Source organism: Athene cunicularia (genome assembly GCF_003259725.1).
Source record: "Athene cunicularia isolate RWA chromosome 9 unlocalized genomic scaffold, athCun1 chr9_part1, whole genome shotgun sequence".
NCBI classification, from domain to species: domain Eukaryota; kingdom Metazoa; phylum Chordata; class Aves; order Strigiformes; family Strigidae; genus Athene; species Athene cunicularia.
This window is the reverse complement of record NW_020799110.1, coordinates 13,319,987-13,381,754: the sequence shown is the minus strand read 5'-3', so window position 1 is coordinate 13,381,754 and position 61,768 is coordinate 13,319,987. Positions and strand designations below refer to the sequence as shown.

Here is a 61,768-nt window from a genome sequence, read left to right as displayed (position 1 = left end):
GGGGGGGGGGGGGGGAAGGGAATCAGACTGGAAGAAGCTACCTGGGTTACCAAGTCCTGCCTGCTCCACTCAAGACAGCAGCCCAGCAGATGTTTAACCCAGGGCACCTGCAGAGCACCTACTGCAGCCCAGGCCACTTCCCTCCTCCTGCGGGGAGCTGCGGTTTGCCATAGAGCAGTTCTCTCAGGCAGCTGCACACCAGAAACATTCATCTACTCGCAAGACCTCACCTTGTCCCCACTCGACAAGGACACTCAACTCTTACATACCCAGTCCCAGTACACCTAGAGCAAGTCAACTTTCCCCACCACTTATGTTTGTTTGCTTTGAGCAAAGATCTGCATGGCCTGAAGAATAAATTCACACACAGATTTGAGGGTGAAGGCCAGCAGAGGAACAGCATAACTTCCAGGCTCAGGACAGCAGCACTGGAGGCTGTGGGATGTCTCAGATGCTTTAAGGCACAGGTAGATTTAGGCTGGGATTTATTTTCTGAACACATCACTGCATGAAAACAGGGAGGCACATAGGCATCGAGCCCTCTCTTGTGGCTCCCATTTCCCATGGCATCCAGCAAGTCCCTGAGCTCAGCATGGCCGGCTCCTCTCTGGCCTCAGGGTAGAAATCTCCAATATTTACATCTTGCTGCTGCACCTCATAAACACAGCTTCCCTCTCCTCCCTCATTCTCTTAATTATTTCAATACTTCTTGGGCCCTGGCTATGTACTTGGAGACCTGCCTGTCAGCATGAATGAAGAACAGAACACCCAGAGCTTTCGAGCACAGTCTGCCACTGGCAATGAGAAGCCAGCTTGGTAGGTGTTAACCCCATTGCTCCCTGGACTGCCTGCTGCAACGGCTCACCCCCAGCGGGCTGGGAAGCGACCATCCACACAACCCCATGGCTGAAAGCCCTGGTCTGCAAACAGCATCTTAGGAGACTCCTAGACCCTTGAGCCAGACACAGCCAAAGCTACATGGCTTCACTAGCCCTTCTCAACTCTCAAAGGATGACTAGGGAGTATTTGTGGGCAGACAGCCAGGAAGATTTCAGTGCATTTCTTTGACTTTTGCCAAGCTAGTTTGTTTTATACAGAGCCAGAGAGAAGGGGTAGAACAAAAAAAAAACACCCAGGGAAGACTTCTTTAGACAGTATAATTGATGTAGGCTGTATATTAGGGGAGCTTTCCAGGACAACATACTGGTAAACCTTATGCTCCTGCAAAACAGCCCTAGAAATAAATTTGGCTAGCTCCAAACGTAGAGTAAGACAGCCTACCTGACCTCAGGGTGAGTCTTTCAGCCAAAAAGGGATAAGGAATGTGCTTCCACCCTCACCTCCTGAAGACCTAATAAAACAGGCTGAAGCAAGTGAGCCTACAGGTGATATCTGCGCTGTGTCCTCAGTCAAGGATTGAGTGTGCAGCAGACCAAAGTTCCTCCCACCTCCACTTGAGGCTTGAATAAGGGGGAATACCAGCACAGCATCTGTGAGGGCTTCTGCCATGCTGCGTGGCACTCCTGGTGCCATGAGATGTTTAAGGACATTCTAGGGTGATCAGCAAGGAGTTGTATCTGAATCCTGCCCTACATTCCTAGGACACAGTACTGGCTGCTAGGATGCTCCCATATTCATTATGTTCTGGTGAGAAATATGGCCAAGGAGTAACAACATGCCTTTGCAAAATGAGATATGAAGTGACTGTCAGTAGGCAGGAGTCTGGGTGGAGAAGTGATGGGATTTTGCTGATGACAATAGGGTCTTCTGCCCTTGTCCCCAGGGCTGGATGAGAGAACACAGATGACTGAGCGAACTCTAGTCTCAGAGCCCTGGAACTCCCCAAAGTCCCCTTCAAACAGCTCCTAAAATTGCAGCTGAACACCAGGACTGGGGGGAGGAAGCACATCAGTGAAACATCTAAGGCTGTATTCAGGGAGCTTTCTTGGGGGCTTCATAGAGCCTGGTGGGTGAAAGATACCCATGCTGGTGTCCCCAGTGTCCTCACACACTGGCTGTGTTGGGTGTTGTGTGGTACCAGTGTTGCAGTGCCACCAGGCAGCCCAGCATCCCACCAGCTGCCAGCCTCTGCTAACCCTCCCTCTGCTGACACTCAGCCAGCCTGTGTCAGTCCCCAACAGAAAGGGACTGAAAACCCACCTGATAGCCTGTGCTCTGAGCCACCACGGCAGTCATCACCCACTCCATTTTCCACCAGCCTTCCGACAGAGATGAAGGGTTATCAGTGACGGGGTCACTGCCAGGTACGGATAGGCTTCCATGGCTGCCAGCAGCTTGGACAGAGATATCTGTCCCAGTAGTCAGTGGCTGCAGTCTACATGTTCCCTGCAGGGTGAGCCCTATGACCGGCACCCAAAATCCTGAACCAAAGACCATCGTGTACCTATTTACCCCCAGAAGACAGTAGGAACCACCAGCTCTAACCCCCACAAGAGGGGACAGTCTATTTAAACAGGCTCTGGGCTGCTGAGATCCACCTTGAAAGCCCAGATGCAAAGCAACACACCCCTGTAAGGATTAGGTTAGTTATAAACGCCAAATTATCACAGCCCTGTCGCTGAAGACTGCTTGCACTTAAATCCCATTTCCATAGCTGCTACCTGGCCGCTGCAGAGAAAGGCAGATTACTGCAGTCCTCTTGGGGAGAGATCCTGTCTGCTGCCCCAGGCGCAGCTCCCTAAAGGTTAGGAGATGCCTCTGCAATTTGTCTGGATACTGTTCTGTAGCAGTGCCAAGAAAGATGAAAGCCCTTGGGTGGCAGGGGCAGAGAAAGTAGAAGGCTCTATAGCTAGATGCACGGATGCATGGGGAGCAAACCAGCACAGGACAGCTTAGCTTCCAGAAGCCTTTGCCACTGGGCTGCATTACCCACCCAAAGGGGACAGTGACCTGCTTGCACGATGTTTCTGTGAGCCCGTCAGCCACACTGCTAACTCACAGGGCTATCTGGGCAGCGTTCCCTGAGAAAAACCTCACATGACTCTGAGCAGCCGCTGCCAGCATGCCTGGTGTGCTGTTCCGAAGAGAAGCACCTCTCCTTTCAGGAAAATAATCTTCATTTGTACATTAGCAGGGTCCATTGGTAAGGAATTCTTGATGATTTATTCAGCAGTGCCTTTCTCCTTGGAAGGACATAAGCCATTCCCTTAGGAGACCTACACACACAAAAAAGAAATCACATTAACACTAACATGTTCTTTGATGATTAGAGAATTTCTCTGGCAACACTCCATCAGTGCAGGCTGGCAAAATATATTGCCATAGTTGAAGATAGACTTTTCCCCCTTTTGTATTACAAAGTAATCCAGCCAAAGGGCTCCAATTGGATTCTTTTGCATCTGGTGCCATGGTATCAATTAAAACTCTCTCCTTTGAGGTGATGGAAGGAGCACGTTTTCAGGAATTTTCCCATACTAACAACTGAGTGCTCATGTGGCTTCATTTAACACAAAGCAAGAACTGGATCTCCCATCTATTGCTCAGTAGCTTATACAACATTTAGCTGAGTGTTTTGTCTTAATGATGGTCACCATTAATAAAACAGTTTGTAGATTAGGAATTTATCCCAACTTTTATGCTTAATAGGCAGCTCTTGCTAACTTCCTCTACGGTACTTTCTGTCCTAAAGTCTTAAAGATCTTTTCCTTTCTATCCAGATCTCAGTGCCAGGGCATAACCTACCATAGACAACTGCCTCAGTTCCTACTTCGGGAATAATGAACAAATGGCAAGGCACCAGCTGGTTCAGCTACTGCAAGAAATCACAACTACCAGACTTTCTGAGAGAGACCACAACTATTAGAGCAGCTGTTGCATCAAACATCAGTCAAATTTCTTTATTCCTCAGTAGATAAGTGCGGTCAAGACCTCTAGGATTTGCTGGAAGTATTGATTGAGTCTGCAAGTACCAGCACCCACTTGGGGAAGCCAACCTGGCCATACTTGTCTGTGTGACTAAGTCTCATCAAACACTTCCCTGGGAAAAGATAAGCAGTTTTAGGTTTTGATTACTTGCCAAGACCTGTTCCATATTCCCAGTCTGGCTCCTGAGAAAATTCAAGCAGATTCTAGTGTCAAAGATAACTCTTGAAGCAATCACTGGTGAAAAGACAAAGCCTTGACATCTCCCCAGAAGTTGGACTTGAAGTCTAACACAGGGTCCTGAAGAAACACGAAGCATAAACTATTTCTGTTAAAAGTACAGAATTAAAGTTGTATTAATAGAAGTCATTTGGCCATCTGAGCAGTCTCCTAGCAATTGCATAAATTACTGACTGAACAAGGAGTTTCAACCAGAACATCATTTCATGGCCAGACCCTGACTGATTTCCAGGCAAGCAATAACAAGCACTCTGGAGGGAACTGCTCTATCCTCAGATGAACAAAATTAATAAGTCACAGAAAGCTGTTTAATAAACAAATTCTCCCTTTTTCTCTTGTGAAATGTACAGGAACAGAGTATATGAACACAAAAGCCTTTGCTATTTCTGTGTATTTCCCAGACCATTTCCTCATCAAGCCCTTGCCCCTCGCTTTTAAGCCACAAGCTCTCTTCTGAGACCCAAGCTGCTTTGATCTGCAGCGCAGACCCCAAGGCACTGCTGCCATTTCCTGAGGGGGCTTGTTGTCACCTCTGTAAATCCATACACTCCCCTCAAAGGCAGTTAGTTTTTCCACTAGTCTCTGCCTCCAGAGGCAGAGTGGCAGAGTTTTGGTTCAAATCTGTTATTCCCCTCTAAGACTCAGCCATTTGTAGCTCCTAAATTGCAGCTTAGCAGATAGATTGAGACGTTTCAAGTTTTATCTTCCCACACAAGTTAACAGCAAATTGTAGCGTGAGCCTTGTGTGCAATTTTGCTGAAATGCCCTGAGGCTGGGAAGCTGCTCAGGGAAGCTGTTTTGCTGGAGATGCACACTTCCCCAGTCACCGTCTTCCAACACAAAGCTCTCCTCCCTCTGAAGTGGCTCTGGGAAAGGTGATGGATACACTGCAGGCAGAAGCTTTATATAAAAGGTCCAAACTGAAAACCCATACAGTGAGCTAAAACTGCTTGTTTGAGACAAACCATAGCTTAACTTTTCATTGAGTTGGAAAAAAAAAAAAAAAAAGTGGTTCAACTTATTTTAAATGTACCTGATTTATATATGGCTCTGTACGTTCCTAGGGAAAAGCAACAGTCCTGCTGAATCACCATAAGAAAAAGCCTGTATCTAGGCAGATCTGGGTTTGCAGAAGCAAGATTTCAAATTATTTAGAAGATCTGGAAAGAAAAACTAACGGTGCACATGCACAGCATTTAGCACAGGAGAGCTGGATCCTCCAGCTACTATCACAGTCACGTTTAGCACCACCAGCAGCCATGACTATGGGAACCTTCTTTTCCTGAGGCATTTCCATGCACAACTGTGGCTGTAATCACATCCAGTTCATCTATGCTGTGCCCAAAGCAATCTCAGCCCCAACCATCTTCCACTACCCAAGGCACAGAAATATCGCAGACTGGCTCCTGCAAAAACTAATCTAGATTTTCATCACACATAAACAAAAATACTTGTGGCGGATGCTATCTTTAGGACTCTGGTGGTGTCACACTGGAAGGAGGAGCATCTCTGTCCCATCTGAATGCTCAGTCTCTGTCTGGGTGTTACAGGGTGATCATCCTCAGAGGACAGACAGCCTGGCACATCTGCAAGGCCATGGCAATACCCCAGATCTCCTTATGAGCCCCTTCCCCACAAAGCTGGGTTTTGTGGGATTTGGCAGCACGTGGAAGTTCCGCTGTGCAAGACCCCACCGGGCAACGGTGAGGATTTTGGTCTGATATTTCCTAAGCTTCATTTTCCCTGCATGGAGACACAGCAACAGTCTGGCATCTTGGCCCCTTTCTGGCATTGAATTTTGCCTAGTGGGGCAGCAGGCAAGGCTGCGGACTGGCCAGGACCCCTCATCTCAGATTTCTATGGCATGATTCACACCTGCCTCACTGATAGGTGCAGAACCTCGCAGCTCTCTTTAGAAGCTGGTTACTCAAATGTTCCTGGCCTTCCAATCCGTTTGAAAATAGGAAGCTCATTAAAAGAAACGAGCAGAGAAGGGGAACTGCTGTATCAAGCCTCGTCTGTGAGGAGCAAGCCTAGCGCCCAAGCCCAGCTCCCTCCCGACCTCTATTCACCCACCGCTCTCCACAACCCGCAGAGACATCCAGTGGCCAAGTCCTCTAATCGCACGTGTGCTGCGGGTCTTGCCGAGGAAGGCTGAACGGACAGCGGGGCCTCGCAGTTTCAGCAAAGTTCGGCCATTCACAGCCCAGCAAGAAGTTGTCTCTCCGTGTATTTACTGACTTCTATTTAATTTCATTCTTCCTTTCCCCCCTTTCATTATTAGCCTATCCAAAAAAAAAACCAAAAAACAAAACAAACAAACAAACAAAAAAAAACAAAAAAAACAAACAACCCCCCCCCCCCCAAAAAAAAGGAAAGAAACTAGATGATCGCTGAAGACGGAATGGTTTGTACGTACGCCGCTCTCTGATACTGCCCTGCAGAGGAGTGTGTGACAAAGCCCTCAGCACCACAGTCTGCTAGAGACCTGGGCACTGGGGCCTGTGTTCAGGCAAGAAACACCTCAGAGTAAATAAACAGGTTGTGCAACTTTTATTTCGTTGATTTTGCCCTTTCTCTCTTTCTGCCTGTATAAAGTAAATCATCATTACTTTTTCCCTGAACTCCTGCTATAAGGTTATCAATCAGCAACACAAGCGGAATGGAAGGGAGCCTGGAAAAGCTGAAAATCATTTGCTATTGTCAGTACCACGGGGAGAAGTCTTTCTTTCAGAGTGCTGAAAAAACGTTTCAAAGCTAATCCAAGCCCAAACCTCCTACCAGCTGCTCCTTCCCACACCTTTCCCTCTGATAATGAGGGTCTGTGGCTGGGGAGCTCAGCAGCAAGTCCAGGACCCCAGAGATGCTGGTAGGTACCATCCCCAGCTGATAATGCCTTATGGAAATCAACCTACTGACTCTTGCATTAAATAAGTTGATTCAGAGGGGGTTCTCTCGCCCCAGGAGCTAAGAAGGTGAGGAACGATGAGACAAGTGTTGTGTGCAGGTGTAAGAGGTGAAGGACAACAACAACTTTGCGAGCCAGGCTTACAGGTTTCCTGCAATTCAACTGTCAAACCCTGCCGCAGGGAGCAGTCCCAACCCTCACTGGTTCCAAGGAGACCTCTGCTTTCCCACTTCCAAGCCCTTCCCATCACCGTCTGCACAAGAGCTGAGAGAACACCCAGAGGTCAACAGGTAGGTATGAAGACAAGACCCCATGCCTCCAGGTCTGCAGTTCTCCAGGTATCATCTTCATTAGACACACCATCAGGCCTTCCTGCCTGAAGTAACTAACTCCCCAAGTTTTCCATTTCATAGAAGAAACAAGAAGGAAGAATCTTGGTACAGAGACAATGGATACCGCAATGGAGAGGCCAGGCTGAAGGCATAAAGAAATCTTTCACCAGTCACAAAGTAGATGACAGGCTGGGCACGGTAGACACCAAACACATGTACTATAAATTTGCCACTACGAATGTGTGATGGGATACAGACAGGGATGGTTACAGAAAGCCTTAATTAAACCTGCCAAGAGACCAATGTTAAGGTCCAGGCACCGACTTGAACCAGCAGCCCTTGCACTCCTGAACCAGTGAATCATGACAGATTTCCTCCTGACACGCAGATTCTCCTCTTCTTGCAGCATCCCACTGCTGCCTGTGGAGGTTCAATACCCCACTCAAATTCAGTGTGCTTCACACAGCACATTGGGAGATCAGCTGCCTGGCTGCTGGGGAGAATCAATTACAGTTTTCCTCCTGAGCAGCAGGACATGCTAAGTCCATTTTCCTTCAGCAACTACCAATGTGGATTCTCTAGTGGCTAATTAGCTGAGCACCCACTGCAATACCCAGCATGCCTCTGTCTAATTTCATTAAAATTCACCTGTATGTTCAAAGATTAGAGAAGGTCTGTCAGAATTTCATCTCAAACTAAGGAAGCCAGGCAAGGAAAAAGGTATATCCCAAAAGAATTTCTACCCAGAAGAGTTTCCCCAGCTCAAACCAATACCTCCTCAGTAGCTAGACAATAACTATGTGTTAGAGGGAGCAAAGCGTGTGTTCCTACACTTCAAAGTCCTCTCTGGGAAGAGCTGGGCTTCCCAGGGCTCTGGGCAATGGTCGTCCATACACATTTGAAAATAACATCAAGATAAACTCTTCCAGCTAGCTTTGTCTTTCTGATGCAGGTTTAAAAGGTGAGCAGACTATATGGAACCGCTGCAGCTAGAGCCCCACAAGGAAATTCCACTTTTTAAATCCAAAGTTTGTTTGCTGTTATCCTCAGCCCCACACAGGAACCAGGAGTGCACTGAGGACAGACATCACCCATGGTTGTTCCCCTTCTGACAGCAGCACCTCTCTGAAACTGCAACTCCTCGTATCAGCTTTGAGTCAGGACAAAAATGCATATAGCTGCTCTAGCTCTGTGAATATCAGAGACAGCTCTATTAAACCCAAAGGACGATTGTCCTCTCTGTATTTCAGATTGGTCTAAAACTGTGCTACAGGGGACAATTAATCTTGAAAATCAATTTTTTGTCAGGAGGCTAAATTTCAATTGTCTCAGGAATGGTGGTGCTGGGCTGATAATTACTGTCTGATGAGGCAACCTCTGAATTCACTGCCCAAGAGAACACTTTTTATTAATAACTTTTGTCACAAACCCCAGGTCCTTTTTTGACTTTGAAAAAACATGTTGCCTTATTTACTGTATTAAAATCCTCAAGCTGTCAGGAGTCAGACAATTTGCTTTGTTTTTTCATTGCATTTCAAGACAGGGAGTAGATACTCCCTTTTCCCCAGGAAAACAAAGCAAAACTCCAAGTTTGTACTAGAAGAAACACAATAAAAATGCTAATTTGCCTCCATTTGCATTTGTGTCCTTTTCCCTTATGCCCTGATCCACAATAATCCTGGCTCCCCTATGTCTCTCTCTATTTTCCACATAGTTGCTTGTTGTCTGGCTGTTGCCATTTGGCTCCCAGGCTTGCTGCTTGCCATCACCCAGAGGGACACAGTACCCAGAAGAGCCTTGGAAGCCACAGAAATACCGACTCCATCCACATACTCAAGGTGAGGCTTGTGCACAGGACTGTGCACCCTGCAAGTGCCAAGCTTGGCTCCCTGCAGTTAGAATATTTCAGGATTTAATCTAATGACAGTCTCAAATGCCTAAATCACTGCAGAAGCAGGACGGATCCAGGACTCTCCTCTTTCTGAGGGACACCTCAAGCTCCCCTTGCACTGTTCACTTGTCCCCGGGAGCTCAGTTCATCACAAAGCAGGAGAGCTCAAGTGCCAGAGACTAGAGAGCATGGTTTCATAAGACTAAACTTGTGTAGCCAGCACACTCTCCTGGCACAGTGGAGACATGGCTTTGTATCTCAGTGAACACATGGAATAAACCCCAGGTTTTCAACTTGCTAACCCCCTATATTTTACCTGCAGAAAACTGATATCCTAGCGCAGTGGATGCTGCCTGGAGGAGATCTAACTCTTCATGAAAGCAGATGTCAGCCAGAGCCAGGCACACCCTCCCACGTATTGCATTTCCTGGTGAATAGACCAAATTGTGTCAAGATACTGATCTTCCAAAAATCGTACTTCCAAAATACCATATTTCCCCAGGAGAGGTCTGGTGCTGGCAAGGTGGTTTGTATTCCTTGCTGGGCACCAGGCACCTCCCATGCAGAGCTCAAGTCCTTTGCTGGTACCTCAGCCCTACCAACACCACACTGGGAGTTTGCATTGAACTGGGAGATGGACCCAGCTCTCCTGACTCCCAGTCTTGCATTTTCTGCCACAACCGTCCCTCACAGTGGAGGAATCCCCAGTGTTTCAGGAAATCAGCCTCTGCAAGAGCTACTTTTTACTAGCAAAGGGATTCTACTGAATTGAATTGCCTTTAAGTCCCTGAATGCTCTTTATTTTCCAGCTCACCCAGCTAAAGCTCATTTGATTTTAAAGATAATCCAGTAAGTATCAATTAATAAAATCAACTTTGCAAGGATTGAATTTCCCTAGTGCATGAGACAGCGAGCTTAAGGGAGAGGCCAAAAGGGAAACACAGCTGACATTTCTGTTATAAAAAGGCATTTCTGTTTAATCCTGGACATTTCCCTTTATACAAATGAAGGTTAAAAGAACTCTTGCTCTGCAGAAAGCCAGGCCAATACGGTATGGAGTTGACTAGATCCCTCCCGGGCTTTGAAACAGGTACTGCCCAGGTCTTGGAAAACAAGCTTTGGCCAGGCTGGTCCTGCAGGCCACGAGAAGCAGGAATGCTGCTGTGTCACAAGCAACACAGAAGTGCCACGTCCCGGTTCACTATTCCAGGCTCTGCTGTGCCCGTATTCACTCTGAGCCCTGTCCAGCCTACACAGACCGGAGTTTCTCCATCATGGAAGCGCATCATGATTTTCCTGGGGAATGAAACAAATGGAAGAAAGACTCCAGAAGAGAAAGGAATATCCACCACATGCTTGGAAGTGAGGACAGCAGTGTCTAAAAGTCCTATTGCAGTGTTCCTTTGTAAACTGTGGTGTATTAGTATTTACATTAGCTGGTCACAGCTGGGAGGAATTCTCTGTTACCGAAGAGCAAATTAAGCTTGCAAAAAGCCCTGAAAACTAAAATGTTTCTTAAAATCTGTCTGCTGTCTAAATATTCTGTTGAGTAGTTAGCACCAAATTAGTTCTTTCAGTCTTATTCACAGAACCATTCTCTTACCACAGGCCAGTATGCTTGTGAGACAGTTTACATGTACACGGCTAAAGGCAAAACAAATCACAGGGACCCTCCTGAACTGCAGGTGTATTTTCTGAACGGGTTTCCTTCTTAGCACTGAAATGGGAGTGATCCATTTAGTGACCTCAATTACATTCTCAAGCACAAAACATGCTTGGACACCTCAATTCATATATCATGAAAACACCACATATGTCAAGGGAAAAAAAAAAAAAAAAAAAAAAAAAAAAAAAAAAAAAAAAAAAGGAGTGATAATCTTTGTTACAAGGAAATGCCATTAGCCAACAGGCTGGGATTTCTGTCAGGCACAGTTCAGCCCATGAAAAATTAAAGGCAACATAGACCTCTAATGCATCATGTATCAGGAGAGCCATTAAGTAATCAGTCAGCATGAAGCTTTATAGGGCATTTTGGGCAGAACTCAATCTCCATTCATTTTAGATCATTTCCTTAATGAAGTAATGCACTGGACATAAATATTTCAATGCAACTCTCTAATGCCCTTTAAGTAACAAGCAGCCTTCAGTAACACAGAAACCAATTAAGCTGTAAATACCACAAAAAAGGAAGAAGGACCAGATACAAGCATAGTGATGTGCTTAAGTCCATGGGATTCAGACAGATACAGCTGTGCTTCTAAAGCCATTAAAAAAAAAAAAAAAAAAAAAAAAAAAAAAAAAAAAAAAAAGAAGATACAGGAACAGTAGAAAAAGCTGGTATGAGTAAGATGCTATTCCTATAGCTAGACTGCCTTTTCATTACATGTGCATCTCAAGCAATTTGGGGAAATCTAATTCAGGTTTGTCCAGCACCAACATAGTGGGATGTGGTTAACTCCTAAAATGGAAGTTTCCGATATTCTACACAACGTCAATGCTTTTTCTGCCTTCGTGCATAGCAAAAAGCGGAATGATTTAGCAGGAGGAAGGTTTCCTTAAGTGCTTTTTCTGCTCTTTCACAGCACTATGTGGTAGTTTTGCTATAGAACATCTCTCTTCCACAGGTTCTGGTGGCTCAATATGGGGTTTAAATAGTTACTGGCAGTTTACAGCAGCAGCTTGGTGCCGGGGCCGGGCAGTGCCCTGTACCAGCCCGTACCACATCCAGACCTTCCAGCGCTGCAGAAGCCACCCACACCAGTCCCCTCCGGACGGGAGGCTGCAAGGCCCAGTTTTCAGACAGGTTGCGTGACACACGGGTATCCAATAGAGCTTCCTAAAAGTGACAGCACTGTTAGGAAGCTCTACTGGAAGAGTGGTCTACTGGAAAAAGTCACTGCAAGCTTCTTAAAGGCAAAGCAGCAGCCACAGGTTTCACCGAGATTGCGTTCCCACCACAGTTAGAAGAGATTCTCCAAAACACAGCAGTGAAAATCATTTACTCCCTTTGAACCACAGGCTGAAGTACTTCACACCAATAGCTAAAACAAACATGGGGAGGATGATCTAGGGAATTAATTTTAGCACGTAAGAGTCAACGTTTAATCCTCTAAGGAGAAAAAAAGTAAACCAAAATACAACGAAAGCAAAGTTTAAACCCATCTGAAAGATGGGAAAAGCATCTTTCCAAGTGCGAAGGGCCTGTTCCCAGGAGAGCAAGCTGGGAAAAGCTGTCTTTTAAAGGAAGGACCCACTTGCTTCAGGGCATTAAAAGCTTATAAGAGAATGTGGTGAAAAGTCTGGGTCCTGGCTGGAGCTGTGGGGGAGTGGTTGGTTATGGTTTTTTTTTGTCAAGAGGTAGAACTCCCTGCTCTTTGGGGAGATTGGACTTTATTTAACGCTTTAAAACTTGTCTGAATTTTTTTTTTTTTTCAATGTCCTCATAGCTGACGTGATGTATTGGTAGTGAACAGCCTTCATGTGGCTGCTAACCAACGTTTGAGGTGATGGCAGTGAGCAGCACTAGTCACTCTTCACCACCCAGTGAGCTTGCCCTGGGGCTGAGGTAAAAGTCCAGGGAAAGATACTGACCCTGATCTTATCTGGCTTACACTGTGTACTGGCAAAGAGGTTAAATTAATATTATATCTACTATTTCAATTCTGCTATTTTTGAGTGTTTGACTTTGCCATATAACTGATATTATTTTGGCACACAACATCTATAACGAAATTAATACAAGATGTGCAATACTGACAAAAAGAAAATTGCCCAAATATTACCCTGCAAGTGATCAATAGTTTAGGTGCTAATGGTTATTACCAGCCATGCTGCCAAATTATATTAAAAAAAAAATAGGTGCCTTCAACGACTTCTGGTTAGCCTAGAGGAGGAATCATCTCTTCTATCAGTTCACAGCTGCAGCGTGCTGAAAGAGCGAGGCAAACTCTTAAACTGAGATCTGTCTGTAACCCCAATGATACAGCTATACTGTGAATAGCTGAGTCCATCTAGTTGTGTAAAGTGATGGTCAATCCATCAGGTGTTTCGACTTCTGGAGGGCCTTAAATGGCTTCATCCAATATAGGGGACTTGCACTTTTTCACCCTGAGGGTTTTGTAGGACTGAAGCACCATTTGTCTGGGATTTGATTCATCCACTGGCACACTCACGGGTAGGATCATAGACTGCATTTGCCTCTGGATGCTCTAGCCTGAGCAGTCCATGCAGGAGGCAAATCTGCGAGAGAGGGGCTACAGCTTCACTGCTGTCTATTATGGGGTGCCAGCACCCCAAAACCCAGCTCCCTTGGTGCAGATACACGTGTCTGTCTTGAGATACAGCTGCAGCTTTGCCACTGAGCAGCTGTACAGTCTTTTTCTTTTTTGTGGTCTGGCCACTAGAGAGAGCTATGGTATAAAACGTGCTACTCTCCAGAGTCCTGGGCCCAGGATACACCACTTACATCTATTACTGGGGCCAAAAAATTCACTTAAAAGGAAAATAAGGCATTTTTCCACCTTCATTGTTGTGTTTAGGTTTTTTTTCCAAGATGATTAAAATTTATCTTTATTAATCCACGCTTATGTTTAAATCTTTGTTTTTCATTTGCTCTTCATTTCTCAAGGGACAGCTGGGTTGGAAGGAGAAGGGGTAAGCAAACTGAAAAGTATTTCTCCCATCCCTTGCCAAGAATATTTGGGGGAAAAAGATTTCTCACCAGAAGGGACTGGTGAGAATACCACAGCTGGCACCAAAACTGAGTTAAGCTCACTCATGTAAGAAATGTGAAGAAGATAATATACCCAGTAAGCACTGGGTAGAGGTATCAAAGCACTTCTATGGGAGCTGGGGGCCTTTTTTCATAGGGCAGACATATCCACGTTAGCTGTGATGAAGTTTCACCTGAATGAAAAGCAGTTTAGTGTGACACAATATTTGAACATGTTTGCCTTGCTGACAGGCTGGGTTGCATTTTTCCAGCCCTGAGCCATGTTCACACAGCTGAGCTGCTTTGAGGACAAGTTCAAAATCTGCACAGAGCAATGCTTTGAGCACATTCAGGTCACAAGCTGAGCACTGCTAACTTCAGTCTTTGTGCTATGTGGTACCCAGATAATAAGATTTAAGGAATAAGCCCCCTCTGATGCTCCCCATCCTGCCTGGGTTTGTACTGCTGTCGAGGTTTGGACTTGGCCAAAGCCAGTAGATCTGTCTTCAAAATATCCCAGTAAACAACTAAAATAGGTGATTATTTGTATCTAAATTATTTGTTGTTTTATTTTTGCAAGAATTTCCTCTGATTTTTACATTTAGAAGCTCATTTTAAGTATTTTCTGTTCAAGATTCAGGTAGGTTGAACTGGGTCACAGGGTGCCCAGATGGTGAAATCTTCCCTCTGGGGGAAGATTTTCTCTCATTCTCTCCCAGGGAATACATGCTCTATTTGCACACCTACAATTCAGCAAAGTGGAATAATGTTTAAAGCAAACAAAAATTTTTCAGACAAGCAGAAAGCGACTGGTCCTGGAGTCCTGTCAAGCAGCACATACTGATTTCAAGCAGATGTCTTCCTAAAACCAGCTACCAGTATGTCCCACAGAGAAGCAAAGCCATCCCTTCTTGACCTACCTGCTTCTGACGGGAGCCGTTGCTGTCAGCCAGGACCCACGAGGGCACTGGCCTCTTCCCAGCTAAAAGTGCAGGAGACCAGGAGCAGTGGGACTTGGAGGGATCATCAGCTTTGGTAAGCTGTTTCTGCATCCTTAGAGAGGAGGCAAGCTGGCATTAACTTGCACCTTTGCACAGCTGAATTAACTGCTGGCATCAGGGAGCTGGCTTAGGCTCCCAGAGGAGCAAGCACCAGGGGGACCTGGTCTTCTTTTGTTACTACTGGAACATTACAGTTCTCCCCAGCAAACAGAGACCTGCCCATCCCAGCTGCCTGTGCTGCTCTTGATCACTTTTATCCCATGGGGATGTCAACAGGACACAGCTGCTGTCAGGTCTGCACTCATGGCCATACTTGGAGCAGCTCTGGGTCCTCTGCCTCAGGTGCTGCAACAATGCATCCTCTTCTCCTGCGGGATACTCTGCAATGCCTTTCTCAGGGTCCCTGTGGCAACAGGGCTACTCCTGTCTGTGCACAGGACTTGCTTCCTGCTTTTCCAATAGGATGAGCTGGCTGGGTTTGCTAGCAGACTAGAAAGTTCACTGACAAACCCTTGCTCTTGATGCCTCCCTTTGACTTTGGAGAGGAGACTGCAAGCAACCTCTTCTTCCAGACCTGCCTGCACACTTTGCGGTAGGGATGCGTGGACGTGCACCCTCAAGCTGGCCTTCAGAGGTTCATCAGTTGTAATTAACAAGTAAATAAAAATACACAAGTGAAGTGCTGAGGTGGGGTCTGTGTCCCCCTTGACAGGCTGAGCACAGCTTCTTGGGACAGTGTGCAGTGTGGCAGCTGGTAGCCAGTGGTGGGAATAAACCTTGTGTAGCCGGACATCTCATCCTCTCCCCAAACACCACCTTCCCCTCCAACTGTTGCATCAGTAACTGTTAAAACTACAAATCAGCCTTTTCCCAGCCTCACTGGGACAAAGTTCACACTCCCCAAGTACCCTCTGGTGACATGCACATGCATGGCCATGTCATCATCCTCCAGACACTGCCTGTACCTGGGGAGGATGAAGCAGGGAGGAAGGCAGCAGTGTGGAGCACACTGGATAAATGCCTGTCCCAGCTCCATGCTCAGCCCAGAAGAGGGGTTGCTGATGTGCTTCTGCACTGCTCATCCGAGCATAAACCCTATTAGAGAGACAAGTGTGTGTTCCTCTAGCTCATAAATAGACGTTGAATATGTCAACCGTGTTAATAAAAATTATACAGCAACCAAATCTCAAATATCCAGGAAGAAAATTGTCCTGTGATGTGGCATTATGCTGCTTATACATAAATAGAAATCACGTGGTGGTCTGGGAGCCCCAGCACCAGCTAGGGGCTAGTTACGTCTGTGTTTGAAGCCTGGCCTCAAGGCCATGACATGAGGCCCCGAGGTGGAGTTAGGATGTCCGTCTGGGTGCAAAGGGCAGGAGAGGGCAGCTACTACTAAGGCAAAAGCAGTGCCAGGGGAAACAAGACTTTGTGAAAATGGAGGTGTCAGTTCTCAGGGCTAGTGCTCACCATCAACAACATGAAACAGGAGCACGTTTTGGCACAGCCACTTGGGTGCTTGTCTCAGGCTCTCTGGGGTCAGAGAAACACAAACATTCAACAAATACCCAGCTGTCAGACTGATCTGAGGTTCATTTACTAAATCTCTGTTTTGCCATTAACTGTTCCAGGAATTCTGGCCAGGGTGAAGCAGGATAAAACTGATGGACTCAGGGTGGTGGTCAAGGATCAGTCTCTGAAAGAACAAATCACGGTGATCAAGACATGTACCTCTGACCTGAGATAACCGATTGGTGCCAGGAGCTGTCACTTGTTTCCTAGCAGGATGGTGCAAAGAACTGAGATGCAGGGGCTGATTTTGCTGGGTACTGAGATTGAGGAGTAGTTTCAGGCGTGAAGCAGTGTTTCACATGGCAGAGGGGATGTTCTCTATCCTTCAGGCATGCTGTAACCCACCAGGTCTCTGGGAAACAAATTAGGAATGGTACATACCTACCACATGTACTCCTCCGAGTCATTTGTATCTCAGATATCCTGGCTTCTTTAGGCTTCGGGCTGCTCTTCAGCCACGGTTTGCCCCAGGAACAAGTGGAGCATCAGTCCCAGGTAAGAGAATCACCCACCAGCATCTGCTCCCAATGCAAGTGTGAGCTGGCACACAACAGCTGTTTAGCCCTGGCTGACCATCTGGACATGAAAAGCCATTTACCTGGTGTGTGAGCACCCCCGGCCCTGCAGCTCCTTCTCCAGGAAGCCTGTAGGCAGGGCTTGGCCCTCCCAAGCCATGACCAGCCCATGTTTAAGCCTTTGTGGACCCGGGTGGAAGGTGAGCATCTGGACATGTGCACAGGTGGGAGATGGCAGCTGCCACCTGCAGCTCCTACCTTACAGTAGGGGATGGAGCAGCCAAGGGGCAGTTAGGCTGCTGGACACCCAGTGATGGTGACTCTATGCGGTCTCTGCTGGCTTACCTTCTCTCACAGGTGAGATACCTGGGGAACTTCGATCCATCAGCAATGGCACAATGGATTGCCACCCCCATCCACACAGTGTGAGAGCTGCATGTGACTTGGAAACCCAGAGATCAGCAATTCCTCTAATAACAGCAAAAAAAGAAGAAAAAAAAAAGGTCCCTAAGGGCTCTTCAGTGTTCCTTTTGTGGTTCCAACATACAGATCTCTGTGTGCACATCCCTGTAGCAGGTGAAAGATGCTACTCTGGGCTCCAGCTGGCCCCCCTCCCACCACAGCCGAGTGCTTCAACAAGTGCCAAGGCTGGCATGAAAGAAGCCTTTCAATGAAAACAGACCAACCCAGTCACTTCAGACAAAAGACTGCAGTAAGTTGTATGTTGGCAGAGCTCTTGGCACTTCCTAGTGCCCTGTTTTCACAACCAGCCTCTTCCACTGCTAGCCCTATCCTAGTATTTTTAATTTTTTATGTTTTGCTGGTCCCTATCTCAACTCATTGCTAATAACCAAGGGACTCTGAGATGGAGTTGGTAGGAGGTGAAGACAATGTAAAGGCATTTGAAAGCACTGAAGTAGTGCTGTGACACAGCCCCTAATCAAGCCCAAAATTGAACTTGGTCGGCATCAGAACACTCACTCCTGCACAGACCTAAGCCCCTGGGGAAGAAAAGCCCCTGACCCATGGAGGGAGAGCCTGGTGCACCCTGCAGTGGGGTGTGAAGGGGCTCTCTGCTCCCCTGTGCAATGGTTATACTTGGCAAGCAGAGGGAAACAAGTAAAGATTTAAGAAAGGTTTACAGTTTGGACTCAAGATCCAGTTTCTATTTAGTAACCTCCCCTTTATTTTAGCATATTCAGTCACACACTGAATTCGTGACATGGAAATGGCTTCATGTCTGCTCGTGTTTGAGCTGCATCCTCAGCTGATGCCTCTGAAGACATCAGTCAGCCACAGGGCACTTGCCACATTTCCATCTTGCCTTCCATCCCACCGCTGCAGGTGTGAGTTGCTCTTGGGAAGGTTCAAGCAGGCTTTCTGCAAACTCAAAAGCTACATTAACAAAAAAGAAAAAAGTATTCTACCCTTGCAAACAATTACACTGCTTTATTTTTCAGTATCACAGTCTCAGGAAATGAAACAGTCCAGATCCTTTCCAAGATAGTACACAGCTTTTTTTTTTCCATCTCTCTGGCCACAAAATAATCAAATTAAATATAAATTTGTTGTTTTGCTACATCTATTACATTGGAAGAACATAATTACTGGTAGAAGCAGCTGAGCTCCAGGAGCCAAGGGTGGAACGAAGCGTTGTTTTCTCCTGCTCTTGTGTAACCCACTTCAGTGTTTCCAGAAAAGCACACGGAGGGACAGAAGGATGTGGTGGATAACAAAATACAGCGGTTTATTGAACAAAATGGGGCAAGGCAATGTTCCCTTTACATTCAATGAAAATTCTGGAGTATGAAGCAAAACATGCTATACACACACATGGACATGATACTTTGGTTAAATGTCATTCAGAAGTTCTATGCCAAACCTTGTAAAAATCAGAGAGTCAACAGTCAAAAATAAGAAAAAAAATAGGCTTGCATAGACAGATTATTGTCAGTGCGCAATTTATATTTCAGAATTAGCTGTTGCAATGCAGGGTACACATGCAGCTCTGAGGAATTTAAGCCTTCTGACTAATCCATCTCATCGCATGGCTAATATTTAGATTCAACAGGCTGAAAAAGTTTACCCTGAAGAGCTAGATGAGACAACTGCAGTTTTTTTCTCCGAGGCAATTAACTATATTGCAGTGCACAGATGCAGATGGAGACACACTGTGGAGTCTACTTTGAGTGAACACTGATACAGTGGAACTTGTTTATCGTGAAGTAGAAAGTACTCATTTGTGTGTGCCACCGTCCTCTGTGGGACTCTCCTGGAAGAGCCCAAACTGCAGAGCTAAACCTTGCCCTGTGCTACTCAGGGGGAGGAGGTGGCTGATGATATTTCCAGCACAGAAGCTGAGGGCAGTGCAGCTTCCCAACACAAAACCTGTCCTGCAGCCTGTCCTGAGCATAGCAGTCCAAGCAGCACTTGTGTGCAGCATAGCTGGAACCTCCACAGCAGTGCTACGCAGCCAGAAACATGCTATGGCACATGTTTACAGAGTACAGTCAACTGGGATTTCTGTAGGCTTACACCTGCCTTCTGCAACGAAACAAAACCCAAAGAAAGACAAGCTGCCTGTGGTATACTTCACGCGAGGGACACCATTGTGCCTCAGAGCACTATATCCCACACCCACCTCCCAAACCAACTGCAAAACTAAGCACTGAGCATCTTGAGAGAATGGAGCAAAACCAACTGCCCGTTGGCTGGGGACGGATACAGGACAGAGTAAACCTCAAAGTCACCCCCAGATGGGAATTCCTGCTCCAGCCCCCACCCTGGCATCAGGGCCAGAAGCAGGACAGCAAAGAGCTCAGTCACCCATCAGTCCATGCTACGAGCTGTGCTTCATTTCATATTGCATCTAACATAGCTTTGCAGTGCCAGGGCTGCCGTGAGAAACAGCAAGAGCAATCTGCTCAGGGTGACAGACACCCAGGAGATCATTCTGTGTAAGCAGCCATGAGTTTCATGGACTGGCTGTGCTAGATTACAAGAGTGTAAACTAAGTAGGGGAATCCTCACACTGTCTCCAAGTGCTCCCCTTTATATATAAATTAGCAATCCACAGTTAGTTTGCATACAGGTTAATATGAATTAAAATAAAAACCTTAATAATAAAAATATATATAATATACACATTGATCAATAGCAATAAACTGAATGAACACAATAGAATGTAACAGTGGCTGTAATTTGGCACAAAATAAAAACGTACAAAGGTCTAGCACTGTAAAAATAAAAATCCTTTTTTTCCCCCCCAAGTAAGAGAATGTTATCAATCCTGATTCCAATTCTGACAGGTGAGAATGCAGAGATATAAAAATACTGTACATACAAGATCCCTTTTACAGAGTGAAGCAGACTGCAGCATTTGTAACTTCTGTGCTTCCTCCCCAAGAGGAGAAATTCAATGATGAGACTTCATCTATCCCCTAACAACTGGTATTTCCCTCCCCACTAATTTCAAAACCATGAAGTTCTTTAAAAAAAGGCGAGATTAACCTGTCAGATCTATCCATGTGATAACTGCTTCTCACTGCAGGAAGCTGTACAGTCCACATTAAGACACTGTTTCATCGCAAGGTGACTCAGATCAGCCTGCTGAAGACATCGAGTATCCCTGCATGTAAGGCACAATCACTCCGGTTCACCCGACCTCTCTTTTGCAGACCATTGTGCTTCGGACGGAGGCGAGGAGGTGGCGAGAGCTCTTGCTGGTGAGATGTGCCTACTATGAAGATAAGGAAGTGCCAGGATTTTATGGTGAAGAATTGTCCACACGGTGCCTGTTGCCTTTAATGCACAGAGTCAGAAAGGGATCCAAGACCTGAATGACCTGGTCAGGGGTCCCAGCAAGGGCTCCAACATGCTATTAAATCCAGAACAAACCCACACGCAAAGCTACTAAAACTTGGCAAGAAAAGACAAGGAAAAAACAGTTACTTAAATGTTTTTCTGTCACAGAAAGGAAATATTGCTGATTGTTTCTTTCAAAAAGATCAATTTCATTGTGCCTCTTCCCAGGGACACACGTGCAATGTGCTGATTTTGCATCTCACCTACACAAGCTGCATCTTCTTGACTCTCAACAGAACTGCAGCTGCTGAGCCCCAAGAGGAGTTGGCTCCTTGTTCAACCATGGCATTAACTTACTGACTTCAATGGGGCCATGGAACCTCCTTCTGGTGGTTACTAAACATGCGAGCCCTGACGCAACTTTTGTCTCAGAAGTCTCTGACCTACATGAGGCCCACAAGATGTATTAGATGAACAATTGCTCTGTTTATACCCCATTTAGTACATGCTTTCCTCAGCTACCATTCCTAGCATTTCCTTCTCTCTCAATAGGTGTCAGCCCCTTCTAACACAACGAACGTTAGGGCCACCCTTTTCACAAGGGCTATGGAAAAATAAAACAGGAGAAACACAAGTGACAGCAAATGAACAGAGGTAGGGAGTGAGAAAAAAAAAAAGGTAAGGACTAAGAGAGCCCATAAAGCATTCAGTACTCCCTGAAGGTATCCAAGGAAGCAGCAGGTGCTCCTGGGATCCCTCCCTTGGGCTCTCATCTCTTGCCATGGCTGGAGATGCTGGCTGACCTGAGGAGGCCGTTGTGGAGATCCTGCAGCTCCACAGAGCAGGCACTGAGGTGTTCTTTAGACTTTACCCAGCTTCCAAATAAAACCAACTGGAGTTTTCTCTTGTATTATTTCCACACACTCCCACTGAAGTCAAGAACTTGGATACTCCCAAGCATCCCTCCTGAATTAATAGCTTTTCCAAATGTCACTGGGCTCAGGACCTTCATGACTTTTCTATTAGGGTAAGACAGAAGTTACATCAGCCAACTGCACTGCAAGAAAGCCTGTCACAGCCAGCTACAGAGGCCCTGGGAAGGCTGAATTCCTAGTTAGTGATTTCCCCTTGCCCTTTGCAGAGGGTCACCGTTTTTATCCCCTGCACAGCAAGTACAAAGCAAAACCACTTTCTGATTTGGCATGACTTTTCCCCATCCAGTTTTTCGCAAGGGCACCTGATGATACAACCAGCAGGGCCTGAACTGGGGTGTCTGCAGAAAGTATTAGTTCATAAAACCCCTCCAGGCATTCATGTCACAACAATAAATATTCTGATGGCAAGGGAGGGGAAAAACCCACAGAAAAAAAAAATGGCATTTTCAGCAGCAGAAATTTTGACTGTTACATGAAATATAAAAATAAATTTTTAAAAAATAAAGTCTTTGCAGATGAGGTTGCCACATTGGCCCAAGTTATCAAATAAAAAAGAAAGAAAATAGGGTCTATGTTGTTCCTTTTCCAGATCCTTTAAAACAACATTAACTCTTCTGAATGGACAGAGATGGAACGAGAAGAGGGAACAAGGCAAGGACAGTAAAATCTAGCTGCTGGCTGGGATATTTCCTGAGAAGCAGCAGCAAGCAAGACCTTGCAAGTCACTCAAGGGTTCATGCAGGTGAGCAAGCTCACAGTCTGGAAGCAACGGTACACAGCTAGCAGGATGCTACAAAGTCCTATGTTACAAGATTTTTGGCTAGGGTATGCCTGGAGCAGAGGCAGAGCAGAGGTCTATCAGGGGTTATCTGGTTCTTCACAGATCGTGAATTGCTGCCAACAGGCCAGTGGGGGTAGGAGATGGAACTTTCTTGAGTTGTTGGTCAAGGCAAGGCATGGGCTTGTGCTATGGTATTAAATATGCCCTTGAAACTTCATGAAAAAGGAGTTGCCTTATCTTCCTAGTGATTTGCCTCGGCAACTGTCCTGACCAAGGACAACATCCAAGGTTAAAGCCTCACAGCTGTCTTGGCACTTGAACTGTGCATTAGTGAAAGAGCAGAGAGCCATGATCTCTTCCAATTTCTTATCGGTGCTCCACACCAGCATGTGCTCTCCACAAAGCTCTACGGAGCTGTCAAGGCTCCTTTCCGAGGCAGACTGGTAGCAAGGGCAAGCACAGTCACAGCTCTGCCTCCCCTCCTCAGCAAAGCCAGCAGCAGAATTGCAGCTGCCAGCGGGAGACAGTGTGGTGGGACAGACTCCACTGGGCATAAGGGGCTGCAGGGGCAAAGCGGCCAGGCTTGCTGCCATGAACTGGACTGGCAAATGAATAACTAGCTACGTTGTACTGGCTGAACAGACTCCAAGTCAGATGCTCAGCTTTGTAGTTTAAAAACACACCTCAAAAAAAAATTAAAAAAGGCAAAAGAATTTAAACGACAGGAGGCCAAGGGAAAAGGCTACTTGTTTGTGCAAGAGAAGAATGATTTTCATAGAGTGGAGGGAAAATAAGCCATTGAAAGGAAAAATAAAAATTAAAAAAAAAAACAAAACCAAAAACAACTGCATGGACAAATCTATATAGACAACTTAAACCTGCAGATCCTGGAGAGGAACAAGTTTTATCCTAACTGGAGTCTGCCTGGGCTGCTGGACGGAGCAGTGTAGAGGGGAAGCAGTCTGCACAGACATTGTGTGGACTGTTTGGCACTCTGTTTCTAGTCCAAAGTTGCCTGTAACTGTACGTTTTGGATTTGATGGTCAATGCCCATAAGGCCCTCCTTCAGACCCATGTCTCCAAGACACATGCAGGTTCAGACACAAGATACTGTACTGAAGTGCATCAGCAACTGAGCTAAGAGTTACAGTATTTACTACTTGGCTTCAGTGAAATTCCTTGGCTTCTACCACACTGAAGCTCAAAGCAGGTGACCACAGAGCTCCCTTCAGGCATTTAAATCTGTTTGTATGATTCTTCCCAATCCACAACTCACAGCTTCATCAACTCCCTGGCACATCTTAAAAGTCATGCACACAAGGTCTAGTTTCCGTTGAAATTGTCTTTCCTTTTAACTGTTCTATTCTATACCCTGGAGCTAAATGCCTGGTTACACACTCTACCCAGATTGCTGGAAACCCTAAAAAGAAATACAGCAGTTAAGAAATTCTGTTCTACAGACAATTTCTTCCTCACCAGGGCAAGGTTCTGGCTTTTGCTGGTGTACTTTACGAAGATGCTCTCTCCCTTCCTGCAAGCTGTCTGTCAGGTTGGCTCAGCTGTCTTACCCAGCACAGGAAGAAACATGTTTCCTCTTATAACTCTCTTTGCTAAGTCATCATAATATGGAAAAGACTTGTATTTTGTCATTGCCTTAACCCAATTCATTTCTTGGATTTTCCTCCTTGTTGTACATGCATCTCTATTTGTCCTACTTGTCACAGCTCCAGTCAAAGCTTAAAAATAAAAATAAAAGGAAAGCCTCAAAAGAATGTAAGAGAAAGCTGTTAAGTCAGCTAGTTGATTCACACAGCTCAGTGGCAGCTAGATTATACTGAACTGCTTAAGTGATCACATATGAGAAAGAAATTAAAACGAAAAATGCTCCTTATTAATAAGATGACACTTAAAAAGAAGAGATCCTGGGAGTGGAGGGTGGATACCCCATTGGGTAAGGAATTGAGAAAGTTGCCTGGCAATTCCAGTAATGTTTGCTACAGAAGAGTCAGTACCAAAGCAAAGGCTAGCACAGTTTAGTGCTTCCGACGGGAACCTGGAAAGCCAAACAGAAAGAAAAAAAGAATCTGTAAGGATAGATCCTGGTGAATAGTTTAATACCTGTAGTCATCTTTTACTTGTCCTGCCCTCTTGACTGTCTGTGTGACTTCCACAGTAGCAGTAAAGTAAAATGCCCAAATGGGAACCATACGTTACATTACTCAAGCAAAAGGAAGGATAGGTCTACTGGACAGACAGCTGTTCGCATTTCTTCTAGGCTGTGAACAGCACTGCATCCGCATTGTACAGTCTCACTAAAGAAAACAGAACTAACACTGGCCTTACAGACTACAGAAGTGCCATCAACTTCCCAGCTTGTTTGATGAAGACAGAATGCAAGTTTCCCAAACTTCTAGGTTTTGGGAAGTAAACTGTCAACATTTAAGTCACAATCAGTGGAGCTGGAAGAAATCGAAGTGATTGAGTTGAAATCTGGCTTCCCCTTTCCTCCCCTAGAAATTCTACAGATAACTCAGACAACTGGCATTTAGATTTAAAAAATGGTGGGGGGGTGCAGGAGCTGGCAGGACACAACCCTAACCACACTGCTCTTGTGCCAAGTCATTTCAGGAAACAAGCCAACAAAGCGGTGCTGAGATGCTACTGGAATAAAACAAGCCTGTTCTCAGGACAAGCTTCTGTCTGACCATCCCATCCGCCCACCAGACAGGTGATAGATACTGTGAGGATTTGTCTTGTATTGGATTGTTTGATACTAGTGAGTCACCTAAAATCCATCATGCCATTGTCTTCATGTTATTTCTCCTTCATTTGCTGCCTTGATTTACAGTCATTCATCATTAAGAGATCACAGAGGACATGCAGAGAACAGTTTGACAAACTCAAGGCAAACCAATTCAGCTTTTTAGTCTCTCAACCTGCAACAAGCTCAGCAAGTTCAACTTGCACACTGACTAGCATCAACTGCCTGCTGGGCAATAATATCCATTCCTCCTCTCTATTAGCCTCTCGTTTGAACATCCTGTCCTGGAGGCTGCTTATTTGAGGAAAACAGCCCATAATAACCCAAGTCCTGGGGCAACCACAGGCTTGATCCTACCTTTAGGAGAGTGCTCAGGTTTGGGGATCTGGCGCAAGGGGCTGGGCTGGCTTGTGTAATACCGAGCATCATCGAGGAGAGGCTGCGACCTGCCAAGCACAGTGAAAAAGAAGCGTTGGGGGAAAAAAACCCAAAGGCATAACAAAAAACCCAAGGCATGAAAGCATAGCAAAAGCACCTTCTCAGCTGCCTGGTCTGTCCCTGTCAGTTTGATGCAAACTGCGTCTGGCCCAGACTTCCCACCTGTAGACCAGCTCCTCTAAGCACAGCCTGTTACTGTTTCTGCCATGAGAAACACACAGTATTTACCACTTCTCACGGACCACTTTCATTTAAATAATGTTTTCAACTTGTCATAATGGAAATTATTTGTTTGCTGACATTTGATGCAAACCTCACTCAAAAGAACAACATTTTTCAAGTGTTTAATGCTTGCCCAGTTTTAACCCCCAAGTATTTTAATAAGAACAGCACACCCCATTTGTTGTTTCTTTTGCAAATTCAACAAGAATTTCTAGGCTCATATCTCGACTGGTAACCAAAGCCACTGGGGTCACTTCTAGGGTTCAGTCCCTTCTGAAGAGCATAAGGCCAGGATACCACGTGATTCAGAAGCAGCACTGGGCTACAGTATGTTGCTGTCAGCTCTGGGATGAGGTACCCCAAAGCACAATGTACTTGCTTGCAGGAGGGTGTCCACAGGCAGCAGCAGGAGCAGCGCACAGGGCTGAACTGGGAACAAGGACCCCAGGGAGCAGCTGTGCAAATGCATCGTGATTACTCCTTCCTGCCCAGAGATGACATTTGGTTTCACATCCCCAAAAGCTCTTTAAACCTCTCAATGTTTCTCTGCCATTTAACAAATGTCACTGCACAAGCTCATCAATCTCCGTCAGCACCAGGCAGGAAGACAGATATGGACAAATGTCAGGAGCACAGCGTGTGACGCATGTCACCGAACACCTCACGAGCTCTGTGCCCTCCATTCCTTTTCAGTGCTAAAACTTCCGCTCTCCACCAAGCCCCTTGTAGGTGGGTCAGGCTGGTTGCCCCACAACTCTTCCCTAGGACTCAGCTTCTGAGCAACTTCCCAGCTGTATTTCCCATTTTTGACCAGCCAGTTCAAGCTCACCTTGAAGACCTGTCACCTTTGTGTCGCTGAGTTTCAGGCCCTTCTTTTGACCTTGAGCGTGTGGACTCGCTTGCATCATGCTGATGGGAAAAAGAGAAAGCAGTTCATCTGTGTGCCTTGAAAGACACCAGGCAGTGCACTGAGGAAGACACAGCTCCATGCAGTCCTTTCATGCTCAGTTTATACACACAACTAGCCACAGTCAGATATGTGCAAACAACCGGATCTGGACTACTTTACAGTAAACAAAACTCAAGCCTTGCTGAGCCAAACTCAATTCTGTTCTAAATATGAGACAATGCTGGGGCGCCCGTCCCAAATCTGGGGTCAAACACAGTCAGTATGTAGTGACTGTGCACACAGATGGGCTGAGCACAAGGGACCAGCTGCATGCAGCTGTGCTCCTGCACTCAAACACAGTAAGGAGGCTGAAAACATCAGAGCTACCTCCAACTGGCTCAAGATTAACATGACAGCCCCTTTAGCACCTTACCAATGCAGACCATGAAATCTGTTTCCTATCACTTTCTAAACTGGCTAGCCAAGCATCTGTAGTAGTACTCATACAAAACCCTAGGTTTGATACACTCATCTCTCTAATGAAAGCATTATTATGAATCAGAGTGACAGTTGGATCAGCTGCATTGTACTTATATCTGCAGTGCATAAACAGAACCAACTACTGCTTTTATTGCTACAGTCAGGATTTCAGCAGAGGGAAGGTTCTGCACCAGGAGGACTGACAGTGCTTGAGGGATGCCACCAGATGCTGTGACATCCAGTACCAACCTCTAACCCCAGCACCCAAGGTTTACCTTGCTCTGGCTGGAACCAAAGAGCATCTAACCAAGAAAGTGGCTCCAAAAGGCTTAGGAAGCAGCTGAATAACAGGCAGCAAGACCCTTTGGATGCAAGGGTCTGCATCATTCCCTTTGCTCTCACCACACACCCTCACTTCCCTCTGGAAATGGGAATAACATTTTAGCACTTCATTTGTGGTGCCTCATGAAGCTTGACATACCTTCCAGTCTTGATCGTGCCTTCTCTTTTCAAAGGAAGACTTTTCTCTCTCCTTCCCTTTCTTTAAAGCCTTTTTCTCCTCAGCCATCAAGAGTCGGGCAATTTCCTAGAAGGAAAGAAGAGAAAGTGCGTCAGACGGTTTTACTGCTACCACGGGTTTGAGTTATTTAAACCCTTTTCTATGGACAGCTGCTGAATGGGAAGGGTGCAAAGGATCTCACCCATCTGGGATCAGAAATCAAGTGGCAGAGAAGAATTAAGACTGACTACATGCAGCATGCCCAGTGGATACCTTATTTGCCAGAACTGAGTTTGCAGAGCCTTTCTGCCCTTTATCCCCTTGCCTTCAGCGAGGTGTGTGGGTGTGTGTGTGTTCATCTCAGCATCTCTGATGGTCTCCCTTGGAGCTCAGTGACAAGAGATGCTTTTACACAACCATAAACTTCCTTCCTCTGCCATGGTTGCAACAGGCAGTGGCTCAGCCAGCTTGAGTATATATACATCAAAAACAGTTAGGAGCAAACCCCACTGGAGCCCTGAGCTTCCCCTAGAAGGGCAAACAACTAGAGGGGCAGAGAGGACAAGTGGGGTTTAGCAGTTTCCACAAGTCAAGGAAAACCACAAACATTTGACTTCTTGCTCACCTCATCTTGGGCTACTTGAGCAGCCTTCTGATCAGCCTCATTAGCCTGAAGGAAGGAAAAAAAAAAAAAGAAAAGAAAAAATAAGAGACAAAAAAGTAACATCTCTGAATTACTCATACCCATCAACATACTGGGTGGGGCAGGTAGGTGCCCATACAAATACATTACCATCCTCTCCAGGTATACTTAGCTCAATATTTACCCCACAACTCAACACCAAACTCATTTCAGCTTTTCAGTTGAGCTCTGCCCTCATCTATCTGCCAGGCCACACCACAATGCACTGCCCACCCTGATGACCTCTCTCCAAGATGGGCACCGGCCTGTCTCATTTCTGGGCTGTCCACATTGACTACAGGCCATCTTTACTTGCCTAGAAATGTTCAGTTAATACCACTTTGCTTCCGTCATTTTGTTTTGGGGTGTTTATTTCAGAAAACAGGGCTCTATTGGCTGGATGCTACCTGTCACTCCACATGTGTGTGTATGGGAAACAAAGGTAATTACCAGAATGCAGTAGCAAGACCTTAGGTCTTAAAAGACACTATTGTATATAAAAGGTTTACAAATTAAATTTGTCATCACTGGCTACCTTAATTCCTTGCAGTTGACTAATGCATCTTCTCCACTTAATGCATCTTCTCCACTTACCAGGAGCTCTTCCTCCTGCAACTTCCGAGCAATCTCTGCATCAGACAACTCCTGTTCCCTTCGGGGTGCTTCATACATGGCTTGCTTTGACCCCCTCAACTTAATGCCTACAGAATCGTGAGAGAAAGCAATCAACTCAAACATTTTCCAAATGCTTTAGTAAGCAACCATCTCCTCAGCTGTTGTCAAAAGCCCCACTCGGGGAACCAGAGACTACGACAGCGTACCTGCCAGACAGCTGGTTTAAGAGTACCTTTAGTTGAGGTGCAGCATGCACTTTAGGGAGGTTTCTCTATGCATATAGAAATATCTGGTATGCCATGCCTCACATGACAAATACAACTATATGGCAGAAGAGGCCATGTGCCTTGAAGCAGTCTGCTGACACAGAGATGCTACCAAAAGAATCGTAGTATTTCACAGTCCGCACTGATAGATACACTGGCAAGACTGTGCAGCAGTGAGCAGCCCAACCTCTGTCACGAGCACAGCAGAGTCTAAACACACCGCTAGAGAAGCACAGGCTGCAAAAGTTGCTTGGAACAGGCTCACGTGAGATTTCAGACAATTTTTTCCTTGGGCTGACCCATGAATTTTACAATTCACAGTGAGAAAACAACCAAGTAAACATATTTGAAGTTCATACAAGGTTCAGTTCTTGCTTTGAGTACAAAGTTTTATTTGTTTAAAGTTAAATCATCTCCAAGTGATTTAAAATGTTGCATTAAAAGTCTGTCTCTCCACAGTCTATTTGCACCAGGCCATCAAAGGAGTCTCACTGCATCCCTGTTGTAAAATTCATGACCGCACTCACGTACAATGAATGCCTTCTCCTCCATCTGCAGTCTGAACTGTATTGTTCAGACATCATAGACATCTCAGTGAGCTTTCTGCTTTATGTCCGAAGTATACTCCAGATGTATACTCTTCCACCTCAAACACAGAAAGTTTCACTCAAACTTCCATTACTCCAGCTACACCATTTACACATTTATTATAAATACCTGTTACATCTTACTACGCCACCTATCAGTTTCCTTCCCAAATCGTAAGACCAAGGGAAAAACATGAAGTAACCAAGTGACCTCGACAAACTTTCTGTGCATCTACCAGTAAACTGCTCAAGCATCCCAAAGACTTCCAACTGCAGAGGGCCAGAGACCTCATGCATCAACCTGGAGTAAAATCATAGAACAGGAAACCACCTCTTCTACAGGTATGAAAGGAGGTGCGTGGGGTTTTGTGTTTTGTTTGAGTCAACTGATCAATAATATGAAGCAATTAACACCCCTCTTACAAACTATCTTATCATAAGAAGACTTCAGCTCTGGCATGTTATGGTTAAGCTTATGACCTGGCCTTTCCCAGCACACTTTGATCAATCCAAGCTGTGAAGATTGGGAATCTCTGGCCAGCACAGAAACTGGCAAAAAGCACCAGCTTGGTCAGAGTTAAATTATTCAGAGTCCTTCCAAGGTCAAAGTAAACACAGTTTTACCATGTTGGAATGAACAACAGTGTGGCTGACAGGCTCCTGTATAGCATTACCTCTATGGAGAACAGAAGTACATTTCCAGGAATTGTTTGCTGGCCAGCTCAAGGCTGAGCTTTCTTCACACGCTGACTGGTGCCAGGCTTCATTTGCTCAGAAGACAACAATGAACGTTACTTCCACATCACTTCTACCCACACTCAGGGGAGCACGAAGCCCACAGGAAGAGGATGTGAGCGTCTGGCTATTTTGACTCAATGCGATGGGATACTGAGTCACTCAGACCCACACTGTATTGGGGCAAATCATGACTTACTGATTATAAAGACCTGATTAACACTTTCCACTGCCCCAAAGAAAACTTTCGCATGATGAAGATAAAGAATAACTCCCCCAGCATCTCCAGAGATAGGCACGTATTACGATTCCCATCTTATCCACGGAAGACCAGTTAGGTGGCTTAAAGCACAAGTTACCTCACAGTGTGACAGACACATCCAAGTCTCTAAACTCCTACTAAGAGACAGGTCACACCCAGCCCCAGGGTGGTTTTAAAAGCAGAGAGATGGATCTGGATCTTTAAGGCCCACCAGTCTCCAAGTATTGCTGAACAACAATAACTACATAGGTACACATTTCCCTGAAAAATCCACTTGTACAGAATTTGACAAGAACCTCATCTTACAAACAGAGCCCAGCGGGCCATCCAGTGCACTACTGACTTTGCACTAAGTGAACTGATCACACAGATGGCGGGGTTTTCAATAAGTGGATGGGAATTAGTGCTTAAGCAAACTGTCCTCACTTACAGCCTCGCATCCCAAATCAACAAAATACAAGTGTAATCATAACATTTGGGGTTTTGTTAAGCTTTTTTTCCTCCTATGTAAGGAGACCACAGCACAAATTATATCATGAAAGCAAAAGATGGTTGTTGGTTGTTTTTTAGTGTTTTTTTTTTCTTAAATGCAGAATAACAAGGGCACTATTTCCAACAAGACCTTCTTATCCACCCTCGCTGATGCCATGGAACAGGTCAGTAAATAAACAGAGCAAGAACATTAATGGGTAAGAAAAATCTCACCAAATAAGGGTGAAACCTGGCCAGGTTTCACCATGTACACATTGCAGGTGGATATCGGGACAAGCATCTTCAAAAGAAACAGCACAGATTTCAGATACCAGGATGGGGCATGCAAAGGTCCATCCCCACACATACATAAACCTTCCCCATCACTTGGTTACCTGAGTCTCGCTGGCAGTCTCCAACCTTCCCCTGGGACACAGCTTGTGGGGAGGGGGAACGTCTCCTGTGTCCTGCCCTTTTGCAGTCTCTCTCCTCACCCCTCCTATGATCACCTCTAGATTCAGCATCATGGAGCTTCTCGTCATGCCTCCCCCTGTGTGACGAGCGGCCCTGATGACGAGACTTGTGCTTTTCAGGGCGCGCCAGCTGGCTGCTGCCCTGATGCCACATCTCCTGCTCAGCCTCCAGTTCCATCTCAAGAAGGCGAAGGTGCTTTTCTCTGTCTTGCCTTGTTGGCTTTCTGTTGTGCCGTGTCTGGTCTGCAAGTCTCTGCTTTGACTCCAGGTCAAGACTGAGAGGTCTCCAAGCCTTCTCCCTGCCAGCTGCTCTCCTCTCCCACAGCTCCCAGCTATTGCTGTGGTTATAGGCGCCATGCTCAGCCTCTCTGTCCAGGTCAAGGCTGGGATGTCTCTTGGACCTTCCCTGGCTGGCTGATTTCCACTCCTGCTGATGGCCACTGCCAGCCTCACTCAATTGAGACATCTGATGATCCTCTGAGGCAGAATGTCTGTGTTCAGAGGCACCGTTGGACAAAGGCAAGGGCGTTTCTCGGTGCTCTCTCTGCCGGTGTGTGTGCCTGTCACGACTGCGTGCCCTGCAAGGCTCAGAAACCTGCTCTCTGGGGACACCCCAGGGATGCTCTGAGCAATGGGGGGACAAACAACGAGCGGGTTAGTGGTGCAAGGGTTAATGGTGGTTCAGCGAGGCCAGACTCACAGCACACATATAAGGGAGCTTGACGCAAGGAGAAGCTGGAAATGTAGGCAAAGCACGACAGGATCAGAAAGAAGAATAATGGGGATACAATGCTTGCAGGATTAAATGGGACAGTGTGAAATGGCAGCCTGGCTAGCAGCAGGGCAGCACAGGAGACAATGGAGTTGGAGCAGAAAGCACAGCTCCAGCCTGAAAGTGTGTCCAAGCACATCCTAAGAGAAGGACAAGCCAATATAAAGATGAAGGACTTTTAATGATGCCATCAGGGCTGAAAAAATGCCAGCAGAGCAGCTCACCTCCTGGTGATGCATCACTGCTGAAGGATACTGAAACCACTAGCGAAAGTCTTGGAAAAGAAGGCACAAGATGAAGGTAATGCTGGGAGACAACATCGAGGGAGTTTTGGGCCAGAAGGGCACAAGCAGAGGGTCAGATTGGATCCTGGTTTATGATCACTGGTGCCTCTGTCCTGGCTTCAGACACAAGGCTTTTTATCAGCAAAAACAGCCTCACCTAACAGGGGGAAGACTCACATAAAGCAGAAGAGAGAGACAAGTGTGATGTGATTTAAAAAAAAAAAAAAAAAGCAAGAACAAGATGATGGATAGCTGCAGCATCCAAATATCTTCCACTGCAGACTGTCAGATATCTCTTGCAGACCCAGGAGTTTCAGGGCCCACACTCAGTCACTGCCTAAATAAAAGTTTAGCTCTAACTGCAGGGAGGCCTATGGAAATTTAAGGGCAGGATAAGACTTCACAAAACTCAGGCTCCTAACCTCAGCAATGTAGCTGGAAAAGTCACATATTCGGCAGTGTGGTGGGGTTCTTTCCTCCATGCTTTCCAGAAATTCTTTGCTTTCAGTTTCAGTACGGATATTTTCTTTGCTTTTAGTTTCAGTAATAAACCTGACACAGCTATGAGGATGCAGCCTGCCTGTATACAATCTGCTGATTGATTTATTTTCCAATGAATCTATTTGCTAAGAAAATTGCACTGAGCAAACTATTATCTCTCTACAGCAGCTTTTCAGAATAGAGGCATATTTCTGAAGAAAAAAACTGCCTTGAAGCAGAGGCTGATTCAAAACAGAACTACAGAAAAAAAATACAAAACCAAAAACCAGCAGCATAAGACTTTCCTTCCTCACTGCTGAGAGGTTTTTTTAATAGTATCTAAAAATATTTCAAATAGATTTCACTGCACATGAACTGCACTCTGTTTTAATAAATAGCTCTGTCTTCCTTACAATCATCTAGATTTCAGGGGGAAAAAAAGAAAAAACTAAAAAACAAAACCACACACCAACAGTCAATGTTCCCTTCAAGTCATTCTATTCAGAAAAAACTTTCTCAGGGCCAGTAAAAATACAGCCTACACAAAATTCACCCTGAAAACAAATCTGTGTGACTTTTATCCAGAACAGGTATATTTTTAAAAATCCAAGAACTGTAACGGGAACTGCTGTGGTTACTCTTAACTGGTTGGTTTTTCTGTTCAGTTTTAGATCATTCACATGATTTACAGAAAACAAGTATCCAATAAAACAATTTAACTGACTTACTGAACAACAGACACCAGAGCCTGAAAGCAAGAGCCATTTTTTTAAACAATACTAACAAGGGTCTGAGAATTAATTCAATTTTGTCATTAACGAAAGCTCAATAAATACAGCAGCAGAGAGCAGGAGAGCACGAGAGAGCAAAGCGTGGCTGTGCTGTGAAAGGACTGCTGCGGGTAACACAACCAGGCCAGAAAGCCTCAACAGAAGATTTGCTTTTGGGGTATCTCAGGGTGATTAATTACTCAGCATCAGTTCCTGTGGCATCTTCTGGAGGGGCCATGTAAACACTCTTTAGGTCCTGGCATTACTGTCTCAAGCAGCAAGTGACTGAGCAAATACAGAAATGTTTTTCATGGCACAGACACTTTTGGGAGGAACTCTGCCTATTTTCATGTTTATTTTTCCACTTTTTAAGAGCTCACATCGCTTTGGAGCAATAGCCCTAATCCACATTCCTCCTGGATGTGGATACACTTTTTTTTCCAGTCTCAAGACCAACTAAAACCCAAACAAAGCAAAAGCTTTTCTTTGTTTAAGTTCACAAGTAATGAGCATAATACAAACTAGGGATGCTAAAGACTAATCAAACAGTGCCCAAGTATTTAAGAGGTTCCAGATCAATGGACGTGAATCAGCGGATCCAGACAATGGTTCCAGATCCAGGCACCAAAATCCACTTCAGTACTTTCTAGTTTTTAATAAGTGTGGATCAAGAACAGCACTACTATGAATGGTCAGGCAAAACATGTTCTACCTCACCTCCAAGACAGCAGATTATTGCAGGAAGAAAAAATAGACCCACAAGATATCCTACTCTCCAAATCCATACTAGTCTCAGTTCAGAGTTACAGGCTTTTGTCATCTGATTTCTGTTATAAAAATCCATCCTGTCCTACCATCTCTGCACAGAAACTCTATATTACCTATGTTGTATTTTTTCAGGAAGTTGCCCTGTTTAATTCTGAAAAACTGGAAGTGTGGGTTGGCCACAAGACTCCAAGATCAAAGTCTTTCCCAGCTCTGTACATGTAGCAGGACTTGTGGTCATGAAGTTTTTACTTGGTTACTATTTTGCACTTTGTGCTTTATGTTTTCTTGGCCACCTTGAACTTCTTCCCAATTGAAAATAAATACTTTGTATAAGTTCAAATAAAAGGCATTTAAAATTGCCAACCGTATTGATGTTAAAATGAGAAATAAAAGGTTTGATCTTCATCTTCACAAACTGTTATACAAAAACAGCCTGTCTCTTCCCCAACACATTTTTTTTTGGAAGAAAGAACAAAAGAACCACCACCAGTGCACAGCAAAGCCATCCCCAGATCGCTCCATAATTAAACACACACTGATTCTCTCCTCCCAATTTAAAGAAGGTCTGTATTCAATCATGAAAGCCGACCAAGAGAAAGCAATACACCGCTGTGGGTCATATCTTTTCCACAACGTACGATCCCAGATGATAATCACAGCAGAGACATTCTGTGGAAATGACCTTGTTATTCAGTAAGTCATTCAGAGCAGTTGTGTTAATTTTAACGCTTGGATACATACCTGCCAGGAGTTATTTTTGAAAGACTGTTCCATGAACCAGCATTTATTCCTTTATTCATTGCAGATGAACACACGGAACTGTTTCTTGTTTAACGCAAGCATGGAATTTCATCTGCATTTCTCCCCTGCACGCTTGTGGTGTTACACAGAAGTAACTGTGGCTTATCAGTACCATTAGCTACCGTCTTTTTCCACAAGCCCTTTTAAAACATGCATGCACAGGTGTGCTTGCACATACACACACCCCACACTCACCGTCCCTGTCCTCTGGGCCATCTTCTATCAAAAATTATAATTGTCTTCTCTACTTTTTATTTTTTTGAAAATATTTCCTGATTCTAGAATAAAGTCTGAGCCTGATCCCAGAAACTGATGCAATGCTACAGTGCTGAATGCAGGGCTGCAGGATAAGGGAAATCACCTAAACAGAGTTGCCAGGTCACCAGGTTCACCTATACTGCTATGACCTTGATTCTTTACCTAGCAGAAACATACCTCCGTTTTCTGCATAATAGCTATCTTCATAGACTGGGTGTCCCTGGGATTCTGGGTAGTGCTTCTTGCGCTTTTTTTCTTCCTGCAGTTCTTTCTGTTGTAGGAGACGGGCAATGTCCTGAAGAAATGGAAAAAAACAGACATTACCTTTCCCCTCTAGAAATTATCTCCAGATTCATTTATTCAAAATTTTTTTCAATTATAAAAATCTTCATATTTTAATTTTTTTAGACACAGCAGTGACAGGCTTACTCTCAAACTCAACTCCTGGGCTGGACAGGGCTTCCAACCTTGTGGCTGACACAGGGAACCACCTCAGCAACCAGTACCCCACCTCAACCAGGTCCATCACTGAGCTTCCAACCCTGTGGCGGACTCGTAGGTTCCTGTTCCACCTGCACACAAGCCTGCAAAGCCCTAATGGCCAACACATGGCAGAAGAAACTGTGTGTACAACCTCCAGCTTCCAGCAAGGATGTGAAAGTCATGCAAGTGCAAACCTGCTCACATGAGTGGGCTGGACCCCTCCCCCTGGACTCCACCAGAGAAAGAAACACAAAGGCAAAGACTGTCTCCAGCTGAAGGCACTTCTGACTGGAAGGAGCTCCCAGAAAAAGTGATGAACTCGCTTCAAACTAGCTGTAATTTACGGGACTGTAGGATACCAGGCAGGGAAATGCATCAATGTGACAGACAGAGGCTCAAAGAAGAGAAAAATCGAAAGGGACGTTAGGAAGACAGGACTCAGCACAAGGCAGGAGCGCTGTGGAGACTGCAGCTGTTAATCTTCTGTCACTGTTTTGGTAGATATGCCAGAGAGAACAGCACTCCATTTTCCTAATTGGTTTTCCTTCGAGATGACTGATGGACCAACAAGGCCTAGCAACAGCCAGCACCTCCCTGGGCCTTGCTCATTTGGGGCCCAGAAGCTTGCAAGTCAGTGGAGCTAGTCTGAAACTAGGACGAGAAGCTGCAAGACACAAGGAGGACATACTAGCCTTTTGAAAGCTATTCATTTAAGCCTTCCTAATCCTCAGGACCTTTATAGAGCCACGTTGTGAAGTGTACATTGTTGGCAGGAAAGGCATCACTGAAATGCAAGCTAAGAGCCAACACCCTCCAGATCAAAGCCAGCTCTGGAGAACATTAGATGAGTGTGCAAGCACAAATTATTTCAGAATTCAGATCATATCTGCTCAGTAACCAGCTTTGTGGAGGGCCTTGGGATGCCATGGGCTCTTTACCAAAAAACAAATCCACACCAAAAAACAACCCCACAAAAACAAATCACAAAACAAAACCATTCCTCTCCCTGATGAGGTTAACCTCTTGTAGCAAGTACAGTAAGTCTATAAATATAGGGGCTTAAGCACATTATCTCCAGGACTGAGACAGCTCAGGACTTGCAAATCCACACAGTTTCTTACAAACTGGACTTGTAAGCAGGTAGGCTTAGCACTTCACTTGAAATCCCTGCACACTGGACCGGATGATCTTCAAGGTCTTTTCCAACCTAGACAATTCTGAGAGCACTGGCATAACACTGCTCAGCCTCTACTGACACTGGACAGCCATCATATATGCTGGGCAGCTATTACACCCTCAGGTGTGACAAATCCAAGACTAGCCCAGCATGTGGCCAGTACTGGTGTACTACAGAGTGTCCTGCAGCGTACACGTATAGTGCCGAGGGCTACGGAAGGGGCTCTGATGTTTGTCTGTCAGCTGTCAGAGTAACCTCTGGGGTACTGCACAGCCTCACTCACATTGTTGAGGCTCTGCATCAGCACAGGAACCCACCCAAAAGAAATAACACTGGGAAGGGATGGGGGACCTTGAATGAAAGCAGGATTAATTCAAGCTCTCCAGAAGTCCTGTTGCAAAGATAGGTGGTATCACACCCTGGTACCCAGCTGCAGCCTAACTCAGCCCACAGTTACATTCTGGACACACTTGGGAACTTCCCATGTACCACCATGAAAAGAAAGAATATTTATCACCTCCCCTCACTGCTTTGAGCCACATTCACTTGAAGCTGCTCCCAACAGCAGAAGGTGGTCAGCATGCTGGTTTGACAGGTTGCAGGGACCGGTTGTTAGACTGCTGACATCCCAGCAGCTCTCTACAGAAAGCAGGAAGGAAAGGTGAGTAGTATTGCATCCCTTTACCTTCCCAATAAAAATGAGACAGATGGTCACATTTATAGCACAAATCCTTTAGCCAGAGTGCTCCTCCCACCCTTGCTGCCACAAGCTCCTCTCAGAAGCCCTTCCAGTACTTGCTTGGACTTAATGGTATAAGAAGAAAATGAGGTCTTTCACAAGCAAACTGATACATCTGTCAGGTAAGGACAGATTCTTATTTCAGGCTCTTCCAGGAAAACAGCCTTGTGTTCAAGTTGTTTCTACAGAAAAAGATGCCACCAGGTACCTCTTGAGCATCTTAAGACTACTCACACTTCTCAGGAAACTGTAATTAAAAACGAGGTCACACTCCAGGCTCACACAGGTTCCTCCAGTCTGTGGCCTTCCTGAATACCCAATCTGACAGGCTGACACAATAAAGTGATCAACAAGTCAAATCCTTTTAATACCATAAACAAACTACACTGCCCACCCTCAAGCAACAGCAGCAGAGAAATATTCTGAAATCACAAAAGGAATCTACTAGCAAGAAACTGCAACAGTGTTCAGGCTGTGAAAGACTAAACTGAAGATGAAGGAAGGTAATGGAGAAGCCAGAGATGAATGTGTGGGCTGAGGGTCCTGCTGAATTCTTTGCACCGAAGACCAAGAAATCATGACCCAGGAGTCTCCTAAAAGTAGTACCTGTCGTCTTGCATTTGAGAAAGCAAGCAGATCTCAAACTGCATAGGCAATTACACCAGGGCAATGACCACCTCAACAAGACCCATTTGCCCTCTTCATAGCAAGGCCACTGGCATCAACAACCCTTGTGACCCTTGGGCATGAGGACTATGACTATCTTATTCCTGTAACAGGACTCCCCAAAATCTCTGTGCATGCCGAGATCTGTGAGGACCAGACAGACACCATGCAAGCCAACTCCTGTGGCTGATGACCGAGAAATGCCTGCACTGAAAGGGCTGCTACAAATAGCCCTGCCATCCCTGCAGCTTAAAAGGTTACCTCGTCTTTTTCCTCTTGCCTGCGGCGCTGCTCTGCTTCAAATACCAGCTTCACTTGGATTTCCTGAGCGATCTCGCAGTCCTGTCGTTCTCTAGAAGGCAAGGAGACAAGGATTATAGGCAGCTAAAGTCACAGGCATCAGTCAGCCTAGAGAAAGGGATAAAAAGAGCTAAAGAACCCATCTGATTTACAGAGAAGTATTATTACTCTGTATTAGTGCAGAGCCCATGAATTCTCACCAGGGACTAGGACACCCTGTACCTACTGCTGACCAAATTTAGAAAACAGGTCCCAAAATATTCACAATCAGTGTATAAAGCAAGAGAAAACATATCCATAGGCAGTCTGCTAAGAAAGGAGGTGTGTATAGAGTAGGTCAGGCCAAGGTAGGACATAGGATTCTCTGCAAACAGTCCAATTCTGCTGAGAATCTCTTGTACAGGTGGTGCCAAAGGAGTGGTTTGGGGGTATGGTTAATGTAGGCATTTCTGGGAAGGTTTTTTCACATGAAAGCCAAGAAGGAGAAAACACAGAAATGCCGATAGCAAAATGCAGTACACAGGCCAAGGGGAGGCTGGAAGTGGCAGTTCAGTAATGAATGAGAAAATGTCACTGAGATGGGATGAGACGCAGAAGCAGAACCAGTGCCAAGAGGCAAGAGAATGATGAGTGTCTAAACAAGGGGTGAGGGAGTAACTGTCCATTGTGGATGCAGGAGTAACACAATATTGCATTAACTGGGAGCAGAAAAGGAGGTAATGAAGTAACCGAGACATGACAGGAGAGTTTCGTCTGTGCGGATAGACTGAGCAGGCCATGTCATACGGAAAGCACCTGCAAGAACTGTGCCATACTCAGCCATGGAGTCTAATGCTCAGCAAGCAGGCTGGAACGATGGACAGAGCTTCCCTTAAGGCAACCCAGAAAAGGGCTGGGGGATTTGAGAAGAAAGATGAAGAGCTCCTTCTTTCAATACTGTTGAAACTGAGCCAAAGACTAGCTCTAAACTGCTCAGAAAAATCAATCTAAGTTACCTCTGCAATTGAGGCTACTGGAAGGCAAGGCATAGAAGGAGGTAAGACTGGGAACAACAACAGGAACAGCTTACTTTATTAGAATACAATCTTCTGAAGAATATGCTGGCAATGATCGGATACATGATGGGAGGACTACCAAGAGCGTATTATGGAAGTTGATCAAATATTTCAAGAGAAGCAGGTTCAGCTATGTCAGAGTTGGGCTATGAGGGCTGGAGCAACTGGTTCTAGGCTTGAGCAAGGATCAGGGCATAAGTGACCTTGGGAGGCAAAGGACAGGAAGGGAGTCTAGGATGCAAGCAGAGAAAATTAAAATAAATAGTAAGTGTAGACAATCACTTTTGGTAGCAAAACAGAGAGAAGTGGCTTGGCTGGTGCAGTCAGTGGCATCATTTATTTTCTAGAAAGTGAGTAAGAATGAGAAAAGTAGCAAGAGTGTATATGTGGCTTAGGATGAGAAGGAAGGACACTGCGACAAGAGACTTTAGAGGACAAATGCCACCAAGAAATAACTAATCTGTCACAGGGAAGGAAAAGGAACATGCAACAGGAGGGAAAAGAAGCTTTATTTCTGGCAACTGCTCCTTGGAAGCAGACCTGAAATTGGGTACTGTGTGTTATTTATATCCCCTTCCCCAAATACATATGAACCCCAAGTCAGTGTCACAACATGACATTTCCTTTCCTTTCCCAGGCCACCAACTCACAAACACTTGTGCATATACATAACCTGACCTACATCTCGGAACACCCTTGAAGGCACTCTTGAATTTCAGTGTTTGTAGGGCTGGAGTTATCAATAGGTCAAACATCTTCAGAAATCAGTTTCTTTTACGCAGGTAATAAAACCTGGCATTTTGTGTGTGTGCCCGCATGTGCTTTACTCAACTCCAGGGAGAGGCCTGTTCAAAGGCATAAGAGCTCACACTGCAGCAAATCTAGTTCTTAAACCTGCCATGTAAAAAGGGACCTTGGCAAACCTGGCACCATCAGGAAACCACAGTCTCCAACAAAACAATAGCTGAAAATGCAAATCCTGGGGAGCAGGCTGTCAGCAGACCTAAGTTAGTGGGTCCCTTATGACCCCAAGACTCAGAAGACATGAATTCAGGTAGAAAAAAAGTTAGAAAGGTCAGACATATCAAGGCCCTGCATGTCTCCAGTTCCCCTGGCACCTGTGAATAGAGCTAAGGTGCCAAGTTCAGCACCAACTGACTTGTATTTTAAGCATTTAGCATCTTGTTGCAGACAAACAGGAGACAGAAACAGCTAATCGTCTTTCAGAACCAAGGCAACAAGGTCATTGCCTCTCCATTCACAGCAAAGAACACTAAAAGTAATGCAAAAGCAGAAGCATTTTCTTGTTCCTGATGACACACACATCTTGGAATACGCCACATCAATTTCTAAGAATCACTGAACAGCAAAAAAGGATTAGGTTTTGGGGTTTATTGCTCAGTGGTAATTAAATACTGAGACTTGATTAGTTAATCAAAGTAGTGTTTCAACTTGACTGAGCATAATAGGTTAAAGAACTTTGAGAGCTCTTCTTGTTCTTCAGTCTCTTTTAACATCAAGTTAAAAGTGCCCATCAGTCCCCAGAAATCAACCACAGCAACATAAATGTCACGATCCCTGAACATCACACCTGTGTCCTTCATTCCTGGGCTGCTGGGAGCATTAAGAGTGTTAAGGAAACTCTACATCAGTTTAGGAAAAAGAGAGGAAAAAGTCAGTGTGATTGGAAAGCTCCTATTCACATTGGCTGTAGCAACTAATTGTTGCCAGATGAGGAGAAAATAAATAAATAAAAGGGTTTAAGGGAACTGTTCAAAGAAACTGTTCGCATTAGTGTAAAAGAACCATCACAGCACTGGGGAGCAAAACGAGGCAAGAGCATATTTTCACGGTATTTCCAACAGTTATTTTAGCAACCTTGCTACTATGCTTGGCAGTGTGCAGGCTGCTCAGCTAGATGTGAGAGATGCTTTTAAAGAAGCATGAAAATAAGGTTTGATGATTCCCTGAATTCTTAAAGAGAAGTTATTTCTATTCTCTCATTTATCTTCACAGTCTTTCCGATAGAATCTACGATTTGAAAGACAGAAGAAAGTCCATATATTTGAAGAGCTTTTCTAGGTCTCCTGTTTCTAAAGACCACCCAGTTCTGCCCCTTTACTCCTCCCATCACCTTGCAGTGTCAAACTGTCCTAGACTATACAGAAAGCAACAGCAGCAAGGATCATTCTGTTGCCAGAACATGCTGGTCTTGCACAAGTAGACAGTGGGAATGTACAAAGAATTAAGAAAAAAAAAGATCCAATTACAAAAAGGATACTTCCAACTTTTTTTTTTTTTTACTATTCTTGCAGAACAGCTTATTCTTTCAGGAGCAGGAACTGCTGCTGACACAACATTTTGCATCAGCAGTTCTGCCTGTAACTTGGCTCACAAAGTTCATAAATCCCATTTTACAGGGTGCTACAACACGAAAATTGTTTGCAGTTCCCAGCAAGTAACAAAAAGGAATCATCTCTGCCATACAAAATTAATTTTTATGTTGTCATTTACATGCTCACATCTCTAATTGGTAAGGAAGACAGAACTATTGAAAGAAAGCACAGATGTGAGATACACACGTGTCTACCCAGTGCTGCGTGAGTATGCTGGGAACACTGAAAACAGTGGCTGATTTGTCATGCCCCAGTTCCAAATCTTTTATGAGCAGCCCCTTTGAAGTCAGTCCTATATCTCACACATCTGCAATACAGAGCTCTTCTACTCCATTGCTGTCTCTGCCAGATGAGCCACCCAGGGACTCTAATCCACCAACTGTACCTGGTGGGTGGCATCACAGAGCACGACACAAGCTGGAGGCAGCACAGCTGCTGAGAGATGCATCCTGCCTTGCAGACCTTGCATTTGCAGGGAGCCCCATCTTGTTGTCTCTCATCATAGCAATCTGACTGAGCCCTGTCACACAATCCATTTATTATATCTCACACATTGCAAGAGACTAAGTGGGGGAAAACAGAAAAAAAAAATAATCCCAAAACCCCAAAAAAACCCACCACCAACCAAAAAAAAAAAAAACCAACACCCAAAAAACCTCAACCAAAAAAGAAAAGCACCAGTGACAACTGGATTAGAAAGTACAGTTTGTTTTTCCCTGCACTTTCACATTTCATTTCTACACCAGTTCCACAGCCTAAAAGCCAAGGCAGACAGAAAGCCACATCACAGACCACAGGGTTAGATCTGCTACATGGGGCCTGAGCAAACCTACAGGGCAAAGTTGATCACTCATTAAACACCCTCCCACAGCCACTGCAGAAGTCAGTGACTGCAAGAGAAGGCCTGTCCCTCAACACCCATCTCCACCCACCAACCCTGGGGCAGCAGCTCTTCTTCCCAGGTCACTATACTGCAGTATCTGCAAGAGCAAGCAGGGGCTTTCAGCTGTTCAGTGCAGCAGACACCAAAAAGCACTGTGCCCAGCTCCTCGAAAGCACCCGGGCACAATGCAAACACACCAGTACCTGCAATTTCTTCAAGAGAGAATTCTCTGTAACACTGTGTAGTTTTGTGGTGCAGTTTCTTCTTTCTCAAACTTTAGCTAGGGACAAGGTCAACAAAAGTGGCCAAGTTACCCCACTGTGCCAACAGGCAGCAGAACAGGAAGGCTCCTTCCCATGGTCAGGCGGCAGAAAACCAGGATGGGCCCACCTACCCCCACCCTGTTCTCATCACTCTGTGCCAGAGACTAGTATCAATACTTTTACATCAACAGATAGCCAAAAGAAAAAAGGAAGCAAAAGCAAAAGGCTGATCAACCTGAACCCCACATACTGTCAATCAACTCAAATCAAAGCAGCTGATTTCAGTGCTCTGACCAAATGGGACCTGCATTTCAACAGCTCCATCCCAAACTCACAGGTCTTTTCGGTGTTTTTGGATTTGAGCACGTGCTTTCAGATCCTCCTCTTCTTGCAGTTGCTTGGCCACCTGCAAGTCATGTTGCACCAGACGATTACGCTGAACATTGGTTGCCAAGTGATGCTCAACTGGAAATAAACACAGACAAGAACCCTCAAATCAGCCTTCGAAACTTCACAGTATGAACAAGACAAAGCAAGTGGGAGGGTGATTCCAGGCCAGAAAGGAAGACAGTTCTTGGCAGGGAAACATCATGTAGTATCTCCAAAGGTGGGGAAGTCCTGAACTGAAATTATGCTAGCAGATTGAGATTGCCTCATTTCAGCACTGAGGGGGCTGTATATCTGTGTCTGTTACCAAAACAAGATCTGCATATCTTAATTGCATCCAGGTTTATAGGGAATGCTTTTTAGGCTTTGAATTTCATTTTCTAGCCATGAAAAATTACCCTAGAGTAATAAAGTGGGTCTGGAAGGGACCACCAGAGGCTAGTGAGGACGAGCTGAACCTAAACCACTTCTGATGGATACTTCTCTGATTAGTTCTCAAGAACCTCTAGAGGAGGAAACTCCTCTCTCTCCCAACATAATCGGTTCCAGAATCTCACTACCTTTATATTTAGCAACAGAGCAACTGAGAAATTACAGCAAGTCCTTTACCATACATGGATGCTGCTTGCAAGAAAAGATGGTTATGTGAGCTGCAGCTGAGAGCCATCCTTAATTCAGTAGTCTCAAATTCCAGCAGCAAGGGAACAACTGCAGCACAAGCTGCACACTTGACAAAGTAGCTGGAATTGAATGGTATTAGCATCTAGTACTGGGAGATAACACCCAGCAAAGCAGATTAGAGAGGGCACCACACCTGAAACAGTAATGCAAATGAAACGAGAAAGGAAGAAGAAAGGAAAGAGAAAGGAAGAAGAAAGGAAAGAGAAAGGAAGAAGAAAGGAAAGAGAAAGGAAGAAGAAAGAAAAGAGAAAGGAAGAAGAAAGAAAAGAGAAAGGAAGAAGAAAGAAAAGAGAAAGGAAAAATCACCAGTCACTTGAAGTTTCTGGCTGTACATTTTTTTCTCCTTTTTAAACCCACCTAGTATACAGCTGCCCTACCTCAAAATGTCTTAAAAGGAAGTCTCCTTTCAAAAGGCAAGTAAATAAGTAAATAAACAGACCTCTTCTGGTTGCATTTCAGGTCAGCCTATAAAACCTGAAGCTTCCAAAATTGCTAGTCATTTCTAAAAACCTTGCACAGCAACAAAACCTCAAGTGCACTCCTACATGCAGTTTTATCATAAACTGCATAAACAAACTCAGCTCTAAAGGAAAGCATAAAATTGAAACAAGAAATGCAACTCTTTCTAGGGTACAATGTGAGCTGGGCCAGAACACAGGTGTTAACAGGACAGTGAAGACAGTAAAAATAATCTGTATTCCATTAAAAAGAATAAAAATTAAATAAAGGCAGGGAGGATTTTTCTTAGCAAAACCAAAGAAAGACAGATATCTGTTGGGACAAATTTGCTTCAGCTTGTTCCAAAAATCATTGCTACTTACTTTCTTGCTCCTGTAAGTTATGAGCCAAGGTATGATCTTCCAGAACAGCGAAGTCTCGACACACTGAACAGGGAAACAATGCCAAGAGAATTAGCATCAGGAGAAAAAAAAAAAAAAATTAAAAAGAGCTGTGGATGTCAGGGGAGCACACATACATGGAGATTTCTGACACACTTTCTACCAGTCCAGATCTTACTTGTGTATCTTTCCCCCTCTTGCACTTGTGGCTATTTTTGCAGTGCTTACATCTTTGTCCCCGTTTGCATAAAAAGCCCTCTTCACTCTCCCCTCCACCTTCTTTAGTTTAAGGCCAGAATTGCTGACACCACCACTGGATCGGACCTTGTGTACAAAACCGTGTATGCCACCCAGAGTTACAATGCCCACACCAACTCTGTTAAGCTAAAACCAAGTGCAAGCGTTTGTGCTTACTACCACTTTCTTTGTCAGGTTAAAGAGTCCGAAAATAGTATTTTCTCTGCACAAAGGCACATGTACACTGCCACCTCTCCCAAGCTGAGCAGACTGAGCTCCATGACTCTCGGGGCAACGCATTTCTACCAGCTCAGGCATCATTTTACAGTTGTCTCTTGTAAGCTTCCCTGACTTTTTCAAGTACAGATGCTAGATTTGTACCTAGAACCCAGATATGGGATCAACCACAGTGTTACCGGTAGGGATAAGCACAGCTTCTTAAAAAGATGATGAAAGTGACCCAGAGACGAAATAAATGGGTAGGGGCCAAGCTCCCTTTGGCACCAGTCTGAAAGCAGCAGATTTTTGCCAATGCCTATCACTTTCGCACTTGAACTTTCAAAGGAACGCTCTGCCCACACTGTAGAAAAACACCAAGGTTTATTTTTAACTTGTTATGATAGGCAGCGGGGCAAAAAAACCACAAGTCGCATACATACTGGGACAGCGACATACACACAGCATCTGGTTCAGCCTTTTGGTGATAGGTACACATCAGCTTCTTGATGAACCAAGGACAAACTGTGATCTGTGCCCTCACAACTGCAGGATGGAGCCCCGCTCCACATATCTGCCATACACTGCGTTCCCATCTGCTTCAAGGGGTGTTTAAGGCAGGGGTACTGAAAAATTTACACTGGAGAGGTCTGTCACTTGTTTTTCCCCTCAACATGACAAGCTAGGCAGCTTAACAGGACCCAAGAGGGGAGTATCTCCCATGTGAAACGTACAGCACAAAGCAGAGAACTACAGGTTGCTTCCAAAGCTGCAGAGGGAGGTACGAACCACTGCCGCTACTCTCCACAAGCAGAGCCTCTGGGGAAGACCAAGGTTTCTCTTTAGCTGAGCACAGCAACAGCCTAGAAGTTAAAATAACCCAAAACCCCCAGAACATACAAAAACTACAGGGGGAATTTATGAGGAACCCATTTATGAAAGGGCTCAGAGTCAGAGAAGATAAAACATTTCCATCACCACAGAGGGTGGAAAATACAAGGAAATGAGAAGGCAGCCACATCTTCAGGTGCCACAGTCCCACAAACCTTCCCTCTTCTTGAATTGATGCATGTGTTCCGCTAAAGAAGCATCAAGATGTTCCTCTGCACCCAGGTATCTTCACTAAATATCTAAAAGAGTTTCTAGTTGTGTGTACTAAGAGATAGATAAAACGCTTTCCCCTTTATCGTATTCAGCAGAATTGTTGGTTGAGTCTTTCTGGATTGGAGGGTGTTTTACCGATTACAAAAGCTCCTAAGCTAGAGCAGTGTTTCAGGGAAGGAGAGTGACAATCAGCAGGGTGGAGATGAGGACAAAGATTACGGTTATATGATCCCATAGTGACTCACTTTAAGCATGTACAATTCTGGATGGTGCAATTAAAGTTTTGTTGTTGCTTTTTTTAATTGCAGCTTCTTTTTTAAAAGGAAAGAGGATACAAAACACTACATAGAACTGAAACACTTCCAGCATTTGTATATATGAAGAAAGAACACTGCCTTCAGTCACAGATCTGGAAAAGCCACAGCTGAGTTGCAGGCAGCAGTGCTATTTATTCACAGGTGACATACTCAGGGTGCTTGGTCATCATGAACACGTTTTTATGGGATAGAGCAAAGGAATCTTACCTACTGAGACTTTATTTCTGTGGTCCCTAGTACTACTTCAGCTTCATAGCACAATTGCAAAACAACCACCTTCTGCTTACAACAGGCATTATCTGGCCTGCTGGAAGGGCACATTCAACTCAGAGGCTGGAGCCCTACTACAGTTCAGAGCTCAGACATGTCAATACAGAGCCACAGTCTGCCCAAATCTAGGGTTGTGCTTTTACCACCACATATTCAAAGAAGCAGCACTTGGCTCCTGACAGTTAGAAGAAAAAAAGAGGGGGAAGTGTTATTTTTAACAGCAATAGGTCTGTGAGCAAGTCCACTGCACAGCTGCCTGAACAGCTGTACTAGCAAGTCAAGGCAGGCAGCACAGGAGCAAGGATGAACATTTCAGAGATGCATGTTTTTTGCACAAAGATAGCTGCTGTAAGAAATGCTCATGAAACTGCATCCCAGTCTTCCCAACTCCTTTCTGCACAGGCATCACACACTGCTCTGATCCCCACCGTATTTGAGCTCTGCCTCGTCGGTCATGGTGCTGCTGATCCCAGCAGACCTTTGCTCCATCCTCCCCAGAGAGGACACGTGCGTAGGAGGTTTTTTTACTCCATTCTACCCACACCCATACACTTCTCTGTTTGGGAAGAAACGTGTTGACAGAAATATGCTTGGCATACAGGCGAGAAAGTGGGAGGGCCGTGGTAGAACACTGCTGCTCTTCTCTTGACAGTCTTGCACCAGCCCGAAAAGAGCCTCATCTCCTTGAGTGAGCTTCATTCCTACAACATAGCAATGATTGTTTAACCCTTTTTAATTGATGGGCCAACCGAAACTTCCTAAAGCAAGTACATACTCCTTAAATAAAAAGGCCAATTGCATATACTGTTGTGTTGTATAGGTTGCCCTGCTTCTTCCAGCTCCTCCTACAAAGACCTACTGGAAGTAGCTCGTGGGTCTCTGAAATTAAACAAACTGGGACAAAGCAAGTGGGGACAATGCCCTGAGAAAAGCCACCAAGTTGCAGGGCCTAGATGTGAATACAAGGGCTGTGTCTTAAAACTGTGCTCATTACCCCATCAGGATCCAGTACAGAGAGAGGGAAACTGGGTGGCTATTCATGATGTACACACTGAAAGCTCCCAAATATCTGGGCTCAACGGTGCCTCCATCTCACAGAGAAGGCTGGCAGAGCAGCAGCAAGCCTTGGGTTTGCACAGTGTTTGGATTCATTCATGCACTGCTGAAGCCACCACTTGGCTGTGCATACACTCTTAAGCCACTCTTACAAACCCACGACCGGACAGCTCGAGCACACAGCCCTTGCTTTGTGCTGCTGAAGTTGCTGGCAAGGAAGACAGCACAATACAACCTTTCGTCACTGTCAGAAACTTGGCTAGTCTGGTTGGCTCTAACTCATCTGAGCACATTATTCCCAAGTCCCATCAGCCCAAGAACAATGTGCAAAGGAAGATGAGAACATCCCATTACAAACACAGCAAAGTGCTGACAGCCAGCCAGGTGGCAAGAGATAGGGCCACCTGCAACTCCCTAGCAAGCCTGGAGTTGATGGCAAGTGCAGAGCATTCCCTCAAGACAAGACCCAGCACCCATAGCACTGAGTCAAGCATGACCACAGCTGCAAGTGAGGTCAAGGAAACCAACCCTCCATCCCTGAAGACATGCATCCAACAATGCAGCAAGTACGAAATAGATGTGGACCAGCCAGGCATGGTCTGAAATGTAGCTTCACTGGTGATAGTCCTCATCCCCTGCCCAGTCTCAATGTGGCCCCAGCACGCTCATTACAAGGTATTATGCTCACTGGGTTTGTGCTGAGAAATAGTATGGCCCCAATTACAATGGAGAGACTCACCATTCCTCCTCTCCAAGAAGCCTCATATTTAAGGGGAAAGAAATCTATTTCCTTATTCCCTAACTGTATGCCTAAAAAAAACGAAAGGTAAGATTAATGTTACGCTCAGTGCTGTGAATTAACTTGACTTCCCATCTCCAGGCCCTCCTGGCTGGGAGCCATCAGACAGTCAAACAAGCAGCAGGGGTGCAATCACAGCAGCTACAGTTGGCAAGTCCAGTGAAGCGTGAAACATTAACAACAGGTTTACCATAGCCTGATTAAGCCAATCTGCCTTGGCACAGCAGGGAGCAGGTCTGGGATACATGCTTCTGGCACAGCTGTCAATAAAAGAAATGCCAGCCCAGGAATCCCAGCCACTGCCATAGCCAGGGAGGTGCCAGCAGGGGAGGACAAGGGCAGAAGCATCCTGCTCTACAGCAGTGGTGTGCTGCAAAATCCATACAGCAAGCATGAAAGAGGGAGCTCACTTGCTTGAGGGATCCTGAAGAGACTCTGCAAACTCCAAGCACAGGCCTTCTCTGCTGGTAGGAGTTCACCCCGAAAACAGGCCTTTCTAAGCATTGCTGAAGCAGCGCATCTGAGGCTTCTGCAGCACAGTTGCAAGCCTTGCCTTTATGGCCGAGATAAGGATGTCTCTAGGTATGACAACTTGGCAGAATTTCATGAAATAACCTTTTTCCTTTTTACATTCTGCCACTTGCCTCAGTAGCTTTCTCCAGCATTAGCTCAGGTCCATAGTCCAGCATTTCTAACACCAAGCTGCTTCAAAGAAAGTGGGGTAACCACAACAGAGAAGCAAAGGCAGCCTCAGATGTTGCTAGTGATATTTAGGTGTGTCACAAAGAGGTAGGTAACATCCAGGAATAGGCAGCATAAACATGCGCTGTCTCTACAAGAGGTCAAACCCCACTGGCTTCTCAAGTAAGGCTTAGAGCAAAACAGCCCCCCCACACACTTCTGCCAGAAGTCTTAGACTGTGTTTTGATATCTGCTGAAGGGCCCAAGGGCCCCCTTGGCTCACGTGGCCCATATGCTCTGCTCTGGGACACTGGCCAGTTCAATGACCCAGGGACCACACATGCATGCTCCAAGCATTTCCTTTCGGGTCTTAAAAACCATCTCTTGTTCCCCACCCCCTCCACTCCCAACATTTTCCTGTCAGCATCATGTGCTGGATAATTCACAAAATAAACTAGAAGGTGTGAGTCATGCTCAGTTTGGAGCATCTGCAGTTTTTGAATCCTGAACTAAAGGACAGGAGGGAGAGGAAAGACAAAAGTGACACAGGAAAAAACAGCTTCATCAGCTAAAAATCACTTTTTAGGGCCTACGGAGCTGAAAAATTAAGTGGCAAGCAGCAAGTGCTGCCTGTTACAAGCCAGCAGTCTCAGGAAGGTGCTGAGTTATGAAGATCCCTGCAGGTCAGAAAGCAAGCTGGGACCTCACAGAGGCTCTTGCCAACAAGGACTGGCCAGGCCAATCCAAGCCAGGTAATCCCTTCACAATACGAGGATCATTTCCTTGAAACAAAACCAACATGACCAAGCAGACACCCAAGTAGAGGTGAGAGGCTCCCCAGAGGGCCTTTTCCAGGGGAAACATGCAACTGGGACATTTCCTTCTCGCCCCTAGCAAAGCTGCTCTGTGAGATACGTGGCCTGACCTCAGCATTTCTCTTTTCCATCCTGCCTCTCCCATCACACCTGGAGATTCCTGAGCTCCCGCTACCACATGCGGGTGCCGACAGAGGCTGGCCAGGACACGTCTTGGCTGCTGCAGCTGCAGTTACACAGAGAGCATTCCTAGGATCTTGTTCACCAGGCACCGTCAGTGCCAAGGACATCAAAAAACTGGCGCAGGAAGAAGGTGGCTGCCAGGCGGAGAGCAGTACTAGGCAGCCTGGGCAAGGGAATGCTTTCTGCTTGTCAGCCACAGTACCAGACCATCTCACACAGGCAGGAGCTACAACGCAGCACAAGGAGACTGGGCAGCCCAAGGGGGGAACCAAACTGAGGGGTCTCAAAGCTGTAAATGTGCAAAGTGAAAAAATACTGCCACAGAACCATGGGTTTTTTACTGGCAGTCTTGACTTGGAAGCTAACAACAGCTTGGGATCTGGGATGGAGGCTATCATCTCTGCTCTAAACTCACGCCTTGAGGTCAAGGCCATGAGAGGTTTGTGCACTGCCTGCACCATTCTCCAACAATAAGCTCTCACCTGACCAACAATACTTTTGAAAAGGAAGACTATATATATTTTGGAATCAAAGCCTCAGAACATGAGACTATTTTTTTAATCTGCCTTGAAACAGTAATCAGTAGCATTCACGAAATGCCTTCTCCGAAGCTACTAATTTGGCATTCTCACTTCTGTAGACCTGCCTGCAAACTGCACGGTAGAGCAGTCCTCAAGCTGAGAGAGCATCTGCTGAACACCCCAAAGCAGAAGGTGATGTGCTTGCACAGCATAAACAGGAAGATGGAGATACCTAAAAATCACAAAAAAAAATAGTGCCACAAGGGAGCTCAGAAGGTCAATCCTAGAGCCTGTCCCAGACACAAAATCTGATCCAGGTGGATGTGTATAAAAACCTCAAGGTAGATATATTGGTCAGGGATGGCTTGGTTAGTCTGACACCACAGCCAAGTAGTAGACCCCAGGCAGCCAAACACACACTTCACTGACAATATCTGAGGCATAACTAGGTCTGTGTGTGGAGGAAGTTAATCTTAATCATCAATGAGAATGAAAGTTGCTTCTGTAGTCGTTCTCTCCAGTATCTGACACAGCTTCAGTCGACTCAGCTAACCACATGTGCAACATGAAGAATCAACAGTAAACACGGAGAGTTACTTGAGCAGTCAATTTTAACCACTGTGACCCAACCATGGATCACAGCAGAATAAACACCACTGCCTCCAGCAGATGTGTTTCACCCTCACTTTGCCCAAGGGCAGACCACCACACAAGTCAGTGGAGAGCAGGACAGGAGCTACCTTTGCCAGGAGAGATCAAAATCCCTGGCTCACACCGATGTCCCCATAAGCCCTATTGTAGCTGGAAAACACGCTTTCAGCGGTGTCCCATGGATCATACAACACTGTCCATTTCTGAAGGCTTTTTTGTATCTTGTGCAGGCAGGATGTCACAGCAGTTTTAGTTTTAAGCCCAACACCACTCATTTAAACTAGTGTAAAGGAGGGGGAAAAGAAAAACAGTCTCCTTTCACGCATAACTCAAAACAGCCACCCACTCAGAAAACTGCTCAGGCATGGAGCTTGCATCTCAATAAATTTGTGCTATATATGCTCCCTTCCCCCAGACCCATCTCAATGGTGATTGCTGTATTTTGATTTGATCTGTTTATTTCAGCTTTTATGTCAGCATTTTAGGCAATTTTGTACTACACAAAATTATTGGAAGGGCACGCTGAATTTCCCAGATAGGTAAAACTTGTGTTCTCTGCTAAATGGAAGCCTAAATGCCTTGCTCAGTGCAGTAGTTTCTCTGCAGAGAGCTGGCAGCTTCACTTTGTGGTTCAGGGTGCCTTTCAGGAACCATGGCACCTCGGATCTGGTATGCTTCACTAGCATTTCTAAGCCCTCAGTTTCAGGCTGTGGTCAATAAGCTCACAGAGCAGCTCCAGAGATGCAGGCAGGCAGCTTGGAGCAGAGGTAATTCGAAGTGTCAGCTCTTCTAGGCTTCTCCAGTTTAATCCTAAAAGAAAATGTAGCAAAATACAAGGGACACAGGATTCAGAAAGGGAGCTCTTGGTGCCCCTCTGGTCCAAGTTCATGCACTGACTCAGTTTGGTGACTGTTAACACCAGGCTGACTTCTGAAAGCCTGACACCCACGCAGAAGGTGTCAAGTGCCAAAAAAAGGTCCTAGTTCCTCTCAAAACGCCAAAGCGTGGTTTTACCAACACAGTTGTTCGGAGGAACAAGCATCTCTAGAGACACAAGCAGAAGAAAGACTCCCTCAGAGATGCCGCTTTCTTTCCAGACTTTGGGTGACTAGACTCAAGCCTGAGACTGCTCCAAGACTTGTAGCTAAGGCAAGAGCTGCAGCTGGAAGGTCTGCCAGCAGCATCAGTGCACATGCGAACAAGCCAGGTTTTATTCAGCCAGATCAGATACCAAGAAGCAAAGCTGCAGAAGGGTGGGCCTCAGGGCAGGCTCCCAGGCTTGCTGGAATCCTGGGCTGTGCTGCATGCATTTGAAGGTGGAGGTGTCTGAACTGATCCTGTGCAAGAATCAGAGCCGACTGTAGATTCCTATCAGCTTCCTTTTTCCTAGAAAGGCAGCTGCTAGGCTGCGAGGACTCGTGTCTGCCACCCTTTCAGCTGCTGCCCGCACTGCTAATCTGCTCCACAAGAACAACCTTCCTCTACCTAATCAACCGAGGATGCTCTGCCTCAATTCAAAGCCCCTTTTCTTTGCTCTGCCAGCTCCTCACAGGTACTCTCTCCTCCCTCCCTTCCTGCGTTTAAGTTCTCCAGGTTTTAGTCAGCACGGGAGAACACCAACTACCAAAACTGTCCCCAGATCAGCCAAACCTTCACATCCATCTACAAAAGTGTCACAAATCAGTAAAGCTGCAGCACTAACAATACATGTCTCCCTGTCACAGCTCTGTGTTGGCACGCTGCCCTTAGCAACTACAGATTTAAGACAGTGGCATAAGAGGGTAAGAATAAGTCCCTGGCCTCTGGGGCCAGATGGGCAGGGAGGCAGAGCTCCCAGCATCAACCTAGAGCAAACCACTTTGTGGCATCTGTGCCCACAGCTCTTGTGCACTGCCCAGCACAAGGAAGAAAGAAGCAGGCGGTCAGCTTTTTAACTGCCTCTTCTCTGAGGACACAAAATGAGCTCCAAAGTCAGTTGGAAGTAAAACTTTTGCTTTGGAAGCTAAATCACCTTTAGGTAATATTGAATACTCACAGCTTCTTAAGAAAAGACGAGACAATGAAAATCGGGAATGAATGAAATGAAAATAGCAAGTTCACCTGTTACGTGGCCAGAGCTGATGCTCTGCACAACACCAACCACCCTGGGAGCGCCAGGCAACTGAGCACTGTAATCAGAGCTGGAGGCAAACCTGCCTTTTCCGCCTTTTATCAGGGATATGAGGAATGCAGGCAGGGCTGTGCAGCCTTAGCCAATGGCCCAGTCCCTCCAGCGCTGCAAGTAAGGTCAGGAGAGCCCAGCCACTTCCCAACACCAACTTCCTTCGGAAACCTGGCGCCGACCGAATCGCCTGCAGGAGAGCGCAGCCCTGCGAACAGCAGTGCTCTCTGCGTACCACAAAACCAGCCAACACCCTGGCAGCTTGGAAAATTCCCAGGTCTTTCCCTGCTGTCCTCCACTGCTTCACCCCAGCCCCCAACATCACTGCTAAAGGCTCCAAGAGGCATTGGTCAATTTAGGACATAAATCCTCCCCATCCCACCAGCCAGCACCCCAATAATAAAGCTAACTTAGAACAGAGGGAGAAAAAAATTCTTCCCACCAGGATCTCACAAGTAAATGTTTGCCATATCCATAACAGACATACATGATCAAGTTAATTCTGCCATGCAGAGGGGGGAGAAGCTTTACATCCACACCGGGGAAGGCTGCCCTGAGCCAGGCCAATGCTTCTCCAGCCTACATGCCAGGTCAGCGGTGACAGTCCCTCTGCGAGGACACTCCCGCCTCTTGTCCTGACTGTAAATGACCAAAACCGTCAGTGTTAGGTTAATGGTTGGACTAGGTGATCTTCAAGGTCTTTTCCAACCTAGATGATTCTGTGATTGCTATATGTACCGTGTGTTTTGGAGAGGTTTCTGCAGAAAGGAAAAACAACACACCTCTCACTGTCAGGAAATATTCCTGCTTGCATAAACTTAGTTCCTTCCTTCCTTCCATCCCATTACTTCTTGGATCAGCCCTGTCAGTGTTCTTGTGTATGCATGTCTCTCACTGCCTTCAAATATTTGCTCATTTATGTCCTCCTCCCCTTTGTCATCACTTACTGAACACCACATACTAAGCCCCCATAACATTTCCCCTTGAGCCAATTCCTCCAGCCACTGAGTCCTGGTTCAGCAGAAGGTCTGGGAAAAGAATGAACCATACCCATATACACAGAGGCACTCAAAGTTTTACTGCATACAGCATTTACACCTCTTTTGAAAAACAGAAATGAAGAAGAGTGACTCACTTGCAAACCCACTTCAACTTTCTGTCCTGAACAGCACTCACCACAGTCCGGGCTGTCAAGAGTGCGCAGACCAAACCTCTACCAACCCAGGCCTGTGTCAAAAAGAGCGCACTATTTTTATATGGGTGACAGAGCATCATGGCAGTGGCCATGGGTTGGCATACAATTAAAATAATCATCAGTTGAGCTTGTGGAGCCTGACACAATATCCTTGGGCAGGAGCAGAATGGCTGTGCCACGCTTCTGAGCAGACTTTTATCCACACCCTTCTCTCCAAGGAAAGTAACACTTCTGGTAAGCTTAATTCACAAAGTGCCCGGGGTTACAGGGTAGATATTATGAGCACCCAGGCCTAACTGGTCTCCTTTGCTCAAGCAAGGTTCATGACAGTCCTGTCTTGCATCTCTCTATACATATGGTGTGATGCCACACTCTCCTGCTCTCCTTTCAGACCTGCTGAAAGTCTCTCCGAGCTGCCATACAATGCCAAGGCCATACAGCACTCACTCAACAAGCTGTGTGGTATCTTTTCATGTACTGAGAAAACAATGGGAAGGCTCCAATTTCTATTTTTAAAAAGGAAGCATAAATCAAGTGTCAAGGGACATCCACAAGATCCCATCATGTGTTCCATGTGTCACTGTAAGGTGGACACAGAGCATCCCTGACACACAGCAGCCTCCAGGGAGATGGCAGCCCTGCTCAACCCGTAGAAATACCCAACAAATGCCCTTCACTCCCTGCAACATAAGCCACCAGCAGCAGAACAGCAAATATACTTATCACCTTTTGGAGAAAGACAAAAGGACAAGCCAGAAGCGAGTGCCACACCAGAAACTGCACCTAAGCTTCTCGAGTTTTAAGGCAGTTTTACCAACAGACCAGCCTCCTTCCTCAGTCCTTCAGCCTTCAAACCCACACTACACAGAGGAGCAGCAGCGAACGAGTGGGAAGCCAGCCAGCTGGGGACACTGGGAAGGGGACGGAACATACCACTTCGTCCTATAAATCACCACATTCATATGAACTGGATGTCTCTGAGAAAGAAAAAGAAAGCTTATCCCAGCAAAACACAAGTTCCACACAGCCCCAAGGCACATCCCATTGCTTCTCCAAGTGGGGTTGCCCAGAGAGAGCACAAGCGGCCTCTCCTGCTCCTTGCAGCAGCCATCTCTAACTCCCGCCTGGCATGCGTGCACCCTCTGACATTGCTCATGGCCACAGGAAATTAAAGATTAAACAGAGGCCCGTGGTCACAGCAAACACAATGCTGCCTGCAACACACTGCTCAGCTGAGATCATTACTCAGAGAGCAGCAATGAGTGATGGCCAACGTCCTAGTACCACAAATGGGGGAAAGCCCCCTCCCCATCCCCAGCAATGAGGGCAAAAAAAGACTGTGCCCCCTCTTATCCCAGTCCAAAAACTTGTCAGTAACTAAGGAAACATCTCTGCAGAAGGCATCAACATGAGTCTGGAAGCTCCTCTCTGCCAAAGACTGCTTCTGAACGATCTTTTTGCCTCAGTACAACCTCCACAGCAGCTCGCAGAGGACAAGTGCTAAGAATTTAAGGGATGGAAGGAGGCAGACCTGCTTGCTTAGTTGCGTTTTGGAGCCAAGAGCATGAAATATGCTAATCCTGCCCATCTCCTCTGCCAAGCTCTGCAGACCCAGAACAACTGAATGCATAATAAAACTTTCACCCAGCTTTAACCAGAAGTGAAATGAGTACCACAGCCTCAGCTACTGAATTCATGCATGCTGGAAAAACAGACCTCCTATTACTCAGAAGAGCTGGACATGAACCAGTGACCTAGAAAGAAAAGCCTGCATCTATGTCCCATCACTCTCCACCTCCCCATTGCCCTCAAGCCATCTAGCTTGCCTGAATTTTTCAGAGCCCTTCTCCAAGGAAAGCAGAAAACCATGACACTTCACATCATGCTGCAAGGACAAATCTCAGAGGGAGCCAAAGGGCATGGGGCAGGTGGTTTCACAGTGACCAGGCTGACCCTCTGCTGCTCTCAAAATTATTGCCCTGATTATATTAATCCAGTTAAAGGCCAAACCCTCCTTCATGAGAACAGCTGACATCTCATCCCTCAACACCAGCCCCCTGAAAAATCCCAAAGCAGAATCCCTCCTCACCAGACACCGTGCCAGCCATCAACACTTTCTGAACGTGCTTCCACCTTTGACAGACATTAAGTTTCTCTTGCCCACTATCATGTTACTGAGCACACAGTCACCAAAAGCCCCGGCATAAGCCAGTAACATCAGTCTGTTCCACGGGAACCTGAGACACTGCACCTCAGAGCTGACCCTTTCCCCATTCACTTGGAAAGTCAGCAGTCAGGAGGTTTTTATGGCAGGGGTCTCAGCAAAGGACACATTAAGCTGCAGAGGTCAGAGGGAAGGTGCTATGGTTCGGAGGAAGACTGGATGCTTACAGCAAACTTTTATTCAATTTATGTTAAGGCAAGAGCACCAGCCAGGCTGCCTGCCCCAGAGAACGCTTTGCCAAGACGGAACATAAAGATTCAAGCCCTTCCTGTTTCCCAGAGCCACAGTCAGAGGTGTATCTTTTACTACTACGTTCGGGCAACTGGCCTCTCTGGCAGCAATCTACAATGAGCTGCAATTTAATGTACAGCTCAGGGGCTTCAGAACACCAAATCAGATTCTTAGTGAAGAGTAGAAACCATAGTGTGAGCATTATCGCCGTGTCTCTCCCAGCACGGGTGGCACAATCAGCCTTTGTCAAGGCTGGAGCTCAAGAGACAGCACAGCGGCAGGGTTGGTTCTAATGACTGGCACAGATGTACTGCCCTTATACTTCTTTATAGTACGACTATAAATAAAATTAAATAATAACACTTAAGCCACTGCAATTTTCCACAGTTCCAAAGAGCTGTGCACTGCTGATGCAGAGTTCAGGGTCCTTCTCTTCCCCCTCCCACCTCCTTTTTCCCTCCTCACAGAGGATTCAAACTGGCAGGAAGATGAGGACCCCCTGGCAAGGAAGCCTGTACCTGGGTTTTACCTGCTGCCACTAACAACTGAAGGCTCTCGGAGACTGCAATGGATGAGGCGCTGAGCCTCAGCTTAGCAGACAGGCATCCCTCTGCAAAGGCATTGACAAAGAGCTCAATCCTTCAGCAAAGGCAGCAACAGCAGGCAGAACCACAGGTACATCCTCTAGAGAGGGGCAAGGTCTGCACAGCTCCAAAATGGGAACATGCCCCATGCAGGCAGGGATGCCTCCTGGGTCCGAGAGGCAATACACAGCGCTTTGAGATGGCACAGGGAGCTGCACCCAAGAGCTCATTTGAAATGGGCAGCCAAAGACAGGGTGTAGCCCTTCCCAATTTTAGCTGCTAGTAAAGCATCAGATTACAAGAGATGAGAAACAATTAGAGATCAAGCAGAGCCCAAACCAGTTTCTGTTATTTACTTTATTAGTAACTAATTAAAATAATATTTCCAGATGCTCTTCTACCCAAGAGGCTCACAAATGAGACCTCCAGTAAAAATGATCTACACACACTGAGCTGAGCAATCCCCTGGGGTGGGTCAAAAGAGCACACAGCAAAAGCTGCTTTGTGAAAAGAGGGAATGTCACAGACACTTGAGAAGCAAATAGAAATACAGGCAGAGAAACTCAGTCCACAGATTGTAACTAACACCAAAACCTTATAACTTACAAGAGCTTTACTGACCACAGTGGTCAGAACATCCACTTTACTGCCCATGGAAAAATGGCTCTGTAACACCAGGCTGTAGCACTAAGGTCTAGTTTATACTAGCAAGTGAGTGTTTTGAGGGTGTATTTTATACCAGTAAACCCCTGCCCACAAACCAAACTGGACCGGCTGAAGTAGCTTTCACCAGTAAAATGCCACCTATATCAGGCCTTCAGCTACTATAAATGCTTTTAAAGATAAAAAAAAGAAAAGTAAACACAAGAAGCAATGCTTCCTGCAGCACCTAGCTAGTTACCAGATTTTCACTGTCATCACTGTACAGAAATGACCGCACTTGTAGAAGAGTTTGAGACCATATTGGGAGAGGAGGGCGATGCTGTCCCGCAGCAGTCCCAGCTACCTGCAGCCAGGGAGAACCTGGACACCCCACCTTCCCTTCTGGAGGAGAGCTGGTGAAGAACAAAGTACTCAAACCAAAACAACGTTCTTCACTGTTAATGAACGACTAAACTGACCTTTACCCGAAATGAAGAATGGGAATGTTTTTCCAGAAAGATCAACAGTGATTTCTGTATCAGGAACAATAAATATTTCCCTGGGTATGGAAGGTGATGCATTTCTCTCCTTAGTTGGCACTAACACCAAGCATGAAAAGATCTAATCCAAAGCATAGCTTGGTTTCAACACTTTCTACAATAAAAACAAATGACGCCACTAAAGCAAAAGCGTGCAACATGCCTGAGGCTTTGCAGAACACAGCTCAGGCCTCATCTGCTCTGCATGCTGGAGCTGCTGTGGGATGCTACTTTAATCTAATTGCTATCAGGTAACAGCAGACTGTCATACCAGGACACTCTTGAAACTTAATCCACCCTAACCATAAGCGCAAACTTACCAAGGACTGGTTGAGCTACAATGCAACCCTCTAAACATACTTTCATTCAGCATGTAAGGAACCTTAACTCAGTCCAGTTAGTTCACTTCAAAAATGAATCAAGCTAAATCAAATCCAAGGCTACTTAGGTTAATTGGATTCATTTTCCTGAGTAACCATGTGTGGACAGCCTCTAAGGATGAGACCTCAGCCACACTAAAATGACCAATAACGATTTCACTAATGACTTAACAGGACCAACACTAACCCCTAAAACTTCAGCACATGGATATTACTTTTCTTCCAATAGCAATAAGTGAAATATTAAAGGATGACAAGATGTCAAAAGGAACCTCCAGCTCCCAGCACAGACACATGCCTTCTACGCTTGACTAGCTGAATCATCAAATTCACACTTGCTATTGTAAGAACTGAAATTTAAAAAAGCGAAAAAGAAACGGCCAGCGGCAAGGAAAACAAGTTTAAGGAATTTTGGTTGTATTTAGACAGGCACTCCATTACTACTGCGTAAATCTAAAATAACTTTACTTTGACAGAGCTTCTGTGGATTGATACTACTTTCAGGAGGAACAGACTCTACCTCATACAGAGCTTTTTAAACCCAAAGCAGCTCCAGGGCACCTTTAATGAAGCTTAAAGACACACGTTAAGAGGGAAGCTGAGGCCGACCTGTCCCCACGGGAGGGGACCGGACCGAGCACAGGCCAACTGCGGCTGGACACCCGGGAAGCGAGCGGGGCCCTGCCAGCCCACCCGTCCCTCCCCTCCCTCCGGGGGCACGCAAGGATTCTGCAGGGTGGAGGAAGCTGCTGCTCGGCGCTCCAAAGCTCAACGCAGGGCAAAGTCTTCACAAAACCCCCGCAGGCTCAAGTATTTTTAACCGGGACCTCAACATCGCCAGTCCCCCCCACATCAGCAAATCTGTGGTCATTCCCAGTTCGGCTCCCATCTTTCAGTGCCGCCAGCCGCGCCTCCAAACCCAGCCGCGCTGTAACTGCGAGGGACGTATCTTCACGCCGACACCGCGAAGGGTGTCCCAGCTGTTCCACAGCGACTGTCTCTTATACA

General features: G+C 45.8%; 1 protein-coding gene across 1 annotated transcript; it reads right to left on the bottom strand.

Annotated features, from left to right (window-relative positions):
* Positions 1 to 18,480: 18,480 nt before the first annotated feature.
* Positions 18,481 to 46,033, bottom strand: CCDC50 (coiled-coil domain containing 50). The gene is made up of 10 exons (XM_026854989.1): positions 45,937 to 46,033; positions 44,383 to 44,512; positions 39,412 to 39,502; positions 36,263 to 36,380; positions 29,138 to 29,244; positions 28,487 to 28,531; positions 27,844 to 27,948; positions 26,823 to 26,902; positions 25,691 to 25,779; positions 18,481 to 24,625 (listed from the first exon to the last, which is right to left on the bottom strand). The coding sequence occupies exons 1-10, from the start codon at positions 46,031 to 46,033 to the stop codon at positions 24,606 to 24,608; spliced, it is 882 nt and encodes a 293-aa protein (XP_026710790.1). The 3' UTR covers positions 18,481 to 24,605.
* Between the last annotated feature and the right edge of the window lie 15,735 nt (positions 46,034 to 61,768).

Excerpts from the sequence above, each read along its gene's own strand:
- CCDC50 (XM_026854989.1), bottom strand. The coding sequence starts at position 46,033 with ATGCTAATTCTCTTGGCATTGTTTCCCTGTTCAGTGTGTCGAGACTTC. Across the intron at positions 26,903-27,843 it reads GGCACGATCAAGACTGGAAG|CATGATGCAAGCGAGTCCAC; the intron begins GTATGTCAAGCT and ends TTTTCCCATCAG. Across the intron at positions 24,626-25,690 it reads ACCTGAGCACTCTCCTAAAG|GTTCCCGTCGGAAGCACTAA; the intron begins GTAGGATCAAGC and ends TTGGCTTTCCAG.